Source organism: Drosophila guanche, unplaced genomic scaffold (assembly GCF_900245975.1).
Source record: "Drosophila guanche unplaced genomic scaffold, DGUA_6, whole genome shotgun sequence".
NCBI classification, from domain to species: Eukaryota; Metazoa; Arthropoda; class Insecta; order Diptera; family Drosophilidae; genus Drosophila; species Drosophila guanche.
Genome location: NW_022995746.1, coordinates 5,165,627 through 5,237,715, shown reverse-complemented (window position 1 = coordinate 5,237,715; position 72,089 = coordinate 5,165,627). Strand labels below are relative to the sequence as shown.

Sequence of the window (72,089 nt, the reverse complement as noted above, 5' to 3'; positions counted from 1 at the left end):
TCGTTTTAACGCATTTCATCAGGCCAAACAACAACGTCGCAAGGGGGCGTATGTGCCTTCATTTGTGTGGAAACTAGCCAAAGAGGCGCTGATATGTATGCTACATGCGACAGGTCTGCTGCAAGATCGGTTTACTCTAAGGAATACATTGGGTTACATAAAGTAAGCAGCATGAGTATTTTTACTAGTTTTAAGCGTCAGTAAATCGATGAATCATTTATGTAAGTCATTCAGAGGGAGCTGCCATCGAGCGCACAGCGAAAACTATTAGAAGACAGTAATGACAGGATGCGGAAATTGAATTTCATAAAGGATATTGCTATGTACATAAACAAATACTGAAATAAGGGATATGTGTGTATGCTCTTTGTGGCTGTGTGTTTGGACAATGGTCATTTGTCGACTCACTAGTGGAGCCAAACGCAAAAGGATACTCGTTCGGGTACGGGTTCTGCGCTCATATCTTAACGGCTTGGCATTTATACTCATATATGTACATAAATGTATGTACATACATAAACACACATACCCTTATATGGCCAAATGCCATCTATGTAAGAAGGCTGCTGGGGAGTTGGGTGGGGCCGCAGAGTACATATGATTTTTATTGTTATTGTTTTGTCCCTTTTATGATGTTGCACGTATCGCAGTAACTTTCCCGGCCAGCAGCGTCTTCGTGTATCCTGTGTCTTGGATGTAGCCAAGATAAATACAAACAAACACACGCACGCACACACACGACACACACACACACACACACGCCACACATGTATAAATGGTAGAAAAATCGAAAGCAAAAGCAAGAAAAAAATGAAACAATAACGAAACGAGAGACGCAGTTGAAGTTGTTCCTGAAATAAGCTCTCCAGCTACCCACCCACACCCACACCCACACACACACACACACACACACAGAGGTATGTATAACCTTGTGTATACGGTTATAATTGGGTGGCATTGAGGGTGCCGTCGCCGTGGGGTGGCAGTCGGGCATGACTCTGAATTTCACCCCCCAAAAAATTGCTTTCTTTCTTCGGTTATTTTTTCTTTGCTTCGCCTTCCCTTCCTTTTCGTTGCTTTTCTCTTTGTTGATTTAAGCGACTCCCCTGCTGTGTGTGTGTGTGTGTGTCTGTGTGTGTGTGTGGTTGTGCGTTTTTAAGGGCTGCTCTTGTTTGCTGACGACTCCCTTTCGCAGTGTGCCACTTCCCCACTGCCTGCTCCGTTTCCGTTGTGTTTGTGGTTGTAATTTGAAGCCAGCAAGCAACACGCGTGGGGGGAGAGAGTAATGCAAGGGTTCGTTTCCGTCTCGTGTGGTTTGGGTTGGGGCGTTATGGATTATGATGTATACAATACACATAACGTTATGCCATAAGCGCAGGTTCGCTCTGAGGCTGAGGCTGAGGCTGTTCGGTGGTTGGCTGCCTCTGGGTGGATCCATTTCCCGATTGGCTGAGCGCACTCCACTTCAAATTCATAATTTCTGTGGTTGCTTTCATAATTCCAAGCAGGCACAGTGCGAGTGCGCAAGAAGGGAGGTGATGCAAACTGCACGATGAAATCGTGATATTCGAATTCCCATCTCTCAGACCTTTATCTTAGTGTCGGCATTGCCCTACCCCCAAAAACCGAAGTCTCCCATTTCATTTTTATTGCTTTTCGCATTTTTGTTGCGTTGCCCCATCGGATTATCCCAGCTCTGTGCATTCCCGTTGCTCTGTTGTTATTGGTTTTTCTTTTTTTTTGTACTTTTTATTCCCTTTGAACTGGACACGGATTACACTTCGTCTTGGATCGGATCGGACTGTGTAGTGCTCAGGCTCACATGTGCATGACTCGGATATTTATTTTTTTATATTTTTCTCCCTTTTTTATTTGACGAAACTTCCGTTAGTTTTTCAGCAAAAAAAGTAGATTTATTATAAGCGCTCTGTCGCATGTTTAAGAGCGAGGGCAAGAGAGAGAGGGAGAGTGTCTTATGTGACTACGTGCAAGACACTCCCCACCCATGGACGGCTGACGAACGTGACTCCATACAGCACACACACACCTTCCCCTTCACTCTCTTAGACTTTAATTCACATGAGTCTACATGTGTGCGCGTGGGTGTTTATTTTCCAGTGTTGCAAAGAGCGTTGCATATCATCAGATCAGAGAGAGAGAGAGTGAATGGCTGGGATTGTGGTTTACCTGCAAGCAAATTGATGTAACTATTAGACATTTCCAAAAAACCAAACGATTTTTGTAGACATTTCATAAGTAAAATCGATCTTAAAGCCTTTCCAGTCCTCTTACTACTCCTTCGTTGCGTTTTTCCGCACATTTTTATGGAGAGGCAGCCGAAGGTGATGCAAAAATAAATTCGCCGCAAAACTAAATGTGTTTGCGGCATTTGATAGCGTCAGCGTCAGCACCCTCCGCTCTCACCCGCGACCCAGGTGAGAGAGACAGGAGCAGCTGAAGCGCGATTGAGGTAAGCGAAGAGAAGGAGGAGAAGCAGAAAACTGAAGCTGAGGCAACAGCGGAAGGAAGTAAATGGCAAAAGAAGGAGAAAGAAAAAAATTAATTTTATCCTTTCCATTTCCGTTGCTGCTTTGTTTCGCTGTGTGCGGTTTCTCTCTATTTTTCTTTCTCCCTTTCTTACAGCGTATTTTCATCATACTAGCATGTGGATATTTCCGCTTCCTTTTTTATTGATGCTCCTCGCACTGCCACTCCGTTCTCTCCACCTTTTGCATTATTTTAACGTGAGCTTTTTTCTCTCTCTCCTTCCACTGCCACCACTTAGATATGGTGAAGTAACAGGGTATAATGTGCGGGTGTTGGGTAGGTGCCTCAACCTATTTATAAAATTAAAATTTGTAAAAATATACGTAACTGTTTATTTTTTTCACAGTTCTCAATTTAAATAAAATCCTTATAAGTAGCAAAAAATCCCACTATAGGGTGTTTAAGCTGTCGACAAGCGCTTTCATATTCGGTTTTTTTTATTCTCCGCCTCTTTTGTTATAAATCTTGAGGTTGAGCACTCGACTGGGCGCCATTTTTTATTTTTCACCTTCGGCATCCTCCCACTACCACTGCCACCTCCCCTCCCCTCCCCAATCTCTGCCCAGCCCCCTGCCACTGGTCACGTGGACCCAGGCAGATGGTCGAGCGTCGCTTATTTTTCAATTCTGTCAGTTCCGATGGTCAGAAAATGTCGCTGGGGAGCGACACACAGCGCCGGCCTTTACTCAGATTGCAAAAAGGTGTAGGCGGGTGGGGGTGGTACTCACCCATAAGAGTATATGTTTTATCTACGAAATAATTTATAGAAGACTCAACCCAAATGGACGGACAGTGCCAAAGGGTTCCATTTCCTTATTCGATTTCTCTACTTCTTTTATTTTTTTTTTGGGTAGTAATGTGTTCAATACTTGGGGTTTTTTCCACATTTAAGATACTGAAATTTGAGCAGGAAGTTGCCATGCGATTGAACGGAGGTTGGGATTGGAGAACTCACACTGTTAGCAAAGCGATATATGAGATTTAATGCAATAAATAGGGATTTGCGACCAACTGATAATAATACTTACGACAATAATAATTACATTTACAATCATTTTATATGAAATAATACACTGCTAAAATCGAAATAGGAATAGTTTATATTTATCATAAGAACGAAACATCTGCATTGGTAAAACTTGCTCTCGATCTCATCTAAATCCGAACAAAGTCCACATTTATTATATGTTATTTGCACTGCCCACTGTATGTTAGCACATACCAGTATGCACATACATACATATGTAACTGTACATCGCACGTCAGCAACCGTTCTTTCGTCTATCTATCCCGCCTTCCTCGTTCCTGCACATTTGTCGCGCTCAAGCTCTAGGTACCTGCTGCAATGCTCTCTTTACATCGCTTTATCTCGCTCGGAAGTTCTTTCGCCTCTCTATCCCGCCTCCCCCGCTCCAACACTCATATCCAACGCTTTATCTGAGCATCGTGCTCAACTTAGCAGCAGCCGCTACCTGCTCCAACGCTCTCTTTCGATCGCTTCTTTCGTTTTCTCTTGCTTGCATTTGGGCACGAGCATTTCGGTGTGAGTTAGCTTCGTCTTAATGTGTTTCTGAACCGGCTAGCACCCACCTTCGCAATCATTCGCACCTTATCGTCATGCAAATCTACACATAACACAATTGTCAATAACTTATTCATACGAACATACAAAAACATCACATGTTAAAAAAGTGATTCTAGATTCGATACCTGAATATATTCCATATTATCATCACTTAAATAAACAAAACACATTCAAGATGTGTCCCCGAATTGTCTTCATCTACGCGTACTGATTGTGCGCTGTCCCTGGCGCTGTTTCGTCACGCATTTGGCTATGCCAATGTGGCAGGCAGGGATTCATCCTGCAGTGAGGATGAACCCTTTGCAGGCATACAATTATGTGCGCAATGCTAAAATTTTAATTCCAAATTTGATTAACAACTCCATCTCTCTCTTTTTGTTTTTCCACCGAAGAGCAGGGGCACAATTTTCTTAATTTTCCCTGGGATAACTTCGCCGGAGCGTGTCGCATTCGAAAACCGCTCCAGGAAAGGGTGGAGGCAGTGTCGCTGAGGCGCTATCGCGACAAAGACATCTCCGGAAAGGAAACATTTTTTGGCTTATGCCAAAATTACATCAAAAAGCGCTGCCGGAATGTAGGCAGCTCAGACGTGGGCTCCAGGCTAAGGCTCGAATGGGAAAAGTGGCAAAAGGATGGAGACGGAGATAGGGATGGAATGCCTGGGCGTTGTCGACTGCGATGCAGAAGGTTTGTGTGAGGAAATGTCAGGATTCTTGTACGAAAGTTCCAGGATCTAGATGGAAAAGGAAAGAACACCGGGAGCTGGTGATGGCCGGGGGTACAGGGAGTGATTGCTATCTTCATAATGACTTTGAAGTGTCAAACAATTTTCGAGAATTATCAACGCCGTTCGTTCATTTCGTTTCGTTTCGTTTCGTCTTTTGGCAAAAGGTGAAAATTAAAATGGGTAGGCACACAAAAGATATAATTATAATTTAATTGAAATGAAATTGTCGCTTAAGTCAAGTGGGGATGGTTCGTTTTGGGAGGATTGCCCTCTTGGATGGGCTGGGCAGGCAAAAGAAGATTAAATCGAAATCGAAATTGAATATGGAATTACAGAATAAGTTCCCATAATTTATTCCTAAGTAGATGTTAGTTTCTGTGTATTGCTTTGGAGTAGAATCCATAGACACAAATGAGAAAACTCAGCCACAGACTCGTGACTCAGCATCGTTCCAAGAATCCAAGGGTTCACGGAAACCCCAACCCAACTCCTTTAAAATGGGCCCGCAGGCCCAGCTCCAGGCCCCCAAACGTTAGAAAAGTTAGAATAAGTGAGTCAATAAAGGAGCAGGAGGCCAGCTTGTACCGAGAAGGACACAAACTATTTGCACACCAATTTAATATGCGGCACAGGCAGGTCGAGTGGGAGCAGGGGACAGTCAGTTGATGGAGCTCGGATGGTCAGCTGTCGAAGTGGACACCATGAAGTTGCACAAACGCACAGGGGCACTGTCCATGGGTTTGCCATAAACCCATGAAAGAAAAAAACCAAAAGGGCCGTGAGTAAGTCTTTCTATCGACTATTTGTTACTACCGTTAATCAGAAATTGAACACATTTCTGTAACATTATCATTGCAACAACGCATGAGTACCAGCAGAGAGACACGATCGACCCACTGACAGTGAGAGTCAAGAGAGCATTTGCTCATATTTGCGTTGGAGTCACTGAGTTGTCGTCGCCGCTGCTGTTGCTCTTTGCTGCCGGTTCTCACAATTATTATGAAGATGATTCTTCAGTGCAGCAAACCTAACATACCCATGATGCGTGCGATTAGAGGGTGGCAGAACGGTCAAGTTTTGGCCAGGTTCGAACAATGTCCAAGGAAAATCAATTTAATTTTTACTCATGTTCATGGCACGGGCCATGGCCATGGCCCTTCAAGGAGTTTGGGTCGAACGCCCGAGGTGGAAATTTCACTTAAGTCACTTTGAACTTTCGCAAGATGCCGTCAAAGTTAGCTCCAAAGTTACTGGTCAGTTGATTTTTCTGCCACCCCCCGAGGGAGTGACACCATTACACGACCCGATATTTACATTTTGCCCAAACCCAACACACACAGGGGAAACCTTTTTTCCTCGAACACGATCCGAAGAAACATTGATGACCAGATGGAAACTTTCAGTCAATTTATTTGGACATGACAATTTCGAGATGAAAATTAACAAATATTAGCAAGTGAACAACAGTATACCAAAATAAGTTCCATTCCAGGCACTTTTCTTTCCAGGGGTTTCATTTATGTAAAATATATTTTCCCAGTTTCCATATTCTCTTTTGACCATGCAAAATTCTGGAGTGGAGTCTCCCCACTGGGCCATGACAAAAAACAAAATGGATTGCCTGGAAAACGAAGATGAAATTGGAAAATCCAAACAAGAAGAACATCGACAAAATGAAGATGGGAACGGAGCCGGAGTTGGGATGGGGGATGGGGGGTTATGGGGTTGGGTGTAGCACTTACATGACATGACAATAACTTTGACTTGACCATTCGACCGTTTCTCATATCTGGCCATCCATCCCAGTGCCTCCCCCCCCCCCCCCCCCCCCCCCCCCCCCCCGCTTTCCTGTCTCCTCGTTTGTTTGTGCTGTAGCCTTGTCCGCAGACGCAGACGCAGGGTCAGATGGTCAGAGGACTGACAGACAGGTACACGTACACACATGCATATGCATACATATATGCCTGCACGAGTTGTAATGCTCTTTTTTGTTGGCTCTGATGCGATGCTTGAACAAAGAGAAATATTTATGCGTTGACCAACTTGACCAACTCTCCGACTCCACTCCACTGCCAGTTACTACAGACGGACCGACGACGGTACGTGAAAGCCAGAAATTCCCAATTCAAATCCAATTCGAAATCAAAGCTATGCCAAAGAAGTGGCCAGCAGGACAGGGACAGGGACAGGGACAGGGACAGGGACAGAGAGGGTTGGCCTGAGACTGAGTCTTGCTGCTGTGTGTTTATGATGAAAAATGTCCAAAATTACTTTTTGCCAGCTTCTGCTTCTGCTTTTTGGTCCAGAGTACAGACACATGAGGACCTTTTTGGGGTGTGGCATCGAAAGGGTCAGTCGGAGACAACTCGACTCGAGTTCCACATTAATATTTAAAAATGCGAATTGTTGATTGAAACATTTAGAATTTTCCATTACACCATCTACTTGCAGCAGCTCCCATTCGTCGTCGGCTGTGATTTTATTTGTTTTACGGAAATTAAATTGGAATAATTCAGTGAGGGGGATTTCGATGCTGCTCGAAGAGAATTCCTTCCATACACCTTTTTTGTTTAACTTAACTTTTGTATTCCACGAAGAAATATCAAAATTGATGGACGAACGAACACGAACGAAGCTTAAAGCGTGGGCAAATGGAAGTCCCGGTGTAACTTTTATTAAGGTGCCAGAGGTGGACGCAGACGCAGCAGAGCCAACAGCCAACAGCAAACAGCAGGAAGCCTTCCAATTGCAGGCACCCATCAGAAGGACATAACGATAATTAATAGAATTTGTTCAGGGAATACGTAATGAGGACTGGACGACTCCTGTCCCAGGCATCCATCCCCAGGATTTCCGCGTGGGTATGGATGGAATCAATGGAGAGCGAGGACAAGTTCTATTTTTATTATTTTTCGATTTGCAACGCATTCATTTGGGATTTTGTTGTTTTATTATTAACATTTTCATCCGCTCCTCACCATTTGGCATTTTCCCTCGTTTCCGTTTTCGTTTCCGTTTCGTTCTTTGCTTTGTCCTGCCCTCTGTTTTTTTTTCTACATTTATTTTTTGTATTTTCTCACAAACAAACTTGAATTTAAATGAGCAAAGTGGGGGAGGTGCAGCAAGTGTAATAAAAATTAACATTAATTCAGAAACAAGACAATGGAAGCAAAAATTCATATGACACGGGAAACAGAAGGAGAGAAGGGAGACAGAGAGCGCAGGAGGGTGTTGTCTTGTGGAATTTTAACAAGAAAAATATGTAAATTGTCTTGTAATAAAAATGTCCAGCCCTCCTACCAGACTGCAGACTTATTTGCAAATATAAATTTTATGAAACATTCCCCTAAAAGCAACACAACAAAAAAATCGCAGCAAAGGAATTAAAATGGGAAAAAATAGAATGAAAACGTAAAAAAACGTAAGCAAGTGAGAAAAGAAGAAACAGCAAAGACAACAAAGTTGTGCCCCAGGGTTGGGGTGGGGGGAGAACAAGTTATATCCCTGCAGGACATTATTTTAAATACTAATCCGCATCAGTTTTCATCTGAGTCCTCTGGCACCGCTCCGCAGAGATCCGTGCCCCCAGCACATGGCCCCCATTCTCGACTTGCTCCTGCCCCGTGCTGTCCGTTTGGGCTGCCATCTTGGTTTGGGCCCGGGCGTCGTTACATAAATTCAGATGTTATCCCCAATGCGCAGCATGCACGTTATTAAAATAACGTCAGGCAGCCCGCCAGGCGGCCCAGGCGACAGTTGGAGCCCAACAAAATGAAGAAAATGCCGCACGTTCCGGCTCCAACTCGGGCTCCTGCACGTATCGCCAATTAAGGCCGAGTTAAGAATCCCCGCCGTACATCTCTCCACTGAGACATACATTATCGATGACTATCAGACTATCTTTAGTCATTTCTGAACATAAGTCGGGGATGTGTAGAGAGTTTATCAAGACGGAAAACAAAAACTTACCCCAAGAAGTTTCTCTTAGCGCTGACCAAACTTATTTGTGTAAAAATGTATTCGAAAATGCAGGCCAAAGAAAGGAAATGTTTAACAAAGGCAGAATAAAATTATTAAATAAAGATACTAATAAAAATAAAGTACTTTTATTGAACAGCAATTGCGATTCCTAGACAAAACAACAACAGCAGAGCGCAAAGCAAGAACGACGAGAGCGAATTCACACGAGAGCGAATTCACCTGAGAGCGAAGAGCAGATCGGTGATGGAGACGCCGAGAGAGTTTCAGTACGGTAAAAGGTTATGTGAGAGGAGAGAACAGACGATTTAGCCATTTACTAAAACTTCCATATATGTATGTACACATGTATGTACATTAGGTGCTTGTTCTTATCTTAGCGATCAGTTACTGACGAGCTCCTCCTCTATAATTTCCATACCATACCTTTCCTTTTTGTTCTCAAGTACTGTAGCGCGGGACACATGCTTGTCGATGGTCATTTGTGGCAACGCATTTGCGTTCTATGTATTTGTTTACGTTGCCCGTTAGCAATCTTTTGGTTTTTGTTCCGCTGATAACACAAAGCCCCAGAAACACCAGGCCACAGCAACCCTGTCCACCCACACGAAGGGATGCACACTGCGGACGGGGGACCACCAATTTATTCCTTTGTTCCAACGTTGGTGGTTCCTAATCCTAATTGTTGGTCAGGCAGGGGGGGATCCACCTGAATTAGCAGCCGATAATTGCTCGGCCATATTTTGCACGGAACCATTGGAAACGATGCAGAATGCACTCTCAATGTATAGAGAATTTTGCCTTAAAATTTCTAACCGATGCTGCCAGCCAAAAAGAGAATAGACAACATTTTCTCTAGGGAACTAATGTAAGTTAATGATATGATATATTAAAATTCGCTGCCTGCTAAACAAGTATTATAAATACAATAATATACTTAATATTTTCTCTAATTGGTTGGTTGGTTCTTCAATTGAGTGAGTAGAGCTCCCCCACGAGGTGACTGCTGCCGGAGTCCAAAATGTTGCAAAGATCCATGCCGGGCAGCGATGTTGGGAAATGTTGCTGGAAAAAATGCCTGGTAAGTATGCACGATTTAAGGGCTTACTCTTTTAATTACTTTCGAATAACAGACAAATACCAGGCGATCTCATTGTGCAACCTTTTTTGTTTGTTTTTTCGGGTATGGCTCTCCTTTGAGGAAGGAAACAAAGACCTAAAATTGAGCTCGAGCCCAAGGAAGGCACAAAAAAAAGTAAATGAAAATGCAATTTTATTTATTGTTATGTACACATTTTTCTTTCTCTTTTACTGTTATTTTTTTTTTGGTTTTGTTTTCTCAGTTCGCGTCGAGCTTATGTAAATTTATTTATTTTGCGTAATTTTTCTTGTTTTTACAGAAGAATAAATTTGCCTTGTTGGGCCGCCGACCCCACTCCTGTTGGAGGAAAAAAATTTAATTAGAATAAAAAGAGCGAGGCAGCAGAACCAAAGGCAAAGCGAGAGACGGATCGAGAAAGAGCGAGAGAGAGGGAGAGAGAGAGGTGGGCACAAAATTAAAATGAAATGAGGAAAAGGACGAGGAAAAAATAACACAAAAAATTGGATGGAGAAAAGTCGAATGCCAAGTACACGGCCAAAGGAGGAGAAAGAATTTTCCCTTTTTCCCTGGCCACACTTCGCTGTACATTTCGCTCCGTAATAAGGCAAAAGTTGTGCAATTTCCATGTGTAACTGACAGCCGACGGCAACATTTTGTAATGAGCCCTCGGCCAGGGAAGGGTCAAAGTGGAGCCCGTCGGTTGGTGGACAAAGGTTGGCACTTGGCCGCCATGTCGCGTTCGCGTTGTCCAACGCTCAGACTTTGACTTGAGGGAATTTTGCCCGCAGCTCCTTGCCCGCACTCACTCGTAAATTATAAGCCATAAAATGGTGTTCGGGGAAACAAACCGGCTAGAGTATGCCCTCTATGGTCACATCTGCATGTCTCTGTATCAAATTATAAACGAAATTTCTTGCAGTCTTTGAGCGATGATCTGACTCTTCCAAGCCCTAAAATGTAATACCTCCACATGAGTATATGAGCATTGGGCATACTAAAGGGAATTTCTACCAAAAAAAACAGGGCACTAGCAGTGGTTTGGGCCCTGTCAGCAGTCCGAACTTAATTGCTCACTTTGTTTATGACTTCATATGCCATATGAGAGGCTGCAGATCCCATTCAGGACCTGTACTCTGTCTGTCGCTCATCTGATGTCGCTCAATTATGGCGAGCTTTACGTCCTCTTAGTTTGAGTTAAAATTTAATTACATTGTATTATGGAATTTATATGACAAGAGCCCCAAACACAGCACTCAGCACACAGCCATACAGCCAGCCAGTCGGTTTGTCAGTTTGAGGGGTTGACAGAGATGGAATGGGATTAATTATGATGTGTCCTAAGTTGTTCGCTCGGTTTAAATGAAATGTAATAATTTTCGTTGAAGGATTTTAATTTGGAATTTGTACATTGTACACATAATAAATTGAATCGCCTCCTGGGGCTGCTCCCACATTCCCGCATTCATAGGGAATGTGCGCAGCTACGCATGTCTAACCAGAACATCATAAATATGGGTTGCCAAGGTTCAGGCTTCATAAGGATCTGAAGTGGTTTTGGGCAGGTGTTGCGAGGGTTGGCAGCTATCAGAACTTGCAGGTGGCGCAGGTTTCGGCTTGCCAAGATGCCAAGAGAATGTTTGAAAATGTTGGAAAATATGCACACATGTTCTGCTATCCAATTTCAAAATAATATGTTGTTCTTATGTTTGAAATTTCTCCAAATGAAAGCGTAACCAAGCTGCAGGTGTTCCGTTCTCTCTCTCTCTCTCTCTCTCATCGATCTGCTCTTCGCTCTCGTCTCAATTCGCTGCTGCTTGAATTCGCTCCACGTCGTTCTTGCTTTGCGCTCTGCTGTCGTGCTTGGACTTCGCTCTCCTCCGTTCTTGCTTTGCGTTCTGCCGTTAGTCAAGTTTGTTGTTTTGTCTAGGGATCGCAGTTGGCAAAGCCCAGCGCACATACATATGTACATATGTACATGCATGTATAAATAGTAGCTCCATCGAACGGTTCTAATGTTTTTTTCTGCTGTGGTTCGTCCACACCCCCCCTTCTGTGCGCACACTGACAGTGGACATGGGCCAGAAATAAAAACGGAGGCACATTTCTAGTGAATACAGCAATAAATGGCATAATGAAGGAATTAATGAATGGACAAGGGCCGAGTACGAGTCCGAGCCCCAGAACAGAGCGCGGAGAATGTACCGTCGAGAGTGAGGGACAAACTTATGCAAATGCAAATGAAAATTAATTTAATCCGCAGTACGAGTAAATTTTCCATTTTAATTTAATTACATGGACGCTGCCTACGTGAGCGACAGCTAACCGAACGCAAAAAAGAAATCAAATAAAAAACGAAGCGGACACTTTCGAGCAACCATTTTTTGCCTTCCAGCAGCGTTGGCTCCTTTTTTGCTGCTGTTGTTGTTGCTGTTGGGGGTGTGGGTGGGTTGGGGGTTGGGGGTTGGGTCCTAACTATGAGATGCTCCTGTGTCCACTTAAAGCCAACTGGGCAATTATTTTAAGCCGCATCGGTCATTTAGCTGCGAGTGAAATTATGAAGGTTTGCTCTGGCTTTGAGCTTTGGGTCGGGGCTGGTAATTAATTGGGATTGCCCGTACCCTGCCTCGGCTACTCCTCGGGCGTTTGCTTATGAAATTAAAATGCAATTTGCATTAAAGCGTGGCCCAGAGCTTTATTTAATTATCCCACTGTGCTGTGCCTACGACTGCCCCACGCTAATAGCGAAATAAGCCGAACAAAAGGGAAAGAAGAACAGCCAATGGGGCGAGGCGGCAAATTAATTAGCAAAAAAGCAATTATTCCCAGCTCTGTCATTCGAAACACTTTGCATTGGAACCAATTGAGTGAGTGCCGCTTAAGATCTGTCTCAATCATATTTCAAGACTGACTGAAAGTCGAGAGAGTCAAATAATAATGTAATATGTAATATGTATGTAATTGTATGCCTGCATGTACATAAATACATTCCTCTCCTCGACCAGTGGCTACTCCTGTTAGCCATTTCCATTTGGGGGTTGGCCCGAGGCAATTGCAAAAAGTGGAAGCGACATTATGTAAGAAAAATGCTAAATAAGCGCTTAATGCATAATCTGCACCGAGGCACACACACACACACACACACACATGAAAACCTTTTGGGGTTACGTACCCGGAGTGGAACCCCATTCTGACCATCCACTGATCCACTGACAACGGTTGGTCTGCCTGGGGCAGATATGGCCATAATGTATGACTGCCATTTTATATGCGCCTTTGAAAAATGTGCTGACACTTGGAGCTGGAGCTGGAGCTGGACAGCAGAATGATGGCGCTGGTGCGAAAGGGTTGACCCCAAACGCAATTGACCACGTGGGCGGGCGGGCATTAGGGGGTGGCAAAATCCTTTTATCATTTAAATGGCATATGGCAAAAGGCAGTTTGTATTTTTATAATCCCCACCAGCCAGTGGAGTCCATGCGGAAGGAGTGTAAAATCCTTTCGGACCTGGCGTCAAGACATCACGAAAGTGAGCGAACAAATCGCCTGAAATTTGTTCATGTCCATTGTCAAGCGGTTTTCTGCCGTCTCACCTCTGCAGCCCACTTGGGGTAGTGGTTGAGTCCTTCCTGATCCTGTTCAGTCCATTTATTAATTTACCTCCACCCCAATGGGGGGGGGGGGGGGGGGGCGTACGTAATCCCTTGTATGCCCCCCCTGGCTCTGGGCACAGCGATTTTGCGTTTTTCAATAAAGCAAAATGAACAATTTGCGGCACAGCAGGTGGAAATCGTCCACAGGAAGGAGTCTGGAGAATACGCCCCCTGCCAAAAGGATGGCGGAAGGACCCCCCGCGGCGTGGATTCTGTGTCACTTCTAGACCCAACTCTGATTTCGCTCGTGTATCGCCAGTCATGTGATTGATGGTCCGAACGTGATCTCGAGGCAAATGTTTAACTAAAGTTTTATGAATTTTAATGAAAAGTTACGGCGTGTTTAGTGGCCAAGGGGTTGCTTTTGGACACTAAGGGAAGTGCACAAGTGTAAAAACTTCAACAAAATATCTAAACAAAATTGTATAAACTTGGGCACAATATTTTTGCATAAACTTGAATTTTAGGGAATGTTTGCATAAGCTGAAATTATAGCGGATGTTCAGATAGCTGTTTATTAAACTGGAAATTGGCCTGTAGAGCCACTACATGAACTGTGCATGTAAAATTCGTGTATAATCTACATTGTAGATCGATCGTTCATGTAGCAAGATCATCATTTGAGTGCCTACTTTCAGGCAGGGCGTGGAAATGTCTCATGTGTGTTGAGTTCAGGCTAAAATTGGGGAGCAAATAATAGTCAAAAGTTAATTTGTTTTATTTGGATTATCAAAAACAATCCTAAGCCTACAATTTCAAACAAAAAATGTCCAACCAATCTCTCAGTTGACTTGCCATAATGCCAGCCATTACACTTGGCAATCATAAATCAAAATCTACGGAGTTGCGGAGTTGTCTGTGTGTATGATGTAACCCTTTCGGCGGGCATCCTTCGAGAGCACACCCCGCGCCCAGCTAAATATCAAAACAGATGCGAGGACAGCGGACCAAAGACAGAGCCAGTCCTGCACCTTGCCCTGGAATTGCCTTGACTAATGATGTGCCAACAAATTGAACGCAACCGGTTACCCGGTCATACTCTGACTCGAGTTGACTCTATAAAAAAAGATGACAAAGCGCCTAATTCACTTAGCAGCAGCAACAAATTTGACAATGAAAATCATATGTCATCATTATTAACAGGGAGATGGTTCCGGCATTTTGCGGCACAATGGCCGCACATATGGCCCGCTTCCACACCGTGAAGCTAAGCGGATAATTTCCAAATAATATCATAATCATAAGCACAGCATAGGGGTTGACTTTGCAACCCTCTCTCTTGGCAGGATTCCACCCGTGGGATGAGGGGTGCGTGAAGTCAACCTGCTGGCTGCGTTTGAAATTGCGCACTTCTGCCCTCACCTTGCGGGCAGGGAAGGGGCTCTAAAATCTCCGCAAACGAAAAGGCAAATTATGGTAAGTGAGGAAATGAAAATGAAAATATGTCAAAGTGTCTGTTAACCCTCGGGGCTACAAGCAAGGCGAGAGATTCCGTCCCCCTTTTTGCATATTAAATTAAAATAATGAAATTTTGAAACGCTTTTGAGATCTGTTATGGCTCCGGTCGTTGTTTACATTGTGCGGCAATAAAGGAGCGAACACTCCGGATGAGCGGACAGGCGGACAGGCGGACAGGCGGACAGACGGACAGCCACCCCATAAGTCGCAAATAAAACAAAGCAATTGGAAAATTATGCACTTGTCCACATCCTCATCCTTCGCCGAGTCCTTCTGTGCTCAGAAGTATGCTTTTAATAATCAGGCAAAGTGTTGAGCATTTCTGAGGGTTGGCTTCCTTCCTGCCTGCTGCCGAGGGCGTGGTCGCTCTTGGAAGGGTTTCTGCCACTGCCATTTGTGCTCGTAGATTTACATAAAATGGGAAAATATGCGAACCGGAATTAGACTGTAAAAAAGTGAGCAAAAGTTGTGGATTACGTGGCCTGATGGGTGGGTGGGCACACGATTTTGGAGATCATTTTGGGCTACGATGAGATTCGGGTTTTTGTGGCTGCGTGGAGAACTTTGTTGGGTCTCTGGACATACACTTGAAACTTGACCGATTATTATAGGGGATTTGTGGGGAGTCTCTCGAAGGAGTCCATTGGCTTTGCAATTCCCTCAACGCCTGCCACGTATAGTCGAATCTCCGCCTGGTTAATTGCGTTTCCATCATTGAACCTAATTGAATAATCATCATCAGACCCGCTACGGCCATCTGCGATAACGGGCGCATATCAGATCGAATTCTCATTCGATTAACGTGATGACAAAAATTATTCCATTAGGGCAAGGGCAAGGGCAAGGGCAAGGGCAAGGGCGCCGCCAAGGCCTGAGGCCAAAACATTAAGGGCAAAGCCGCCCCCGAAGGACTTCCTCTGGCTGGCTGGCTCAAATCTACACTTGTCCAAATTCCCAAATGTCTACTTTTCAATGCGCTTAGCATTTTTTAAGCCGCTTTTAATAAATTCGACACAAAATTGAATTTTCATAACGGTTCTAGCACTTGTCCTTTTCACACCACCAAAGGCAGAGGGCGGTGGAGGGCGAACTGGGAACGGGCAACGTGTGCGACAGTCACTTAAAAAGTGATTCATGGACACACACAGTCACCCCGGTAAGTGAGTGCACGGCCAAGGGGCTTCTGCTTTCATCTCTCTCTTTGTTTGCTTTTTGTGCACATTTTTTTTTTGTAACTTTTGGATGTAGAAACTTGCTAAAGGAAAAAATATGCCTAAAATTTAGCTGAGAGCATTTTGAATGTGAGCTGGAACTTTGTTACAAAATTGTACATATAAAATTATGGCTAAAGATTATTGTAAAGGTTTACAATTAATAAATTCAGAATTACATTCATCAAATTTATTTTCTTAGCTAAAATTCTGTTAACTGGCGCCTGGGAGTGTCCATTAAAATCCTGAAATGCCTTCAACTGTTGCGAAATCTACTGCCAAATATTCATTTCATCTTTCTGGATCTCAGACTTTAACCTTTCTCGCGCTTAATTTTACCACCCGAAGGCATCAGGCCACAGCCTGCGATCAACCCTTGTGGCATTTTGTGGGGTTAAATAATTATTGTTGCCTGGCCAGAGTTACAGTCTGCGGATTTTGGCAGTCAATAGAAAGGGGAGAAAATGCTAGACAAGAACTCTTGGACACTTTATGCATTCACCTCCAAGATTTATGATTTCTGCGCTCATTCAGTTTTTGCTTTCCCACCAAAATCAAGCCTTGGATTTTCCAATTTCAAAAGCCACTCATTTGCCTATCTGCTCGGGCCAATCCCACAGCCAAATGGCAACTAATTCTTGCATAAATTTAACAATCACACAATGTGGAGCATAAAGTGAACATGGATTATGATATGCTCGAATTATTCATGTGCATATTTGCACCACAAATACGAAAAGCCTTTGGCCAGGTTTCACCTTGCGCGCGGACTCTTATCGCGGTTCAAGTGCTTTTGGGTTGTTGGGTTGAATTTTTTTCCAAGGGGAGTGGGCAAATGTATTCATTCCAGTCAGGGAATGGGCAGAGGGCAAAGGTTTTATGGTTATTTCTCATAATCAAGTGGCGCAGAAACGTGCGCGACATTTACACAAGAAAAGCGATAAAATTATGAAAATTTTTATGTTCCACCTCTGTGGAGGCACCAAGTGGGTCTGGCCTCGCACATACGCGTATATGGAGCGGACTCAATGAACATGTCATAAGTGGAAACGAACACGTCCAGCGACAGTTGGAGTTGTTGTTCCAGGAATCACAGCGCAGCACGCGCGTGCCACCAGCTCTGGCTGAGAGTTGGAGACTGGAAGGGAAGGGAATATGACGGCGGGTATCGCGACCCGTTAATCACACGTAGGTGAACGGGGGAGGGAGCAGCATTAAAATGTCGTTGACGTACCAAAAAAACACACAAAAAATTAAATTGAAATAACATAAACCAAGAAAAGAAGCACAAAATGCTGCTTGGAATGCCTAAACTTCGCCAGCTGGTCTGGGGGTTTCCTCTGACACCTCTCCGAGATTCCTTAATCGAATTTGCATTAAGCGATGAGCAGCTAATAATCTGTAAACCGAATTAAAAACCGCTCCACGGGCGCGTCCAAGAGGAAACAGCAAAGCAGAAACGCCGACCCCAAGGGTCGTGAGGCAGCAGCCCACAAAAAAAATGCCAAGAGATTAGCTCACAGAGAGAGAGAGAGAGAGAGAGAGAAAATGCTGAAAAATATTTCCAGCAAATTAAAGCTAATGAAAGTGCCTCCGCTGCCAGCTCCGACATCTTTCCAGGACTTGGCTGCCACCTTAAGAAAAACTGACAGCCATAATTCATGAGCGTCTGCGATACGCCTCCTCTGGTGGCCCCGGTCTCCGCCCACGGAGCAGCGAGTACGCTGGAAAATGTCTGGGCCCCCCAATGCCGGGGCTAATGATAATGATAACAAACATGCCTCAAGTCCTCAAGTCACAAACTTTTTGACATGCCGCGCTTCGTTTCCGTCTCCCCAGTCCTTCGCGGGGGATGTTGCATACTTTATCGGCTATAATTCATTCCCTTTTGCCGGGGCTGGGCCGTGGCCGTGGCCGTGGCCGTGGTCGTGGCGGGGTCCATCCATCCATTTTGAAAATGTGAATTCTTGCGCATCATCATTGTTTGATTGCTCGTGCTTTATATGTTCGGCGAAACTTTATTTTTCATTCTGTTTTGCATGTCGACTTTTCACTCTCGTCCGCTGGTGGGGAAATCGCTTGATAAATTGGGGTCGAAATCATTATAAGCTCCAACGCAGGGCCATTAATTTTTTCCCGTGCCTCCCTCGCAAGCTTTCAGGGTACAGCCAAAGGTACGGGAGTTCGAGTACAATGCAATAATATCAGAGTGTTTGTACAACTCAAGTTTCGACTTAATAAATCTAACCAATTGAAAGATGAAGCGAAATTGATGCTGCCCAACCCAAAGTGGGAAGAGTTTTATTTTAGCGGAAATAAGTTTTGGGTGTGCTCAATGGATCTCAATATTTAATTCTTCTGTGATAAAGCAAGTTGGGTCAGAGATGATGGAACCAACAAGGAATAACCGTAAATGTCTGCACACATGTGGGCTGCAAGGGCGAATTCGCGTACAAGAATGAGCAAGGGCGAATTCGCTGCAACGCAGCAGAGCGCATGAAGCAACTATAAAGGTGCGCCCTTCGGCTTTTTAGAGGGAAACGTAACAATGCTGTCAATAAGTGCGAGTGAAAGGGCGTGTAGAGAGAGAGAGAGAGAGAGAGAGCAGCTTTACAATAATAAGGAGTACAAGCTGCTCATACTTACTTGCGTCCCAATACGGTAGGGGGGAAATGACCCAAGGAACGCTGCCGACAACGGGCTCTCCTTTATAGTTGCTTCATGGCAGAGCGCAAAGCAAGAACGACGGAGAGCGAATTCAGATGAGAGCGAAGAGCAGATCGGCGAAAGCGGAGCGGTGAGAGTAAAAGCTCTCCATTAAATTAAACACATTAAATACGACTTTGTAGCTATGCAAACTTGTATAAATAAAACAGGAAATACATTTATTTAACGCCACTATTTAAAGTCTCATTCGGTTACAGTTGAATCAACGTTTGGAAACGTTTTCCCAATCCCCATTGGGAATTACATAAATCGAGTAAGTCGACGGGCAATCAAGCCAAAAATGAATTATTAATTAATAAGTGAGCGTACAGCAGCAGCTCCGTTGCGGCAAAGTCCAAACGACTTTTGTGGTGCAGTGGCAGGCAGCATCGAATATGGACTGCAAAAAAAAGCCTAATTAAAAATTAGTGCAGTTTTTAATTAAGAGAAATACGAAAATGAGACTTCATAACCAGTTGCCAAATGCGGCGCAATAAAACAAAAACAGAGATTAAATAAATAAGCAGCAAGCAAACGCACAAAAAAGCAACAACTGAGCAAAACAAAAACAAATCTGAACTGAATACCGAGGCGACACATAAAGGCAACAGCGACATGAGCAACATCCGAAGCAAAAAGCTTACAAAAATCAATTGAAAGGCGAATATATGAGTGGGGGAATATCCTGTAAAGAAATGTTCAAACAGAGAGGAGAGTTGAAGGAACTGCAAAGACTTTGCCCAGCAGCACTTTGGTCTCCGCCCCACGAATGTTCACCTCCGAAATGACTCCTCTTTCACAGCTCATCCTACCTTCTTGCTGTACCTTCTACAGGGTATTAAGCAACCACAAGAAAGAACATAACGCGTTGACAAAACGCTGTCCGCTGCCATTTATGAAACTCATGTTGACATGCGCCGGGCACAGGCTGCCGCTGCCGCTGCTGCCTGCTGCCTGCAACTTCCCCTGCAACTGCAACTGCAACGGGGCAACAATGATTGCAATATTTTCTGCCTCGGTCGCTGCCAGCAGTCGCAGCTGCCGTTTTGGACAGCAGCGACATTCTTGCCACAGGCCGCTTGCCACTTTATGGTCATGCGCTGCGCCAACCCGCTCCAAATTCTTGCCACAGGCGGTGGGCAGCGGCAGCGGCAGCAGCGGAGCGTGCCATAAATTGTCCAAATCAAATGCCAGCTCAGACTCGGACGGATTGCCGCTCGGTGGTGTGTGATTTGGGTATCGCAACCGAGTGCCCGAGTGGCCCCCTCCCCCCAATCTCCATCCCTGGGGAGGGCAAATGATTATTACAAAAGGCAATGCTCGAGAGTCCGCAGGTCCCCTCCAGCCAGAGTGCGGAGTACGAGCATGAATACCCATATGGCGACTGTCACTTTTACAGCCAGTTGAGTGTCCGAGGCTGCTGTGTGGTCGGCAACATCAAATCGCGATGCAATCGACTGATTGGGGCGCCCCCACCAAACCCCTACAAGCGAGAAGTGCACTTAAAGAAAAGTCTGGAATGAATGCGAAGATCTCCTTCAGGTATTTTTGCGAATTTCTGTCTCTTTTTCTGTAGTGTAACGAGAGACCTTTGCATCATCAGTTGATGGGAAATGCACACACTGGCCAGTGCTGTCTGTTGCTCTCTTGCCAACACAACCACAAAATAAACCCAACGGAAATGCACCTAAGCCTCACTGACAGAGGCCTCTGGCAATTTACTTTGTACTCCGAGCTGGCACAGTTGCGAGGGAGAAAGGATTTGCTGGCAGCCCCTTGGGGCTTTGATTTGTACAACAACTTGGGCCTAGAGCGGAGCTAAAGAAAGTAGATTGAAGGGATAGCAAAAAGAGATACAAAGGTGTTCTTAATCCTTCAGAAAGTCTTCAGACTTTACTTCCATTAAAATGCCATAAAATTATGACACGTTTTTGGCAGATTTCTCTACGCCAAACCTCAGAGATTTTGCTCAACATCTTGTCTGAGATTTTCTTTACCCAACGATGTGTATGGCTAAATGCTTGCTTGTAGCGAGATGATCGACAGACAAATGTTTAAGCAATGTGTAGCTCAGAACAAACATTACAAATTAAGCAAAATTACTGGCAACAAATTTGGAAATGAGCCGTCATTTGTTTAATGACAGGTCACAACGTTGCATTGTGGCAGAGCCAACAAATTGATTGACGGCTGTCGGTCGCAAATGGAAATGCCACGGCAACTGCAAGCTCTAGACTCTAGACTCTAGACTCTAGACTCTAGACTCTAGACTCGGGTGCGGATGGCGTGACAATATTGACATAGTTGCGATCACAGTGGCATCTTGTGATATGTCCGCTGGGATACGAGCGCTGAGCTGGACAGGGGGGGGGGCAACTGATGCAAAGTTTTGCCGCACTGATTTGACTTTATTGAATTGGGCAACGAACGAACGGAGCGGAGTATTGGCAATAAATCAAAAACAAGTTCAAAATTTGTGTCACCTGAGCGTCCAAAACGGTCGCCCCAATTGGTGGCGACAACGACAACGACAACGACAACAGCAACAGCAACAGCATCGATCGCCTCGTACGTGATCATTTTATTGAGCACATTTGACTATTATTAGGGAAATTTGACACACATGACGGCACTAAATACAGATTTTGCGGAGACATGGACATGTGTTCCATGCACTCGAAGTGGCTCTGCGTATTTATGGCAACATGATTTTTGTATCGCGCGAAAGCCAAAAGCAGCCGCTCGTTGCGCATACGCAGCGTTTGCCGCAATGCGACAAATTTGGTTAAATCACGCGCTTGTCCCCCACACACCCACCGGAGCAGCGAAACAATGAGCAGAGTCGTGATCGAGGAGGCTGCAGCTGTTCCGGAAAGTAATTCCTAGAACCCAAGCTACAATCCTCCACTCATATCTGTGGCCCTGCAACTCTGTGACTCTTCGACACCCACAACTGTCGTGAGGTGAAACGGCGGCCAACGGAAGTTGATTTCTTTATGGCTTAATGCTCGTTTAGACAACATTTTGGCAGCGACTAATCGAGCAAATAAAACAAGCCATATCTCTCTCCGTTTGCATAATATTAACACCAGACAGGTCTGACGCTGCAAACGAGAGAGCAACTCGGAGACAGAGTCACAGTCTGAGCCAGCGACAGCCTCAAGTTTCGTTGATTTGATTTGAGTTACGCCGATGACAATTTGGGTGTTTGTTTTGTCATTCAAATCGCCTTCTATGGGGCCATTTGCATTCGTTTGTTTTTGTTTTTCTCTGTCTTGTTTCGATTTTATGAGCGTTATAAAAATTTGCGTGATGGATACACAAAAGCGATTAGGTTTTATTTTTAATGTTTCAATTTTTGGCTTTCGTCTTTGCCTTTTGGAATTTATTTGATTACTCCCGCTCGCATCTGATGTATGCCATTTCGGGTCACAATATTTCTCCTATTTCTTTTTTGAATACAAAACAAATCACAAAACAATTCCAATATCCATCAAGACATTAAAAAGCGGTTAAGTTGGAGCTGAGGAGTGATCCGCCTTCGGTATGCAAAGTTTTGAATTGTTGTTGGAAATTGTTGATGGATTTTATGGCACTACTCTCGTTATGGCACATGGCACATGGCAGACAAAGAGTTGCAAGATTTATTAAGTGGAAATTGAGGAGCGGAAGTGTTATTGGAAAGGATTCATTGCAATGAATAAATTAGTGTGGAACTTAAGCCACTTTTCAGCTGCGACAAATTTAAAGAAAAAATACCCAAAGGCGATCGCTGGAGCGTGTCCACCCACCTGAACATCAAGATAAATCAGTCAAGCGGGAAACAATGTTTCGTCCCTGAGTAAAACTCTGCAGCGCCTCCTGTTCTGGCGCTCGCTCGGTCTATGGCCAGACAATGCCGTCTGCGAGTGAAATTAATTTTAATTGCCGGAGGTGCGTGCTTGGCAGAGAGGCCAAGCAGTCCTGTCGCAGGACAGCAGCGGACAAAGAAAGATGACACTTGAGACGGTGCAAACGGACAAAGAATGGCCAATGGACGGGACATAATTCACAAGTGCAAAGAGGCTAAGGAGAGGCGGCAAAAACTTGCTAAATAATTTAAAAACTTTTCTGCACTCGCTGCATAATTGAATTAGATTAGTGGCAAAGGGAGAGAGGAGTCAAAACAAGTGTCAAAGCGGAAACGGAAGCGGTGTCGAGAGAGAGAGAGAGAGAGGAAAAGAGTGAGCGAGAAACTGCTGATGGGTGAAAAGATTTCTATAAGAATTTGATTTAGCAAAGACCCCCAGCCGCAGCAGCAGCCCTAAAGGAGCGCGTTGTGGTGGCAGCAGCAGCAGCAGCTCCGCCTTTGGTGCTGGGGCACGCCACAAGGTTTTTCAAACTTTACTCATTTTCAAAATTACAATGTTGCCACAAGCGTGGCGCTTACCGCAGCAGCAGCAGCAGCAGCAGCAGCAGCAGCAGCAGCAGCTAGAAAAATCTAAACGTAAGCAAAGTCAATGGGAAAACTTGGCTGAAACGAAGCCTGAGCTTGGGTTGGGGGCAGCAGCCTCTTTGATGATGACAAAGAGGCAGGAGATAACAGGCAGGAATGGCAAAAGGATGCCGCACACCACACCCTTACCCCCATCCCCCCTGCAGCGTCTTGGCAGACATTTTTCTGCTGGCAAAAGTTTTGTTGGCTCAACCACTTGACGCTCGGTTACCTCAGCATCCTCTAGCCTCGCCACAGCCTTTGAATGGGAAAAATATTGCACGCATTTTCCAATGGAAAAGGGAACAGTGGCAGGCTGCCTTCCTTCTTGGATGCTGCGGATGCTGCGGTAAATCAATTTCTGCAAATGAGATTTTTCAATTATAAATCAATTTTCGATTAAAATTACTTTTACGCAGCTTCCTTTTAAGTTTGCAGCTCCCTTTTCTTCGCTTTCCTCAACCTCAGCCTTGGCTTTGTGCTCGTGTTTTTGTGTGGTGAAAACTTCCAGGGGGATCATCATCAGCCAGCGAATGGGATACATATGGGAATAATAGCGCAGAAGAGGAGCAGCTTTTCATCAATTAAAAGTCTCTGAAATGGAACCTGAATTCAGCCAAACACAATCTCAAACATTACCTAATGTTAGACCTTAAATTACTTCAAATAAATCTAGAACTCTGCGATTTGTTTTTGGGTTTCATAATTGATTTCCCGGACATGTTTTACATCGCAATCGCAGGGCCTTTGAAGCCATTTACACCTCTTGCCAAGACACTCAAGCGGCCAGTAGATTTACCAAGAGCCAGATCCAGACTATGGGCTGTTCAACTTAACAAAAATAAAGGCAAAGAAAAAACCTGCAGCACAAAAACTGAAACTAAAACTGAAAACTGAGAGGGACATTTGATCCGGGTGGAGCGATAAACCGAGCCCAAAGAATGCAGTTTGCTTTATTTTGCGGCTCTTAATTAAATTGTGAATTATGGCCATCGATTTGCCAAACGCCATAAAGGCCACAAAAATATGAGTCGCAGTCGCAGTCCAAGTCCAAGTCGTTGACGATGAGGAAAAGCCAGCAAAACTTTTGCTGCACCATAAACGTGGCAATGAGGCTGGCATCAAATTTAACGATGGCCAGCAGCAAAGGCAAAAGGCAAAAAGCAAAAAGCAAAGGCAAAAGCATCCATCAGTGGCGAGACATGGAGACCGCTGAGTGTATGAGTCGACATCGATCGATATTAAATTATAAATGAATGAATGAAGTTTTATTTTTATGACAACGCACACAGTTGGAGCCCAGCTTGGACATGGACCTGGGACTGGTACTTGGACTTGGACTTGTCGCCAAGGCTGCCAGGTAGAGACACCATTTGATGGATCTCTCTGGGATGTGATCTCTGTGTAGCTTCCGCCTGAGTTATGAGCATTGCACGAAAGATAATGATGCCCGGTTCGATTTTCATTTTCATTTTCGTTTTCATTTTGATTGCAGCAGCAATCTGCTGCAGCAGAGACACAGCCATAAATCGCAGCATGTGGCACAGGTCTAACTTCGTTTGGGCCAACATTCGTCATAAAGTTGCACAGCATTCGTGCCTCTATTTATGATCCTTTGCAATTAATAAATTTGCAACTCCAGCCGCTTGTTTATTGGCGTGATAAAAACTTGGAGCTTGGAACTTGGAACTTGGAAAAAACTTCACTTATGACTGGACCAATAATGATGGATTTGGGCCCATAAAGAAAGGGTTTGGCAGTGGCAGCACATGCCACAAAGGGTTATTCATGGCACACGTGTCAAAGGTCAGCGCTAATGGCAGTTTCCACTTCCCACATTTCCAGCTCAATCTTCATCCTTGGGGAGGCTAAACACTTGCCCGCCGATCAATCACAATTCCTGTCTTCAATCTCCCCGCTCCCTTTTTGGTTTCTGTTTCTGTTTTTTTTTTTTGTAAGTTTCCCTTTTTTGTTGGTTTCTTTTTTGGTTTTGTTTGATAAATGTCACACGCCGCGTGTCAAATGCGTTTCTCAGCATCTGCCCCAGCCCTCTCCGGGCATGGGGAAAACTGTTGTAGCATTTTCTTGGAAATTCTGTGGCGCTGCAACATTCTCCCAAGGATATGCCGTTACGGCAGCGAGTGTCCTGGCAGCCGCTTTTGGGGCCTGTCATTGTCCCAGAGCGATTTTTTGTTGCCTTCCGCCTTTTGTGTCGCCCCAGCACGTGATGCGGCGATTGAGGCTTGGCGATTGGGGAGGGGAATCAGCCGAGTCGGTGCAGATTTTATTTGACTTTTTTCTCTTTCTGTTGTTGTCTCGCCAAGCCTTTAATTTATGCAGCCCTGGGGAGGTTTTGATTTTCATGCGATTCGTGGAAGGGCACGGGAAGGGAGCTCGACAATTGCCTCTAATTGTGGTGCGGGCGTGGGGCTAGGTCTGGGCTCCCCATTCTGTAATTGAGATCAGTGAGAAAGAGAGAGTAGACTATAATCAGAAGCGCTTAAAAGATGTAAAATGGAGTCCAAAAACACAGCTAAAAACTGTATAAGCATCCCAAACGTAATGCCCAGCAAGAGCAAGTTGGTTTGACTTTTTAATGGGAAGTTTCCCCATTGAAAAACAGTCCCCAGGCAGCACACACAGGGAGGAGCCGTCTGTCACATTAGCACATCATTCATAAGGACATGTGCCAATGGTTTGCAAATATGTTTTCCAGTGCCAGTGCAAAAAACAGCCACAATGATGACGAGGCTGACGTCGAGCGCTGGCAGGGGAATATTGGCAGCGAGATTCGCTCACGGATTTGCGTTTTTCGTTTGCCAAAATGTCAATAAACACCCAACGAAGGACGAGGGACAGACTTACACAGATATTGACATTTATTTTTATATATTTTATTTGTCGCTCCCCTCAATCCCTCAATCCCTCAGTGTCGCTCTCTGCTGATGGCTCGGGTAAAACTTTTCTTATTTGGTTTCATTTCACATGTCACTGACACAATTTTATTCTCATGTTCCGACCCACACTTTTCGCTGAATTCATTGCCAACACTGACATCAATGTATAACTATTCATCCTCCCTCCTCTCCCCCCCACTAACCCCCCCCCCCCCCCCCCCTAGCAGCGGCAGTTCCCATTTTGAATCCCATTCCCATTCCATGCTGCGAGTGATTTCCATTTGACATTGATGATGTTTATTTATTTCGAATATATACAGCCAGCACATACATACATCAACTTATGGATGGATGGATGTGCGCTTGTAAGTGTGTTTTTGGTACTTGTCAGTGCCAGGTATCTGGTGGGGGATAAATGGGTATATTGGTGCCATGAAAATGAGGAGTTTCATCATCGTTTCTAGCTGTAGAAATTATATATAATAATTTAATATAAATTAATCATTATTAATGCAGCAATTGGGCATCTACGTTTAGGGCCACTATTTGATGGTTTTCTATATATATCACATATATCTTTCCCCTTTAAAGGGTATTCCATAGTCCATAGCCCACTTGCATAATTTGAGTTTTTCGCTTGCTCGATTTTTGCCCATTGTTGTTGTTGCTCTTCTTGATTATGTTTCTACTTCTTCTTTCTTCTTTCTTTTCTCTGCAATTTTTGTTGTTGCTATTTTGTTGCTGTTTGTCGAGCGTCTGTTTTGAAGTCGGTCGACATTGATGGCTCCCCCTTCCCCGTTCCCCGTTCACCATTCCCCTTCCTCTGGTTTTGGATTTCATTTTTTGCGCTTTTGGGCGCACGACAAGTTTGACTTTTATATGAAAAACGAGATTGATTACCCAAATAGAACTTGGCCAAAAATCGTACCGAATTGTGAGTGGTTTTGCATGTTTTTGTTGGAGCGAAACGAGTCCCCCCTCCTAGTCCTAGTCCTCCTGCTGCTTTGTGGTGCTCTTGTGAAAATATTTAAATACGAAATTGCAACCAATCAAACAATTTTCCAATCAAAAAGCTTCGTTCGATGTTGGCCAATTTTGAGACGGACTTGTGCCAAATTTTAAGTTGCATAATTCAACAAAGGGCGGCAGTTGCCCCCCACTCCGCCACTCGCCCACTCCCCTCTGGCAGCCTGACAACCGGACTCCAGCCTCGCTTTTACCTGTGCAGATAGGCATCGCTGGGGAGATGGAGCACCCAGGACCTTCATCGAGGAGCCCGGCTACGCAATTACCATGAACAACAACGAGGATGGTGTGGAGGGGGGAGTGGGCAGGGGGTATGCACAGGGTCTACGGCCCAGCAAAGTCGTAAATATTCCAAATGTCATTTTGAAATCCTAATTTACGCTTCGTCGATCTAAAATGCACATTTGCACCCAGGCTCGGGCTCTGGCTCGGGCTCGGACTCTGGCAAAGTCCAACGCACAAAAACGAACGCACTGCAATTTGGTAGCCCCCAACTACCCCTTTGCCCACCCCCTACCCACTAACCACTGTGCAATCCTTACGGGAGAGCAGCGTCGGTGCTCATCCTCGTCAGGCATTGGCATGCCTCATCATCAGTGCGGAGTTTCGTTTTTGCAGCGCCATTTTGTATCGAAACATGCAATCAAAATTTTCAAATTTTCTCTCTCTCTCTCTTACACAGAGCAGCTGCATGTGTGCACTGCCCAAACACACACACACACACACACACAGAGCAGCACACACACACAGATACACACATGGAATGAATTACAATCAGCACACAATTCAACGAAAAATGCCGTCCAATTTCTAAAATGTGCGCCAGCCGCCAGCCGCCAGCCACCCACAGACAGCCCTCGCCCACGCCCTATTGCAGTGCCTGCACCTCACTCTTTCCCCTGCAACAGTTTGGTGCATACCCCATGGGGCGCGTTAGACAAAATTAGTGCATTTTCGGGGGGGAGGAGAGCAAGCAATCCTTTGGTTCGGGGGCTCGGATCGGATCGTATCGGACGGCACAGGACGAACCAAAAACAATATGTTTTCCAAACGGCATTTCCATTTATGTTGCATGTTGTGCACACATTTCCGCAAGTGCATTGCACCCCCACCACCACCACCACCCCACCCCACCCCCCTTACCATTTCAGCCACATATTTGCGCTCCTTTTTGGGACTGCAACAGAGTTTGGGGTTTCTGTTGGGGGTTTTTGTTGCGTACCAACAGCGGGGGCTGAGTGCATTGTCTATTCCCTTTTTGTGTGTGTGGCGCCCAGATTGGAACGTTTGCCGTTGTAGCCTGTAACCAGAGATAGAGCCGGTGCCGGAGCCCGTGCTATCGGGCTGCTCCAATTGATGCGAACAATCGAATGGTTAATCGGAAGTTTTTACAAGCCAAAGTAAGTCCGATCTGGGACTTGGACTGGGACTCAAATGTACACGAATACACTGCAGATTGAGCAGCGCAAATGTTTGGCTTTAACAACAAAATGTGGCACAAAATGATGAGCGATATTTCCACGAACAGACTGAGGAAGGGCTCTCCGGTTGGTGTGTGTAGAACCTTCAGTTTTGGAGCTGTCTCTGCTGGGGGGTCGTTGAACTGCTTCGAAAGTTCTTCGCAGTTCATAAAATGGGAAAAACTTACGAGGTGTTTGGCCATGTGTCATATTCCAATGGTGCCCCAAACACCCGATCCGAGAGTATCTCTTTGCCACTTGGAATTGTTGCATTTTAATGGGCGCCGAGACAATAAAGTTCGAATTCCTTTTCATCAGTTGGCTTCAGTAATAATCAACAGCAGTTAAATCAAAAATACATTTAACAAATATTGAATTTCAATGTAAATAAATTAAATGTTAAACAACAAAAAAACACTCTCGAAATTAGGGTTTCAAACTAAAGGAAAAACAACACAAATTTCGCCCGAAATCATAAAAAGCCAAACACAAATTTTGATGGCTGAGAAGATTGACTGATTGACTGACTGACTGACTGACTGACTGACTGACTGACTGATTGCCTGACTGTTCTGACCAGTCCAAGTTCCACTGATGAATTAATTGAGTATAAAATGTTTCTGTTTTGGTTGGGGCAATATCATAAAAATTATACACCAAATGCGCTCCCAACGCTGAGCTTCAGTATTCAAAGCATCCAAGTATTTTGGGAGAAATGTTGTTTTGGTTTCCTGGAATGGCCATAAGAAGTTTTTTATGCTAATGAAGCCGCGGGGTCGCCGCACTAAATCATGCTAATGGTAAAGGGAGAAGGAGGAGGAGTCTCTTGTCTGCTGCTTAAATTGATTAATTTAATGCAGTAGCTGACAAACAAAAAACTCACTCATTGGATGAACATATTTTCGCTTAATTTGATTTCCGCTTTTGCCGGTCCATAACATAACCCCACGGTCCGGCACTTGTTCGTTCCGCTTTTGCCCCTCGAGTGGCGCAATTTTGTACAGCCAGAAAGGGTTGCAAAAAGTACCCCTGCCCTTACCCTTTTCCCTCTTTATATTTTTTGCGAATGTCACCAAAAATTTTGCTGCCGGGGGTTGGCTCGACAGTTAGCAGGCCGCCGCCAGTTATTGATCTGAATGAGGCATTGTCAATCTTGTCTGACGTGCCACAGGGGCCACACAAGATTAATATTACTCCATATTCGTCTCGCGAAAGGGTTTCGCTTCTGCTCTCATCCCGAGTGGCCTCTAAAAAGCGAATTTCCGTGTCATCTGTCAGTGGATTTGATGCGCCTTCTCAGCGCTACAGGAGAGGCGCTCTCTCTCGCGATTCGTGTCGCCTGTCGCCTGTCGCCTGTCGCCTGAGGACTGCCACTTGTATTTTTTAAGGCACTTTTGGCACACTTTGGTTCTGCTTTTAACTCATATTTGGCAGCTGTTTGTTAAGAAAGATACTCCAAAAATTGCCATTTCATGGGCGAGAAATGCAAGCGGAAATAGCTGTAGGAAATGCAAGAGAAAAATCAAAAATGAAATCAGAATATAATTTGCAATTTGTACTTCAAAGGGCTGTACTGAAATGACTTCTCTTTAAGTAAATATCCATGACATTTTGTGACAGGAAAACCCAAATATGTTTCATGTTCAATATTACTTTTGTTATTCCTGCCACAGCGACTGGTACTAGTATTTATTTGTGTACTCAAGTAATTCAGTTTTGCCGTTCAATTGACTGCCTTTCGGGGGTGCTGTTGTGCGTTCCCTCGTCTTTCAGGCAAGATGCATAAATTGTTGGGCCCCCACTTGAGGAGGACTCTGCGCTGTCTCTCATTAGTCTCCAGTTGTTTGGACTCAGCACATTTGTAACAATATTTGGGAACTAATTTTAGATGCAGCGCGACGCAGGCGAATTGACAGCACGCATATTTCAGGGCAGATTTTTGACGTGCGCCCGTGATTTGTCATTGACATCATTATGGACCGCGGGCGCGCATCTCCCTCGCAGACAAACGGGCTGCAACACTTCAGAGGAGGCGTCGCAACGGATCGGATCGGATCGGAGTCTGGTACTTCATCTGTGCCGCTTGGGTACACAAAAAGATGGAACTACATTTGGTATAGAGGGGTGGAACAGCCCGGAGAGAATACTCCGATCGGTCGGTGGCTGTGGCAGTTGGTTCGTCATGCGCCATGCGTCGCCACATTTTCTAATTGATTTTCAAATGTTTCAGTTTGTATAAATAATTGCGTTTTTGACATTCCCTCCAGCCATTCCATATTTCGGGGGATCAGACTGGGGAGCTGGGGCTGGGGCTGGGCCCCGCCGAGACTTAACTTAATTGCGCATCGGCTGCAGTCCCCGATGCATCGAGAAGCTTATCCATAGAACTCGATATTACAATAATTTAATTTATGTTTGCTATTTATTATTTTCTAAATTGTTTTGGAACGTGCCGCCGCCACGGGGCTCCATCTGTGCTCTGCCTCGCGGGCTCCAATAAATTTCGTCAGCTAATGATGGATCCTATTTTGGGAGCGTAGAAGCTTCCGACATTGCCACAGCCACGGCCGCAGTGTGTGATCCACGTTAATGTTCCGCCCCCACCCCCGAAAATATTACCCGACTAATCCTTTCTCTCCCCAGGAGCCAATGTTGCGTGGCAGCAGCCAAGGCACTGCCTGGGTTAATTTCGGCCATTCTTAATTGCCTTATGATGGGTTATAAACGCTCGAGGATATGTGGAAATAAATAATTAGTGCGGGAACCAGGGATTACCTTTAATAGAAAGTATTTATTTGCAGTTATTTATAGCCTGTTGCGTGACCCTGGGCGCAGGCGGATGGAATCTATACGTTAAATATTAGTCAGACGACTTGTTTAAATTAAGAAAAACAATTGTAAAATATATTGCAATATTGCTAAAGATGATACCCAAGACAGAGAGGTAAGTTCATTTTTAAGTCAATTTTCAAAGCCAAATTCTTTCTATTTTAGTTTTCAATGCTTGAATGTTTTTCCCGTATATTTAAGGAAACAAATTAGCAGCCATTCGCTTAGGGATTGATACATTTCCAGTCACATCCAGTTCGAGAAATTATTGTTATTAAAATTCCCGCCTCAACTTAACCTACCCTTAGCTTTGATCTAGCTGCAGAGCAACACCTTTGTTAAGGTGTCGAAGGTATACATATTGGGTAGGTAAATCCCTGGCAAACAGCCATATCCACCAACCTGATGCTCATATTTAAACATTTGCTCACCTTCAGCGAGAACGTGATAAACCTCAGAGAGGGGGAGAGGAGTATCCCATTGCAACGCATCGATTTCATTCCGGGGATGATTTCCATCCCAAAAGTAGAAGATGGCGCATTACGGTGAGAGGAGCCAGCCTGGAGTCGCACAGTTTGTTGACCCAGACAGTAGTCGATGGGTGTGGGGGGAGAAGGTTCAATTGCCACCAGCGACACTTTACACCACGCTTCCTTGTTTACATGCCGCCTCGATTCGTTGCAGGCTGCACAGTGTGAGAGAGAGAGACACAGCCATAGAAGGAGAAAGAGAAAGTGAAATCACTTGAAATGGATTCGAAATGGGAATGAAGAGCCAACAGATGCGCTGGGAAGATGCATTCCGGAGGGTGGGAATGAAAATGGGAAGATGTTTTCATAAATGCATTCAAGTAGAAGTCATTTTTTTGCAGTTACTTTGATTTGTGGCCAACGTCTGGCAATGGAAAAGAGAGGTGGTGAGAGAAGTAAACGGAAGAGTGACTTATAAGAATTTACTTGAGATGGAAAGGTAGAAAAAAGTCTCTGCCGCTGCGCAGTCGCTCGTTTTGCGCGCTGTCTTCGCACACAAATGCAAAAATGCCTCCCTCCAAGTCCCTCCCTGCAACAAATTAAACGCACAGAAAACCATAATTTTAGTTTCTAAAAATAGCTACTAAGCATATGTAGGCAGTTATACATGCGTTCCCACATCTCCCATATTGTCTAGTGGTTAGGATACCCGGCTCTCACCCGGGAGGCCCGGGTTCAATTCCCGGTATGGGAAACTTGTTAAAAGTTTTTTTTTTATTTTTTTTGCCACTGTTTTAATTTTAGCACCAGTTTTAATTTTGGCACATACAAAAACATATATTTATAAATAAAACACTCAGAAATACACCCAGCTCTGTCGCAAATTCCTATGCGCATTCATTTGTTATTAAATGTTTATCTAATAATATCTAATGGGGTAGAAAGCGTCTACTCTTGACTGCCGTTTTCCTCTTTTTGCACACAATATTGCTCGATTTCTTATTACTTCCGTCTGGAACCTCATCTCCCCTTCATAATTGCACATTAATGTGCAAATCTGCGTGAGCAAATCCTACGCCAGCGGCGCCAGAGCCAATATTTACATTGGGCCAAAATCATTTCATAACATCTATGAAAGCGGTTGGCCGGGTGAGGGGGCAATGTAAACATAACGCCTTCCTGCCACGTGCCGCGGGCTCTTACAGTGGCAACATATTAATAATGGAATCGCTCATAAAATTATAGCCACACCGAGCAACCCGAGCAACCCCCTTCTGTTCACACATTGTCGTCAGGCCCTGCAGGGGTGTCGTTGTCGTTGTCGTTGAGCAGCAGCAACCCCACGAATTATGAAATTATTTTCTTTAATGAGCGTTTCACCCTCCTCGACCTTGTCTTTCCTAGCGTGGCGTGCTGCGTGTTCGACAAGAAGTCAGCGTTTTGTTAGATCTCGATCCAATCATATTCATACTCGCAGGCCGGAAAATGTTGGCCGCGTGCCGCTATTTAGCGTCGATTATCCTGCTCCTGCCAGCATATGCCCCATGTCCCGTTGTCCGTGTCTGCTGTCTGGTGTCTGTCTGCGCCTTTTTTTGTATCCTGTTCTACCCTGTCATCGCCGCGTGCCCTGTGCCCCACGAAGATGATTTCTCGCTTCCGGAATGAGCCAAAAAACTTTCTGATAAGCGGAAAACATTTCGATCCTAACACACAGATTGAGTGGAAGTTTGCTTCCGGAAACGTTGTGCATATTTACGGGTAACTAGAGGCTTTCCTTTCCAATTGGTTGCGTATTAGATCACCCATTGACGTGCTGGATATGCAGGACTACCAGCCTACATACAATTAGTTGCATAAATATGGTGAATAAATACAGATGGGGGATAACCATTTGAATCTATTTATATTATTTATGAATGTATTTATGTATTAATTATTTTGCCAATCGATTTCCAACGATTTATTATGTCTGGTATTCCTCCTAAAATACCAAACAAATGCAATCATCGATACCCCCACCAACAAATCGTACGATACTCTCATTCCTAAGCGCCAACCCATCGCCATTGTTCCAGCTTCCGCTCTGCGAACTCAGTGAAAAAGCAAAAACCAGCAAGGTAAGTGCAAAGTGCATAATTATTAAATATTAAGAAATCTCAACACGAAATCTTGGCCTGTGGGTGGGATGTGCGAAAGCGAAAGCGAAAGCGAAAACAGAAGCGCAAATTGCTGCAAGTTTTTGCTCGTTTTTACTGTTCATATGCCACACACACACACACACACACGTGTGCACATGTACATATGTGCATGCTGCTTCTCGTTTCGCGACTGGCTGTACAACTCGGACTGCTCAAATCTGGAATGCAACAACAACAGCTACTGCCAATAAGCACTGCTAATTAATTCAATTAAAATGCATATTTTTTCATAATCCAATTTAACCTCACATTTCGGCCGCTCTTCCTCGCTGTACGTGTGAGTGAGACGGCTAGCGCTCGTCCGCATGTGACGCGCGCAAAAAAAAGAACAGGAGCGGAGTTGCACCAGGCGCGGTTAGGTGCGCACCGAAACTTTGTACTCGAAATACTCCAATATATTTATTTCCGCTGCCTGTCTGCTTTATCTTTTCTTCAGTTAAGTCATTTCCACGATGGAATTTGTTAAGGTGCATTGTGCTGATGGAGGAATTTGCATCGTCCTGTGGGCAGCCATCCGTCGCTGCGCACTGCTTATGGACGTAATAGAAGCTTCTGCATTGGACGAAAGAGTGCACCCCGGAATCAGGTTGCCACTCATTAGAACGAGTGAAATGGCAAAAATCTTGCAATGGGCCTACCAAGACGACTCAGATCCGCATGAGGATACTGATGAGATCCAAACCTGGCAAGCCAATTTCCTAAACATGTCGCACAGATCTCTGCTAAAGCTATGGCAGGGCGCCACCTACGTGAAAGCTCAGCGCCTCGTCCGACTCATCGGCAATTTCATACGCTGCATTATTCTGGGGAAACCACTCGGCACTTTGAAACCTCTCAAAATACGGGTAAACCTGACAGCCGCTCAGCGCAAGCAGCTGATCGATGACGGAGTCACCCTGGAAAATATTAATAAGCTCTGCGCAGATAAGCATAGCAGCGCAAACAAAGACAACAAATCAACCGAATAAATATGTAGATTGAATCTTCAAAATATAATCTCCAAAATATATGTGCCTGCCACATGTTGTCATCATTTGTTACGCTTCTTTGCAGTCGACTTCGGCAACGCCCCCGTAAACAGCTTCCCTGAAACAGACCCATGACCTCGAAAGGAATGGCCATTGTCCAGTCAGCCTTGGGCTACTCCTCCGTATCCGAAGGATGCAAGATTTCACGCTCAAATATTGAAAAATGATGGGTGTCAATATTTGCATATCATTCCCAGCCCAGAGACAGTCCCAGTTCCAGTCCCCGACCTGACGTGATATGCGATCGATGCGTGACGGCTATGGGTTTCCGGGAAGTGAGGCCCCGGCAACGCCCTCCCGGCACATCCTTTGGCAACAAAAGGGTAATGGCTGCAAATCCGTCGCGCCATATGCAAATCGGAGCCCTGGACTTGGGCCCGTGCTTAATTAGTACGCAAAATATTTGCCTTAATTGTCGCAAAGACAAGAGGCGGACAATGGGCGGCCTGAAGCCTGCCTGCCCTGAATTATAATCCCTTCGATCGGATTTTCCGGCCAGCCTGGCACTACCTGGCGCGTTTGTGCCGAACTTTGCACTAATTTTCGCGCATGATCCTGCGGATCAGAGAGACAGAGAAAGATTCCGGTGATTGATCCTGTTTGCTGCTGCGGTGACCCGACTCAAAGCAAAGATCCTCACGGGCCCATTGTGCGACCTCCTTTCATGCCGGCCGAAGTCCAGCTGGGCAGAAGTAGGATTAGAAGGAGTAGAAGGGACAATTGTCTGGGCGTTGCTATTGAGACAGTTTACAGGACACTTAGCTCGGCTTAGCCGCTGCCCGCTGCCCGCTCTCTCTCTCTCTCTCGCTGCGTGACACGATGAAAATACGAAATTGATTTGTCAGCAAAACCACACGAAATGCCAAAGTATTTCATTGACCACCTACCTACCTACCCAGGAGCAGGACTCTGAACAGAACAGCAAAGAACTGAACTGCATACCGAAGACAGGGAGGGGCCAAGAACCACCGCAGAGCCGGCAACTCCTTGACAACTTCCAGCAACATATAAATCAATCAATTAAACTTTTATGCTGCTCTGCATGGAAAATATTTTTGCGACGAGCAACAAAAACTTGAAGCTGAAGTTTGAGTGGCGTCAGCGAGGCCAGTACCAGTCCCAGTCCCAGTTGGTAATTAAAATTTCAGCTAATATATCGAGGAGGCCTCAGTCTGTTCGCGACAAGCATATGACAGTTTGACAAACGGCAGACAGCCGCTGACGAGTCAACCTCCCTCCAGTCCAGCTCTGACTGCGGCAGGCCCTTCTTCATTCCAGCCTCGCAAACATTAAAAGATGCTTTCTGGAATGCCGAGTATGTCGTCCATTGGATGGGGACAAAAATCATATTAGGACGGGCACATTATAAAACAGCATCGAGGAGCTGCTTTTGCCTCGCATAACTTATTAAAAAAGCAGCAGCAAACCACAAATTACTCACCAGAAATGCCCGAAAAATTGTCTGTCTAAGCGCCACTTGGACAACGGGTTTCGACGGGGGAGCCACGGAGGGAGCAGAGTGGTGCCGGTGGTGGGCGCCATTCATCGACTGGAAGAGAGTTCCGCGAATTGTTTGTCATTGAACTTTCGTGCAAATTCTTCATTAAGTAGATCAAATTCGTTACAGGGAGGCAGTTATGACAGGACCACGAACCAGGCAAACGGAATTCAAGGCGTTTCCTGCCCGAGATAATATTCCAAGTGAATGATACCTTTTGATGGCACAAAATAGCAATTTGACCAAGTTAAATGCTGTTGAAATTCTAATTTAAATGCCATCAAAGTTTATTCCAATGAAAATTCCTTGCATGGCCGTCTCCTGGCGTTCCCTTTTCAAGCCCATGTCCACGTTAATCTTGCATCTGAATTCCCGCTAACTCAATTAATAAAATTTTCACAAGTCTGAACATAGTTTTTCCCCATAAACCATGCCGCTGTGGGATATCGATTCCCAGTTTTCCCAGCGTCGTGATTGGCGTCGTAAAAGTGCCCCCGTCCCAGGTCTTGCCATAAATCGAACAGACGGCGATGATGCTGATCCACAGCCTGGGCTGTGGAGTCTGTGGTGGCGCATGATGACAGGCACACGTTCTGTGGTGCCCAACAAAACTGCTGCCAAGTCGCGCGAGTAATAAAAGTGTTCAAAAATATCATAATTTTTGATTTCCAGCGAAGAAGAACTGAAGCTGATGCCATTAAAGGGTTAAAATGAAACCGTAAAATGCAACAATAAATTATGGAAAAACTAACATCAATTAAAAGTCGTAAACCCCAGAAGCGGGCAGCTGAGAGAGAGGAGGAGGAGGAGGAGGTGATGCAGTAGCTTTTGGGAGCTGCTGGGGATAATGAACCGCAATCGGGTGATAGATAATAAAAAGGGAGCGAATGGGAAATGAGAATGTGATGAGAGCTGGAAATAGACTAAACAGATCGAAGACCCCGCCGGATCAACAATCGTTAATATCGGGACACACACAGAGAGAAAGGCAGAGAGAGAGGGCAGAGAGTGGTGGAGGCACCGCCACCTTTGGCATTGTTTCAATAGAAAACCCATAAAACTTTGGGAAAAATGGAAACAATTTGTACAGCAGAAAGAGCAACAAATGCAACTGCCATAAAAGCATGAATCCATTTATGGATGCACTCGTGAACCCTGACCCCTGGACCCGTCATAGGGTTGTGCATTTTTATGGCTTTTCAAATGTTTCCGCTCATCCTTGGCCTTGGATTAGGCATTGGGCGTTGGGCTGTTGTGCCCGTGTTTACCTATAATAAAATATAAATTGTCTGGTCTGTATGTAGAGCAGACATCACAATGCGCGATCAGCGATCCACGCGGTCGTAAACCCAGAAACATTGTTAAATATGTGGATGGATGAGGTTTACGAGCACGATCCTTTATCCTTTCGTCGAATATGGCATTGCATGGATGGATTCGGGTTGGACTGGGTCTACCTGTAGCTTCAACCACTCCCAGTCCCGTAACCATTCCGCCCTCCGCCTCTGACACGCGCTCGTAAAACTCTCTTTCTCGGCTCGATCGATCTGATATCAATTTGTTTATGTCCCGAAGACTGTTGCAATTAAAAGCAATTATGGCCCCGATAGCTAATTTTCTAGATCTAATTTGGATTCCATTTTTATAGCTCCTGCTGGAGAGCTACTGTGGGAGAGAAAGGTTTGCTGGTTTCTGCCTGGAACAGTGTCCGACATCATCTGTCTCTCGTTTTTTACAGCAGAGAGTCCCGCACTGCAGCGGCATCCTTTCTGTCAGTGTTTGGCACCAGCGATCCCTAAGCACTTTGCAATTGTGTTCAAATCTCATTACCTTTCGCTCAATTAGAGACTTTTAGTCTTGTGCTTATCTGGGGTAAAGATTCTTAAGTGAAATTTTCTTGTGTACATTTATCTGATTTGTCAGTCGAATACCCGTGCGGGCACTGCTTTGTGTTCCAGAATTGGTTCTGTAATAAATATTACAAAATTCATGACACTCTTCTGCAGAGCATGCAGCATAGAGCCCTCCCCAGCAGCTCCTGCTGTGAGAATTTAATAATTTTCAATTACCCATTTCGCGTTTTTTCCTCTCTTGTGCAAACCCTAATGAAAAGCTCTTAACTTTGCAGACAAGTTAATTGACAGCATAATTCATTTCTCGTTTTTTTTTCTGCTATATTTTTAGAGTGCGAAAAGTTGCACAAAAGATTGTCCCTGCCCTGCTCGACAATTTTCTGAAGTGATTTGTGCGGCTGGCCACAAGCAGCAATCGCAATCAAAACGAACGACACTCGAGCGGCTGGAATGGTCGGGGGGCTCGACAAATATAATTTTCGCAGCATTCAGCAAATAAATAAATACGAGGCAAGGGCAAGGGGAAGGGGAAGCTGAAATCGCGCTAAGTGAGTGCAATTGACAAAGGAAGCGAGCAATGAGGATGAGGATGAGGATGAGCTGAAGAGGCTCTCCAGAAATTATGCGTGCGTGAGGAGCGCTGAAAGATGCACTGAGAGAAAACATAGGAAACTTTAGACAGCACTGCGAATATCACTGAGGAGCTTGGCACTCAATTTTCCATCAGTGTGGACATCCTTCGAGATGCTCTTGTCGCCACTTGAATTCCCACCCATCTGCGGTTGCTCCCAGCTCCAATCGAATTATGTCAAATATTTGATTTGATTTTGTTAGAGGACACCTGCATCATGGTTCGACTGGACAGGACATCCGCAAAGGGCACGGCGCCAGGTCGCAGCACCCTTGGCTCCTTATCGCCAATGAGAGTTATGAGTGGAACAAAACCAGACCCAGGGCCAGGGCCAGGACGGGCGGCGCCTCACGATCGAGGCCTCGACCCTGTACCTGTTGTTTGAGTTCATAATTTTCGGTTTTTGTCAAGTTTTGTCGCCAATTGTCTGCATTTCATTGACCAAAAACCGACAATCGACAAGCGACAATCGACAATCGACAGGTAAAAAAAGGTTTTTCCTTCGGTTTTTGGTTTTTGGTTTTCTGTTTTCGATTCCTTTTTAATTATTATTGCCCGACGTTTATTTCGTTTTTGTTTTGCCCCTAAGACAAAGGGAAATCCTTTTTTAATATTCCCTAAAGAGAGTGCGAGCGAGGGGCCAGAGTTGGGTACGAGATTGAAGCCAGAATTTATGGCCAAGCCTCAGAGCTGTTGACATTTTCGTTATCTACTTTTGTCCGTATGGTTTTTCGTTATTTTCCTTTCGGGTTTCCTCGCCTCTATCAATGAAACACTGATCGACTCTCAGGCTCTGTCTGTGGGTCTATGAAGATATCATTATGCATGGACCTGTCCCTCTCTCTCCCATTGATTTATATGCAATTATACCTGAGCGCCGGCCCAATGTGCCGGGCATATTTAAATGTCGCTCTATAAAAATCTTTATCGACTCCCCAGAGCTGTAAAACTGACGATGATCTCTCCTCGAGTTGTTAGCTCTTTTTGAAGTTTATTAAAGGACTCCATAAATGCTGCTTCGTTTATCTTTTCTGTACTTTTATTGGTCACTCCTCCCTGCCCGGATTCGGGAGATTTATGATCAGTGGAGGAGTTGGATCTCCGCGACTGCTTTTGTCCCCAAATCATCATCAGCATTCCGACTACCGACGAGCCCTGGCAGTGAAGTCAGGTGATTGACATGCGACTTGGCTAATAAATAAATACTCAATTTATGAACTTCTCTGGGAGTTAATTTTATGTACAGAAAAGGGTTCGTTAGGGCGGACATCCTTTGGGGCTAATATTGAAACAAAAATCACAAAATAAATGTCTTCAAGTCTCGCAGTCTCTTCTTTTCCGTATGCCCAACCCCCATGGCTGAAAACTAATCTCACACTTCAATCTGTAGAACTTTATAATTCCTTTTACGAGTATCCCCGTATCCATAGCCCAAAGCCAGAAGCAAAATGAGCATAAACCAAACATCAAACGCTTTCGAAGCGATTTAAATGAGTTCGCATTTTGATAGAAAATTTCTCAGCACCACGAGTCTAGAATTCATAATTAACCCAAAGTGAAGGGGGGTCGTCAGAGGGAGCCACAAAGGCGGCAAAAATGTTCAGCATTAAAATCAAATAAAATTTTGTTCAAATTTGTTAAAATTCCAAAAACGGTAGCTCCAGCTCCGAGACTCGTAAAACGAACTCCCCTGGATTTTGGGTCACGTAATCGCCTCAAACACCTCCAACCGCTCCTTGGCCCTTGGAGTCACGCCTGCGCGGAGTGGCAGCTGAAAGTTTGATTAGAAGAGGCTCACAGGGAACCAATTTTGATTATGTCTCTGTGTTGAGACTTTTAGTAAATTGTAAACCCCTTTAAGAGGATTCCTCAGTGGCTCCTCACTCAGTTTGGCTGAGTCCTCACGTTGACCGATCGCAAGTCCAGCCCAAGGCTCAGGCTCTTCGCATATCCATATAAATATATTTGCTGTTCAAACATAAATGTAAATATTCCATGGAACATTCCTTGCCGCTCAGTACGGGCCGCAGACTGTAACAATTTTTATGACAAGTGTGAAAAGCGCAAGCGGCCAGAACAAACGAGCGAACGCTGAATCCTTTGGCAGGACACGAACGCAGACGGGTGGCTGGGGTGCACGGAACGTGTCTGCAGCTCGAAATACATTTGCTTGTGACTCCAATAATTGCGGCAAGCGATCGCTGGGCACTTGGAATGCGTCAGGCATTCGGTTTTCCAATGCATTTTCCTGCTTTCTCTCCCTCTATCAAGGGGTACTTTGAGGCAACCGCCTGTGGCAGGACCGTCTTGGGTCTGAGTGCGTTCGCTCATAAATCTGCCGACCGACCCACAGGCGAACGGAAGTAATTCCGTTTTTTATTTTATTTCAGTTGCATTTCATTTCGTTTTTACTTTCGTACAATTCGAATTTGTGTGTTGTTTTCGCTTCGGATTTTAAATTAGGGCAACAAAGGGACCGACCGCAGAACGATATTGAAATTCGGTGCTCAGATTATGCCCCTCCGATAAGGCAGAAAGGGTATCAGAACTGGGCTGACACAAACCGAGCTGGCCGATTGCATTTTTGATTACTTGCCACTCGGAATCGACCGATCGCAATGAATAATTGAAAGGGTGCCGGAACGGGAAGCAAAGCATTGAGGCACTCTGAATAGGAGTTTAACAGGGGATTTATACAATAAAATTGTACAATTTTATGATCATTTGATGAGAACTGAAGGAAATAAAGCCCTAATGCAATCTGAAACGTATTTGATTTATTTTTATTTCAGATCAAATCATTCAGTTATTCAATTTTCTTATATTATTTCCAGTGCCAGCTTTGAGCGGACTTCTCCTATGACTAATTTCAATCAATAATCGAATCCCTCGAAATATATTGAATAATCGCGCGTTAATTAAGCCATTTGCCAATGGCCTTATTGAGTTTTGGCGAATCAAATATAAAAAGATATTCACTCTATTGTTTTATGGTTATGATGCTAATGGCTATTGAGATTGCATGGACCACATATCGCGACCATCTTGGGCGTTTAATGATGCTTTGGCCAGCCATAAAGCGGCTAACAGAGGTTCAAGAGTAACCCATAACATTGCTGTACGAATGGTTGCCCCTCTTTTTACATAAGCGACGACTGTTGTGGTTATGTTAAAGGCGTATAAGACTGTTTGCCTGCGAGCAGCAGTTAACAGACAAAGAGACAGGCGGGGAGAGCGTGACAGAAATAGCTGACATTTCGTAAATGAGCGCAGAGAGAGGCACACACATCTGCGACAAGGGTTAACACAGAGTGCGAGAGTGAGAGAGAGCGACTAAGCAGACAACCTGTAAGAATCCGAAGAGCGAGAGCGTCGCTGCCGCTGCCGCTGTGTGCGTTTCTGATGGCAGCGCAACATGAGCGAATATGAGCGTTATGAATTATGTATTTGGCTTGTACATAAACAAACCCCATCTCACACATACACACACACACGCACACATGCTGGAAATGGAGGCGGGTGCTCCCGCTCCCATCGTGTACCGCTGCCGCTCTGCCACTGACTCTGGCTGTTGGCTCTTCTTTCTTACTGGTGCGCAAGGTGGCACGGAGATTGGCTTTCGACATTTCTTTTTTTTTTTGTTGTTCTGACTGCTGCTCACAATTTTTTCATTGTTTCCTTGGCTTTACTGCTACTTTTCTGCGCTCCTTTCCTCTCCCTCCTTCTGTCTATCCTTCGGTTGCTGCTGGCAAGTGCTTCGTTCCGCTGCTCCTACACTTTCTGCAAAGCTCTCTTCCCATCGCCGCTACAATTTATGACAGCGACGTCAGCTTCGAGAGCTTTATTAATGCTTACTTTTATTTCCACTTTTTCTACTCGCATTCACTGGCGTTTTTTTCCTATTGGCTGGAGAATTCTTTCCCGCTCTGACAATCTTACCATTATAAACCCAATCATGAACTAAGAATTTCTAGGAAAAGTTGGGTATATGGAAATATTTTTGAATTATGTTTCTTAGTATAGGAACTTCCTAGCTGAAGGCAACTTCTAGAGTCTGCAAAGCTTTCTTTAGCTATAAATGACAGCCATATGCTACCCGAATCAGTTGTCATTTCCCTTCTAATTAGTTGTCGGAATAATAAGTTGTTAACTCAAGATAAAAACTGGAAGAACTGTTGCTAAATTATGATATTTTGCCATTCCAACTTCCAACTTCCAGCAGAAACATTTATTTTATAACCCAAGTCACGGCACACATTAGATGGAAAATTATAAATCTTTGCCCTTTGCTGGAAATGTGTTTTATTCTCTGCTAAACACACATTCCTTTCCAATTAGCACTCCAAAAACCATAATCCATTGACTAACAGCTGTTTTTTGTACATCAGAATTGCTCAATTTGTTTTGTAACTTTTTGGAATTGTTCAATTTATTTAACATTGAAAGTTAACCAAAGGCAGAAACAAAGCATTCCAAAAGTCAATTCATGGCCCTACCGACGATTAATCATAACTCATTTGTCACATGTTTTCAACAATTTTTTTGAAACAATTTGAGTAACATTTTTAATCGCCAGGTGTTTTTGGTGCCAACTAAAGCCCAGCTCCCACAGGTATTTTCGTGGAAAGAGTGGGGCACATGGCAGAGAGAGATAGAGCCAGCCGCCTCGGAAAGAGCGTAGCAAAAGCAATAACAAAATAATTAAAGAAGTGGGAGTTGCCCAAAAAGTTCGAGTCAAAAAAAAAGAGAAACAGAAACAGAAACAAAAAAGCGAATTTGATGAATGGCTCATAATATTCAACGAATACTCATACGAAACACACACACACACACACACTGAGACGTGTGCATGTCATGCACGACTGACGAATAAGCGAAGTCAACGAAGTGTTGGAGCGGGGAAGGGCTGGGGGCGATACGAACAATAGCAAAGAACTGAAGAAAATCTTATAAAACCGAAATTAAAAAAGCAACAAAAACAGGAGGGCGCTCATAACTGCGCCAAAGCGCAAGAGGGAGCCAGAGAGAGAGAGAGAGATAGCCAGAGCGAGAGCGAGCAAAGCCAGAGGAAGAGAGAGCGAGCGAGCGAGCGCAACAAATGGCAGGCGCGCAGGCCTGAGTGCGAGCAGGCCAGCAAATGCTGTCAGGGAACGTGTGTGTGTGTGTGTGTTGTAGCAGGGGGGCCGGGGCTGTGTATGAATTATGATAAATTATTAATCAAAGTGCGAGCGAGACAGCGGCAGAGCAAGAGAGAGAACCCGAAAAAGTTGAGCGACTCTCTCCAGCCGGAAGCGCTCCTGCTGCTGCTGCTGCTGCCTGTGTGTATTTCTCCTTCTCTTTTTTCTACTTTGCTTTCCTTGTGTGTGTGTGTGGCTCATAATTTTTCGAACAAGTTTCATAAATGCTGCCACCGTGCCACAGGTAAGAGTGAGAGAGGCTGGCTGCTGGTTGCGCGCCGACAGGCCAGAGGTCGATGGCAACAGTAACAGTAACAGTTAGCCGCATGCCCGCGACAGCGGGAGCGAGCGAGACAGCGCAATTTAATAAAAATTATGATGAGAGGGAAAACGCGCGAGAGAGAGCATCTGTGTGTGTGCGAGAGCGAGCGCATATGAAAAATGATATGAAATGTGAGAGCGAGAGCGTAATATTCAATGAAATGCGCGCGAGAGAGAGAGAGAGTGAGTGAGAGGGTGCCGCAGCGAGAGTGTGTGTGTGTGCGGTGGTTGGTTGAATGATTGTCCCTCTGTGTGTGTGTGTGTGTGTGTGTGTGTCTGCCTCTGCTGTAATAACAACACACACAGAGAGAGAGAGAGAGAGAGAGAGCGGCTGGGTCGCGCGCGCATGTATTAATATTGTTGGTGGGACACGAAACCGGCCGTCTGGTCGTGTGGCCGTTATTGTTTGTGTCAGTTCGACGCGCCACATCGAACGAGCAACAACGCTCAGATACAAAGATACGTTCGTTCGTTCGCTCGCGACCAGCGACAGATTCCGAGAGCAACGTTGCGTATGCGTGACGCGTGAATCGCGTAGAGTTTATTCCCTCACTTCCCCCACAATAAACGCGTAGCAGTGCAGTGCCAGACCCAGACATCCATCCATCTATCCAGCGATGACAGTGCCCGTGCAGCTTTGAGATCAGCGATCGAGAGCGGGGCAAGGCGGATCCGCCGACGGCAAAACGATAAAGTGAACGCGGCTAAGCTGGCAGTAACGGTGCAGCCACAACAATAACAGTAACAATAACAATAACGATCGCAACGGTAACGGTCAACGGTGAACATGGAGCGAGTCCTGCGCGCATGACAAGCAAACAGTCGCCGAGATCCCTCCCGCCCGGTCCTGGGACAGAGGCCTGTCAAAATATTAGAGTACTCCCCGACCCCCCACACACACACACAACCCCCTCCCCCCATACATAAAACAGTGCAATGATCAAAAGTTAACAAACAAATAAACAAAACGAAAAGGATACAAAGCAAAAAGAGAGAGAGAGAGCAAAGAGAGTGAGGAGCGGCAGCGAAAGTGCTTAACGGTCACAAAAGTTCTCTTGATGAAAAATCACCTGTCCAACGTGCTGTGTGCAATGCGTAGTGACTTCAAGGATAATCACCAGGAGACCATCAATAAAATGATACAATTTGGCACAGTGAAATATGGCATTGTCAAACAGCTGAAGGATCGCGCTCGAAGCGCCGACAAAGGTGAGTTCAATTTTGCTTTAAAATTTAAAGGAAAAGAAAAGCGCAGGAAAATCTATTATTTAGGCACTCCTGCGACTCCAAATTTGGTGCACAGCCGCAGGGGGTTTTTCCTCAAGTTGTAAATAATATTTATGGCTGCCATTCATTTGTTGCTCTGGGTACCAACACGTTGTAGTTTTTTCTTTTATGTGTGCCTTAGAGAGCTTGTTTGCCAAGACTGCTATGATTTTTGCCATATTTATTGACGAACGGGTAAATATTGTAGAAATATTTGCCGGTTTATTACAGGTTTATGCCAGGCCGACTGCCAGCGGAAGCGCGATCTCACTCATAATTGTATGGGCTTCGGTTTCGTCAAATCGAACAATACAACAACACCTCAAACAAATATAATGAAGCGCAGATGTATGCAAATGGAAGCTTTCAAAACCCATTAATGAAACACGCCTGCCCCAAAGGCCTCCAAATATCGGCGCATTTTTGTGCCTTTCCCAAAACGTTATTTCTATGTAAAGTGGAGCCGAAGCCATATTTAAATCATATCATAAAACGCTCCATTAAAACGAAATCGATTTTTGATTTATCATAAAAAAACGATATCGTGAAACGCGTGGCAAGGGGCAGTGGCATGGAGGGACCAATAGCAGCTGATATCGAAAAATGAAACAAATCGAAAAACTGGAAATGCAAAACAAGGGGAAATATAATTTATATTTACTCTGCAGACAGTGCGCAACAAAATTATAGGACCAAATAGATTTTATAATCAAATTTAAACAAATATTTCCCACAATCGCTTGCTGTGGCCCACTCTCAAAATTATTAATGTTGGCTTCCACTTCGGTCTCTTATCAGCCAAATGGAAAAACAGTTAGAGCCACAACGTTGTGGGTCGAAGCATTTAACATGAAAACCATAGAGGGAAAAACGAGAGAGAAAAAACAAACAGAAAACAGAAAACAGAAAAATAATTTAAACACAACAAAAATGACAAATTTGTTAATTAACTTTAAATGGGGAAAATGCTGTAAAAAAAAAACAACTTTCTAATTGTTGCCTGGCTGTGAAATGATTAATTATATTTTTTATATTTATTTAAAATAATAACAAAAGTCTCTTAACTGCTTGAATATCTAAAAAAGATCCTAACTTATTTGTTTCCTCATTCAAAATGTGTCTCTTGACTATTTTAAACGAATAATTTGCACATAAAGTTGAAATTTACGAATGCCACAAAATGGGCAAAAAGAGCAAAAACTAAGTGCTGAAAAGTTGTACATAAAAAGGGGAATATACATATGTACATATGTGTACATAATCCTGAGTGTATGCCTACATCCTTTACTACAAATGAGTTGCCATTAAATATTTGAAAAAGGCGATGAACATTTTTTGTTCGCTTTATCAGTTTGTTTGGCGCGGCTTTTATTTATACACCGCATATGACTGTGTGCACATACATTTGCATATACTGTATACAGTGATGCATATAGAGCTGGGCATTAATAAATGTTAACGCATTAGTGCGGCAAATAAATTATATTAATATCGCAAACAAAAAAAAAGGGGAAAATCGCAGGAGTGTTGGGAGCACATAAGCAGATGCCTTTATGTACTCACTTCATATGCATATGGAAAGGCTCATCAATTTATTTATTTGGCTTTATTTTGTTCGCTGCCTGCTGCCTGCTGCCTGCTGCTTTTGCTCTGATTTTGTAATCGAATCGAAGTCGCGCTCGCTCGCATAACTTAATGACATTAATTATTTAATTATTTTTATTTATGCGTTTTTGCTGTCGATTTTTTCTACTTTGTATTCCCCATTGGCCCGGCTCCAAAGTTCCGCTGCGCAGCGAAAAATGAAATATTTATGCCTAAAACTTCGACATGAAATTCAATTGGCGGCGGCCGCGGCTTCCTCCTCCTGACTGACCCCTGGATCGGTCTGGATCGGTCTCTGTTGTTTTTCCACACGTACTTTTTGCATACATTTTTATGGTGGCTCCTCTGTTTTGTTTTTTTCATTTTGCATTTTGCATTTTCCAATTGGCTGCACATTTGTTTCGCCTCAGGCCAGCGCTCACGGTTGGCATTTCGAGGCGATTTGCATATGGAATATGACAATGGAATAATTGAAAAATCAGCCCAGCACAAAAGTCGAAGTCAGTGGCTGGGTGGTGGGGGTTCCAGGGTAATAAAAAACCAAAGAGAAATCCGATTTTAGTTAGCTGCAAAGTGGATTGAAAATATGAGTTTTCCCGAGATAAAAAATTGATTTGCTGAAAGCTGCAAAAAAACCAAAAATAAAATTGATGGGCCAAAAAAAAAGCAAAGACAAATTTTCTGTATTTTCTGTTGCAAATATTTAGACACAAAGTTGACACTGGCTAATGGACAGGCAGGACAGGGTGGGGGGTTTCGAGCAATTATGAATATTTGTGGCCTGGGTGGGGGTTTGGTTTGGTTTGGTTTGGTTCCTGGGATTTATTCGCTTCACATGCGCAGAGCCGTAATTCATTCGCATTTAGCCAAGGCACAATTTATGGCTTGACTTAATCCACCTTTAAACTGGCACGATTTCATTTGTATATACAAAAAAAAAGAGTGTACACAATGGGAAGTAGAATTTCCTGCAAAATGCAGAGAGCCACAGTTGTCAGTGGAGCAAAATACAAGAAGAAAATAAATCTTTAGGCACACAGCAAGCCCAATCGACACACACACACACACACATATAGTTTTTTGGATATTTATATTTTGTTTTTGGACGCCCACGCGTCAGAGCGGGTCGAAGACTGAAACTGAAACTGAAACTAAAAAAAAAACAAATCGGACGAAGCTAAGGCAATGGCCTTTAACGAGGCAGCAACCGCCCCCCCCNACCCCCCCCCCCCCCCCCCCCCGTCTGTTATTGTAAATTTTTAACAATTTTATTGCCAATTGCCAAATGACTTAGCCATGTTCGAGGCAAGTTTATGTTCGTCATAATTTAATTTCTGGCCAAAACAGAGTCTGTCTCGGCACGAATGAGAGGCCGCCGCCTGAGAGGTTTATGGCGAACATTATAATTAATTTCAATTAATTAAAATACACTTCAGTTATCAGGCATCATAATCATAACTCTGCGGTTTCGTTTTTGAGCTGCAAAAAGTACGAACATAATTGTCGGAACTCTCGCTTCGAAATACTCATTCAACTTTGTGGCTGTTCCATAATAATAATGCAAATAACATTAATGCGATCGATATGCAAATGGCGCTGATAGGCACCGCTCCATCTGCATCTGTATCTGCATCTGTATCTGTATCTGTATCTGAGCGAAACCCGCTCAACTCGTTTGATTTGTGTGCAGAAAATATGTTTTATTGTATGGCGGAGCGGAGACTGGTTATATTTTATGTTCGTTTCTGTTGTTGGCTTCAATCTGCGAGTGGCTAACTAATTAGAAATCTGTTTCTTTGCTGACTCATTTCACACATTGAGACAATCGATTTGGAGGCAGGAACTCTGGACTGTCTGTGGCCATAACTGCAGGCGGAACTTCTTTTTCCATGGCCAAAAGACCAAACTTGACGCTTGCATTTTTGCTTCTGCTTCTTTTCAGATACTGGCAGCGATCAGGAGGAGAATGGTGCCTGCTCGCCACTGACCACGGCCACGACGACAGCCAGTCCCGAGCCCGAGGAGGAACAGGAGCAGCAGCAGCAGCAGCAGCAGGAAGAAGCTGGGCAGACAGCAGCAGAGGAGATCGATGAGGAGCAGGAGCAACCCATTGAGGATAACAACAACAAAGTGGTCATGACCAAGCCTAGCTCAGAGCTGGCTCAGTCCGAGTCCCAGTCCCAGTCCCACTCCGAGTCCAGGCCACAGTCTCCCTCAGTGAACACAGAGGAGGCAGCGACGGCGGCCAGTCCGGCGGCAGTGGCGCCCGAGAAGGACATCGAAGTGGATGTGGAAATGCCAGAGACGAGAAGTTCGGCAGCGGCAGGTGCGGGCGCCACGCCCGTGACCCTGGAGGCCATTCAGAACATGCAGATGGCCATTGCCCAGTTTGCGGCCAAGACCATTGCCAATGGCTCGACGGGAGCGGACAATGAGGCGGCCATGAAGCAGCTGGCCTTCCTGCAGCAAACGCTCTTCAATCTGCAGCAGCAGCAGCTCTTCCAGATTCAGTTGATCCAGCAGCTGCAGTCGCAGTTGGCCCTCAACCAGGCCAAGCAGACGGAGGAGGACGCAGACGCAGACGCAGACGAGGAGGAGGAAGGGGAAGCGGAAGCGGAGGATGTGGAGCCGGAGGAGGAGACGGACACGTACGAGGAGGAGGAGCGCATCGCGGACATGGAACTCAGACAGAAGGCGGAGGCACGCATGGCCGAGGCCAAGGCCCGACAGCATCTGATCAATGCAGGAGTTCCCCTTCGCGAGTCCTCTGGCTCCCCCGCAGAGTCCTTGAAGCGTCGCAGAGAGCAGGAGGAGGCGGAGGAGGAGCAAGCTGCCATGCGGCGTCCCCTCAGCAGTCGTCGCCTCAGCGCGGAGCCGCTCCACAAGGAGAACGCCCAGGAGGCGCTGGCCAAGCTCAAGGACATGGAGAACATGCCACTGCCCTTCGGCTCCGACCTGGCCTCCAGCATCATCACGAATCACGACGATCTGCCGGAGCCCAACTCCCTCGATCTGCTGCAGAAACGCGCCCAGGAGGTGCTCGACTCGGCCTCGCAGGGCATCCTGGCCAACAACATGGCCGATGACTTCGCCTTCGACAAGTCCGGCGAGGGCAAGAGCCGCAATGAGCCGTTCTTCAAGCATCGCTGCCGGTACTGCGGCAAGGTCTTCGGCTCCGACTCCGCCCTGCAGATCCACATTCGATCCCACACGGGGGAGCGGCCCTTCAAGTGCAACGTCTGCGGCAGTCGCTTCACCACGAAGGGCAACCTCAAGGTGCACTTCCAGCGGCACGCCCAGAAGTTCCCCCACGTGCCCATGAATGCCACGCCCATACCGGAGCACATGGACAAGTTCCATCCGCCGCTGCTCGATCAAATGTCACCCACCGACAGCTCGCCCACCCACTCCCCAGCGCCGCCTCAAGCTCCCGCTGCTGTGCCGCCCACTGCCATGCCCGCGTTCCCCGGACTGCAGGGCCTGTACCGCCCGCCCATGGAGATTCTGAAGTCTTTAGGCGCCGCTGCTGGAGGCCCTCATCCGTTCTTCCCGCAAATGCCAGGCCTGGGCGCTGCCCTGAAGCATTCCTCCTCCTCCAGCGACATGCCCACGGACCTGCGCAAGTCCTCGGGTCCGAGTTCGCCGCTCCAGGAGCAGGAGGATGAGGAGATGTCTGGTCGCATGCCCGTCAAGACAGAGCTCATGGAGGAGGACAAGGAGGAGGCGGAGGCGGAGGCGGACACCTCCGCCAATGAACCCGAACCCGAACCGGAGCCACTGCCGCTGGAGGTGCGCATCAAGGAGGAGCGCCTCGAGGAGGAGCAGCAGCAATCCCACCAGCAGCAGCAGCAGCAGGAGGAGGAAGCGGAACAGCAGCTGGAGGTGCGTCGCACGCCATCCCCACGCGTGCGATCCCCGCCAGTGAATCATCATCGCAGCCATCACCACCATGGACACCATGGCCATCTCGGTTATCCGCCGGTGGTGCAGCCCATCCAGCCACCCGCGCTGATGCACCCACAGCAGCCATCGCCCGGCTCCCAGTCGCACCTGGACCATCTGCCCACGCCGGGCCAGCTGCCACCCAGCATGCCACATCGCGAGGACTTCTTTGCGGAGCGCTTCCCCCTGAACTTTACGACCGGCAAGACGCTCTCGCCGGAGCACAACTCGCCCATCCGGTCCCCCGCCCATGCCCACGGACATCCGCACCACGCCCACATGGCCCGTTCGCCCTTCTTCAATCCGATCAAGCACGAGATGGCAGCACTGCTGCCGCGGCCCCACAGCAACGACAACTCGTGGGAGAACTTCATCGAAGTGTCCAACACCTCGGAGACCATGAAGCTCAAGGAGCTGATGAAGAACAAGAAGATCAGCGACCCCAACCAGTGCGTCGTCTGCGACCGCGTCCTCTCCTGCAAGAGCGCCCTGCAGATGCACTACCGAACGCACACGGGCGAGCGGCCCTTCAAGTGCCGCATCTGCGGCCGCGCCTTCACCACGAAGGGCAACCTCAAGACGCACATGGCCGTGCACAAGATCCGGCCGCCCATGCGCAACTTCCACCAGTGTCCGGTGTGCCACAAGAAGTACTCGAATGCCCTCGTCCTGCAGCAGCACATCCGCCTGCACACGGGCGAGCCCACGGACCTCACCCCGGAGCAGATCCAGGCAGCGGAGATACGCGATCCGCCGCCCTCCATGATGCCGGGACACTTCATGAATCCCTTTGCCGCGGCTGCCTTCCACTTTGGCGCACTGCCAGGGGGACCCGGAGGCCCAGCAGGAGGAGGAGGACCCGGAGCCATGCATGGAGCGCACAATGGAGCCCTCGGCTCGGAGTCGTCGCAGGGCGATCTGGAGGACAACATGGACTGTGGGGATGACTACGACGATGATGTGTCCTCGGAGCATCTGTCCAACAGCCACCTGGAGCAGGAGAGCGCCGGATCGGAGCGTCCCCGCTCCGGGGATGACTTCAAGTCGCTGCTGTTCGAGCAGAAGCTGCGCATCGATGCCACGGGCGTGGTGAACACTCATCCCCATCCCCATGCCCATGCCCATCCCCATCCCCATCCGCCCGCGCGGCCACGCTCCTCCGCCTCCAGCAATGCCAACTCCGTGGGCTCCGCCTCAGCGCCCACCAGCCCCACCTCCCACCAGTCGCATCTGGCCAGCAAGCCCAGCGCCTCGTCCACGCGCGCCAGCAGTCCCGCTCGATCGGAGGCGTCGCAGGGCGCCCTGGATCTGACGCCACGGGCGGCGCCACAGCCACCGCCGCCGGCGGCAGCTTCGGCCTCCTCCTCCAGCTCCCGCTCCCGCTCGCCGCTGCTGCCCAAGGAGAAGCCCATCAGTCCGCCGCAGTCGGCACGGAGTCCGCCCAACGGCCCACCGCAGCCGCCTCCTCCCCCATCGATGCTCTCCTGCTCGCCGCTGCCCCCTTCGGTGGCGATTGACTGCCTGCCCCCGGGACTGCAGCACCATCTGCAGCAGCAGCATCAGCATCTCATGCAGCAGCAAGCGGCAGTGGCAGCAGCAGCCGCCGCACAGCATCACCACCATCAGATGCAGCAGCACGCGGCAGCTCTGCACCAGCACCAGGAGCAGCTGCGACGCGAGGCGCAGGAGGCGCAGCAGAAGGCAGCGGCAGCAGCAGCAGCGGCAGCCCAGCGCCAGACCTCACCACAGCCCCCGTCCCGCTCCAGCGAGGTGCCCGCGGGTCCGCCCAATCCGCTGATGGGTGCCCGTCCGCCCTTCGGCATGTTCCCCAACCTGCCGCTCTTCCCGCCCTCCACGACGCAGAATATGTGCAACGCGATGAATCAGATAGCCCAGTCCGTGATGCCGGCGGCGCCCTTCAATCCGCTGGCGCTGAGCGGCGTGCGGGGCAGCACCACGTGCGGCATCTGCTACAAGACATTCCCCTGCCACTCGGCGCTGGAGATCCACTACCGAAGCCACACCAAGGAGCGGCCCTTCAAGTGCAACATCTGCGATCGCGGCTTCACCACAAAGGTAAGTGGCAGATCATCGATCGAAGTGGACGTCCATTTGGGGGTGCTACTGATGGGGCGGACTGTTAAGTTAGTTTCCATCCGACTGTGAGCCAACTGATCTAATGGCAGCTTTCCTTTTCTTTCTTCTTGTTCCTCTTCCAGGGCAATCTGAAGCAGCACATGCTGACCCACAAGATCCGGGACATGGAGCAGGAGACCTTCAGAAATCGTGCAGTAAAGTATGTAAGTTTTCTATTAATACCAAATCCTCACCCGAAACACCTTCAAGATCGCTACTTTCGATGATCAATCATTGATCACTATTCAAATGCATTTACCCTCCATTTTGAGTCATTCCAAGTCAAGGATCTTCAACCCTGATCTACTTTCTGTCTACCAAAATACCTCTGGCAATAAGTTTAGTCTGCCATTCGATCAATGATCACTTAAGCTCCATTTTGTGTACCTTTTGCTCCTTTCCATTGATCATTCCATAGCGATCACTTTCCAGTCCTCACCCCAACCCAAACCAACACAAACCCTCCACAATTTCACTTTTACTCATGCATCTTTTTTTTTTGCTCTCTTTCTATCTTTACAGATGAGTGAATGGAGCTCTGATCGCGAATAAATAGACACTCAATCAGCCATCAAGCACGATCAGCATGAATGAGCGATCTCCCTGTCGGTATCTGGATCACTTTCCTCCCAGAAGGCTGGACTGGCTGTCTCAGTCAAGATGCAATCGATTCTCGCAACCAAAATGATCTCAAGGTTTACAGAAGGAGCGAGTGAGAGAGAGAGAGAGAGAGAGAGAGAGCGCGAGGGGCACGCTGGTCGGTGGTCAGAGAAGGAAAAATCTTTTATATTTATAAATTGTTGGCCACAAAAATATTATTTGATTGCTGGTTCCCCCCAAAGAGAAAAGCGAAAAGCGAAAAGCGAATGCGAAATTTCATAAACAATTTTTTATGAGCTGCCTAGAGGGAGCGCAGACAAAAATACACCTAAAATAACCATACTAAAAAGGCGATCATGAAACGTATCCAAAGATGCATCAAAAGCAATTTGTGTTCCAGCCAACAGAAAAGAAAGACCTGGGACATGGGACCCAACAAAACTGCTTGCTAGAGAAGAGACTGATAGCGTTTCATGTTCCAACAAGAAAATAAACTAATAGATGGACACTCCGGCTGGGTATCTGTATCTGAAGATACAGACGAAGAATTGAAGGCGTAGTAAAATCAAAATTCGAATTTAAAGAGCATCAACTCAATGCTAAAATATAAATATAAATCTAATGGGGTACCTAAGCGATTCAAGCAGTGTGTACAGAAGAGACAGAACAGGCAGAGACATATATGATATATTGTAGTAATGATAACCGAATTCCCCCTCACGAAAACACAAACAAACATCACCTAGACATACGTTTGTATGTGTGTTAAAAATCTATTTGGAATGTGCAATAATATGACACGCTATAAATTGTAGACGCTTTGGTTTCCTACTACTCGTAAATTAGTTTTTATTTCTTTCCACCTCGTGTACATAGCCACCATAAATAAATATGCTATAAATATTATATGATAATCATATTTGGAAATGCAAAATGCTTACAACAAAATGGGAAAATCTAAAAAAAAGAACACAAAACAAAAGCTAAGATTTATATATGAGAAATTGTGATATTAAGTGTAACAAAAAAAATGTGTAAAAAATATTATTGATTGCTTTCCATATCACAGATGAAAAGAGAACCCACAAAAGATATATCTAATAACATTCATAGTTAATTTAGTCGTTAGACGAGACACAAAACAAAAAACCCAAACTCTAATTTCACTTCACAGGAAGGCAGGAAGCTGCTCCCCCTCCTAGTTATAAGTATGTTCATGTGGATGACACCTAGCTTATAGTCTCTATAAGCATAGTCTCAAAAAACACAACACAAAAACCCCAAAAAACACTACAAATCTATTGAGAGAAAAGAATAAACGTGAACGAATAAATATATTATATATGTATTTAAGTTATGAAACATTAATAATATTTCGTGTTTTCTTTCCTACATTTCATACCATCCACTCCGAGTCTTATCTCGATCTCGATCTCGATCAAGGTTCTGGGAAACAAAAAACACACACAAAAGAGACGACAACGGATAGCTGTTGGACGCGGACTCTCTTTCGTTGCCCAATTTTCGTGGTAAACAGATGGCGCTGCTTGTAATAAAAATGATTAGTCAAGTTTATTATCGGTCATAATCTTTTAATTCGAAATCGAAACGGAATATCGACAGAGACCCGAAGCCTGATCTATAATGGAGCGAGCGCGATCAGCAATGAAATATTTTTATTGCCTTTTAAATTGATATTTTACCTTCAACACAACCAATTTTTGCTGCCTGGTTTCGTGTGTTTCGTGTGTTTATTTTGTTGTTTTTATATCGTTAGCTTTTTGCTTTTTGGTTTTTGTCTTTTGATTTCTGCTTAACTTTTTTCCACGATCTTCAGTTCTCAAAAACCCCGAACTCGATGCGGATCGGTGCTTGGCTCTCTGGCATTTTAGTCGTTAATCAAAACATTTCTTGTTGACATCGCTTTGTCATCTTTTTAATGACGGACACCCGCTGAGTTCCCTCTGCGCCTCTGAGTGTCTGCTCTTCGGTTATTGTTCGTCTGTCATTCGCTTTCTGTTCGCCTTTTGTGCGTGTGATGGATGTTTGAACTGGTTTCGATTTGAAAATGTCATTTACATGTTTACAGCGACCAATAAAACAATGGAATGGATCTGGGATTTGATTAGCCTTTCTTCTTGAGACTTTTTAGCGGTGTGAAGATGGGAAAGTGCGTAGAAAAGTGCCGAAAAAAAGGGGAATTTCAGGGAGTTATCTTTACGAGTTTTGTCTGTTCCAAACTCCAAAATGTACCCCAACTATGTAAATATTTAATAATTAAATAGCCGCTCTGGCAGCAGGATTCCTCTCCCCTTGGCAACATCTGCCAGGCAGCTATGCGTTCAGTGAGTAATTAACACGGTTAATATGCCAACTCGATGACTGGCCAACGATTGTCAACTGACAAACTGTCATCAGGCACACACACACACACACACACACCAAAACATATGTATGAATAAATTCCTCTTACTGAATTTCATTTGATCCCTGAGACACATTCATATCACTCCGTCAGCGATGGCTGGGTAGTCTGTCCCCTAGTCTGTCAGCACCTTCGAGACGGGATTATGAAGGGACTCACAACCCTTGCAGCCGAGGGTGCAAGTAGCGCAGAGTTGAGTTGACTTATTGCTGGGTGTCTGCCGATCCATGTTGATGTTAATTTGGGGCGTGTAATTGCCCGTTCGCATTCCTGCAGTTCATTTACAGGTTTTGTTTATCTTTTTTCAGCAGTTTTGTCACACATGGCCCAAGCGGCTTCCGCTTCGTCCCTTTCGTTCTTTGCACATTCCCATTTTTAGTTGTGTTTAGTTTAATTTGAGGCAATTTAATGGATTTACGGCACGAGAGGGCAAACGTCTCCATTGCTGCCGCTGCCCGTTAAATGGCATCAAATTTAACTGGCAAATAAAGTTGCTGCTCCACGCACTAACTGTATAGGAACAATCGTCGGATAACTATTAAGATAACTACTGCAGCCATATTCGGGCTTCGGATTGGGTTTGGGTTTCGACTGGGGCAAATCCTTGAAAACGCTGGCAATAAATGCAAAAATCCTTACAAATAATATGAGAATGGTTATGGGCACACTGTTTGGGCTTATCGCAAGCATAAAAACCCAACCCAACCCAATCCAATCCAAACCAGCAAACAAACACCAAAAACAATCTAAACAAGAAAAATTGCACAAATTGCCGGGGCTTCGGTTTCATCGTCTCAGCCTCTCTCTTCCTCCCTCTCTCTCTCTCTTTCACTCTGTGACCCAAACGTCATCATCCTCATCAGCACAGTGGGCGCCATACTATTCCAACTGGTAACAATTGAAATGTCATCACTGAACAGGATTTATATACACCTCGCACTGGCGCTAATTGATTGACGCTTCCTGCTGTGTTTTTTGTCCATATTTGATGTATATTTTATTTCCGCTTCAAGTTCGTTGGTTTCGCTGATCGATATCGCTGAGATATTGATTGCAATTTATATTGCACTGAAAGCGCGACATTAAAAAACATTCAGCAAATATAATAAATTGTGCTTAAAGGATGCCGCTTTTGAGTTGTTATAAAAGATAAAAAGAAGCACTTTATATTAATTAGAATATTATGGAAATTAAAATTACATTTATGGTTGAATAAAAGTATTTAAATGAAAATAAAAATAATGCCATTTATATGTACGACCTCATCTAAGTTATACGGTTAAAATGACTTTGAAAATATGCCCATTGATAGACCTACTTTGCCCCATTGTGCATCTAAGCAACATGCCCAGCGACACTCTCAACACCAGCAACAAAGGCAATAACAGCAGCAGCAGCACAAACACTAATGCAAATACCCAACACACACACACTGAAGGAGTGGGGGGGTGTTGCGGGGGTAAAACCACTTCTATAGGAAAATCTAACGATTTGTTTGCATTTTTATTATTTCCTGCTGCCGCTGCTGAAATTGTCACACAAAATAAAATAAAACTAACAACAATCATTCCAACAAATATCAACAGGAATATGTGGTGGCGGCCTAAGCCTGAAGCCCGAAGCCCGAAGCCCAAGCACCCAAACCCGTGCCGCTCGTACTCCTGGTTCGTGCAACAAAAACAACAGCAAGAACACCCGCCTTAATGGTGTTTGAGTGGCCGTATCTGTGTATCGGCAAGTGTCACTTTGGCACATCATTTGGATCCCCGGACACACAATAGCGGCCTCCGCCGTTTGAGCTACCGCCAGCGTCGGATCCGAGCACAGGCCAGGTTGGAGCATTTTGACGTCGGCAGATTCGGAGAGGTCTGCTCTGTCTCTGCCACACATCGACGGGTCCACTCGGAGAGTGAAGCTGGGGACAGCGATTGAAGCTCAGTGAAGACTGAGGCTGAAGCTGGGCCCTGCAGCTGCAGTCGGCCTAGACCTGGCGACGACTCTTTGGGGCAAGGCGCTGCCTGAGCCCGCCGAGTCGTCTTGGCATTTGACATGCGCTCGCATTTAGGCAACATTATGCACAGGATTAGTTGACAGCCAGCAGTGCCACCGCTTCCCAATCCCAGACTCACTCTCCACTGGTCACGTGCGTGCCGCGGCTTTGCTTGTGTCAGTGTCTCGTTGCATATGGCTCGTGCCTGTCTTTGGGCAATCGACACCATCATAATATTGTGCTGCCAGATTAATTGGCTGCCCCTCACTCGTATGATATATTATTGTAGTGCTCTTTGTTTATGGACGTTACTTGTCGATATATTTGCGGCTTATTTGATTTACTTTTGCGGTTACAAGAAGTACACCCACGGCACACTTGTGTAAGCCAGGGATAAGCTAAAGAGCGGAGCTGCGAGTGCCACAGAAGATAGATAAAAGAAGTTGGGAGCAAGTTTTGACAGCAACAGTAGCGAAATAAATTGTGTTCATACTTTGATGTGGGATTATTACCTACTTTTATGAATCAAATAGGAATTCTAGTTTCATGTTTCGGCGATGAAAGTTACTCTAGAGATTTCCCAGTGTTTCCCAGCCCGACATTTATTCGTAAAGTGCATAAATTGCAGCCAACGCATCACTAGTGTTCGCTATTTTGCACTACTCACTGTACGCAAAACATAGTTGTCGCTTTCGGTTACGGGGGAAAGCGGCAGTTCTCTCGTCTCTCTATCACGCCTCCTTCGCTGCTGCACCTTTCTCACGCGCTAGCTAAGCTTCTGCTACCTGCTCCAACGCTCTCTTTCGATCACATCTCGCTCTCTGCTGCGGAATTCTGCAAAGGGCACGGGCCAGTTACTGTTGCATTGAACCCCCTCGACATCAAGTCAAAAGCTTAAAAGCTCACTTTAAACTTTAGCACTACACAGAAATGTGCACCCAAAATATCTATCTGTAAATGCTCTTGCATTTGCTGCAGTAAAATATGATCAGCATGGAATCCAATTGAATCCTAGTGGGCAGTCCTTGCAGCTATTTCGGCAAATGAGACTCGGGACGGGACATCCATCCGTTGGACAATCGAGTTCGAGGCAATTGCCATTTGGCTTGAGTTGACGGCCCGGGCAACGCCTTGTCGGATAATTTTCTTTTGCCGATTGACGCTGCAAATGATGAAGCATTAATCGGAGCAGAGCGGCACTGCCCCTATGGGCGTGGACACAAACGCAAAACGGAACGGGACAAAGACACAGAGAACGTCGAATAATCTGCGAGAGACACAAACCGAGTTGGGAATTCTAAGCGGGCCTCCTGTGGACGCTGGACTCTCCAGCAGTTTGCAGCAGTCAGCGCGATTTACTGCTTGGTTGCTTACCCCCCCATCAGCAGGGAGGGGGCCGGAGTTGTTGGTGGTGCAACGTGGTGTGAGGAATGGCCATGTGATTACATGAAAAACACTGAAAACCGAGTCAACTTTCCAACCAATTTTTGCCAGGCAATGGCAGCATAGCGCACAGCGCAGCGCAGAGCAGAGACCAAAGTAGAAAATTACAACAGTTTATACAGAGACAGAGATAGAGCAAAAGATATAGAGAGATAGAGAGAGAGAGAGAGAGAGACAGTGAGAGATAGAGTGGAGACCATACAAGCAACAATCCCGCAATCCCAGCAGCAATTTTCAAAATTTCAATCCCACTGCTCCGTGGATGGTGCTTGCTGTACCCTGTCGGAAGGGTATGCTAATTTCGGGCAGAGCTTAAGATTTGAGTATGATATGGAATAATTTTCAAAATATATTGCAAGCTGCTGAAGTTTAAGTAACGAACCAATTAAAAGGCCGCAGACCTCAGACTCAGATAAAAACCAAAATTATGGATAAAAGTTATTTCTGTTTAAATTCCTGCAGATCTATAGCACCTTCCTCCACCCATAAAGGGTATCCAAAGCTTGCGCCAAATACAAACCCTATTCTCTATGCTTTTTTCCCCCTCCCGTGATTTGTTTGTCGATGTTGGTAATGCTGTACGGTCTGGGCTTGGGGGCCGCCAACGTGGCTGATGATGAGTGTGCAGCCGCCTCGATCTAATTTCTCATGCTGGAATCATCAATTCATCGTTTTGTGTTGGCCTGTAAATCAACGGGACAAAGCAGCCCCGACCCGACCCGAACCGACTCAACCCGATCCGGATATCAGTTGGAACTGCCAACCACTGTTGACGCCACCACCGCCACCCGTTCCACAGGCCAGACGGACTCCAATCAATCCGAGCCAAAGCAATCCAGTGCCCAGTGCACTCCACTCCACTCCACTTCAGTTCTCTCCAGCCGCCCACTGTCCAAATCTAAGCGCTTCAAATATATTTCCAGCAACCCCCCCCCACCGATTTGGGAGCAGAAACGCGGCATAATTGCCGTTTTGTTCGGTTGAGGGAGAGAGAGATACAAATGCAGAGAGCGAGTGGGAGAGCGAGGGAGGCTACAAATACAAATTGCACGTTTCAACCCATACATGTTCGAGCTGCTGCATGTGTGTTGTGTGTGTGGTGAGTGTTTGGGTCAAATCAAAAAATCACAACAAAATTACTTGCCTGTCATGAAATTTGCCTCGATTTTGTTTTGGGGGTTTTATTTTTGTTTCTTTTTTTTGTCCAGTCTTCTTTTGCGGATGCAAAACGTTTTGCTATTTTATTTTGTCTTCCTCGCTCTGGAATCCTCCTCCCTCCATCCACCCACCCGCCGCTGAGCGAGCAGCAGAAGAGTGTAAAGTGTTCATGTGCTTTGGAGGTTGTTTTTTGTGTAACTTGTTCTCTGTTTCTCTTTTTTTTTGGTTTTCTTTATTGTGCTGTTTTTTTGTTGTTTTGCTATATGTATAATTTGAATTTACAGTCAGTGGGCCGCCTTCCGCTACGTCACATCATTGCAGGACTGTGGGACCAGGACGTGACGTAAAGGAAAAGAGTTTAAACAAAAGAATTAATATATAAATATTTTCCTGACATCCAAATTGATTTTTAGTATAAATATGTAAATAGTTGTTAAGTGCAATAAAAACTAATAAAACAACTATTTTTTATGTGTGCAAAAATAAATTATAGAAATTGTAACTTTTCAGATATTAGAAACACCCAGCAGATTTCTAATATCTGAGAGTTTCCTATAATGCTTATTTGAATATTGTCTTCATGTATCTTAAAATAAGTTAATTAGCTTTAAAAAACAGAAAAGTAACAGAAAACCCTTTGATATTGTTCCACGAATTTAATGGAATTTATCTCTCTTTTATATCTCTTCCAATTTCCTGTCATTTTTGGAGTAGCATGCCAAAAGTTCTCATGTCTGAGGTGTATGAGTTTAAATTAACAAAACAATCCATTAATATTAAGAATTGTTTTAATTTAAATTTTATTTGCAATACTCACAGCTCGCTCCACTGTGCAGTGATTTCCAATCAACATGACGTATGAGTGTTTGGGTTGTTTGTCAGCTCGGAGTTTGCTGTGTACTGGGATTGGGTCTGAGCTGGCGAGAGACCGACGCTGGAACTGTAACTGGGGGTCTCTGATTGTGAGTTCGAGTCTCGAGGGCTGGGGATGGGGCTGGTACTGCTCGTTGGGTCTGCTGGTTGATCGGTTGGCTGGCTGGCTGGTTGGTTGGTGGGTTTGCTGGTCGTTCGCCCGTCCTGGGTGGAATATGCAATTATGTATTTTTAAGTTCATGTTTTTGCATTTGCCTTTGCTCCGTCTCGCTTGCTCTCTGCCCAATTGCTGTAAATATAAAATTGCAGCAATTTTCTATGACTCGCCTCGATTGGAGTCGACGACGCGAGCGAGCAGGAGGGGGGGCAGGGCTTGGCTCTGATTGCCGCTGCCCCTGCCTCAGCTCCTTTGCTGTGGTGGGGTCTAACAACCGCCCTGTGGGTGGTAGCGGGCCCCAGTTATTATGAATGGCTGCAGCAAATTGCCGGCAACCCGAGAGGCAACGAGCAAAATGGTGACGGCTCTCGGGGAGTGGGGGTGCCGATTATCGGCAATCGTGCGGCATTATGGAAGATGTCTGTCTATGTGGCTACGTGCATGTGGCAGTGCTAGTGTGTGTGGCATGGGGCAGGCACTGCCAGTGCCGGCAACTTAATTTAGTCGGCCCGAGCACACCTCTTAATTGATCCAAGCCGAAGCATGGAAATAACCGCAACATCAACAAACAGTTAGCCGAAAAATGCAATGCCCGAACCCACTGCAGCACTGCACCACCGAACCGCCAAACGAAAGGCACCACAACACTACGAACCCGCCAGCCAGCCAGCCAGCAGGTGTGAGTGGGTCTCTCTTTTGGCCGCTAGAGCTAACGGTGCTGTGGGCTGGGCAGTGGGGCAGCCACTTTCGGGTGTCAACTACAAAATAACAACAAAATGTTTCGCGCTCTTATGAGTGGTGTTTCAGTGTTTTTCGCTGTTTCGCTTTGAGAAACGTGATTGGACCTGTTTGTTTCCGCCATTGTCATGGAGTGCGGTTGGACATGTGTTTGAGCTTAGATATCCACAGATAAGGTGCAAATTTTGCTTGAAATGTTGTAGAAAATGCAATGCAGATTCCAGCAAAGGTTTATTTCGTTCCAAAGATATTTAATTGTTTTAATCTACTTTTACTAGCGGCTGCTCTCAAAATGTTGAACTTGCCAAATGAGATGCACATTGGGCACCCAAAAAAAAACAAGAAAAACGCTCTCAATCGATGCTCGGAAAATGGCATTGCATTTGCATTAGAAGCCGTCAAGTGTCTGGGGCTCTCAGACCCTCATGCAAATGGGCGGAGCAAGCCTGAAAAAAATGCAGAATTAAATTCGGAAATTTTCCACTTGGCGCTTTTTCATTCACAAATTGCAAAATCCTCAGGTGTGCCAGCTTCTAGATGGATTTTTCCTTCCAGATAATTCCAATGTTCATCCAACTATTGGCACTTGCCTGCCACTTTGTTCTAGAAGTTCATTTTAATCGATTTCGAATCACATGAAACCATCCAATATACAATTTAAATTACACTTTGTCGTCCGCAGAATGTCCACAGATCCATGTGTATCTGTAGATACATCGATCTGTGCACTGATTTTGATTGCTGCCCTGCGCGAAATTTGTTGTTTGTTTTCATTATCGCCGCTGCAGTGGCGATCGCTTTTCATCGAATTCGCTGCATTCGGGAATGGATACAATTTGTTTGCAATTACCATTAACCGATTCTGTAAATATTGTGGGTAAAAACATGCTCTGGAATTTGTGGGATAATGCTCCTAGGCCCTTCGGCAGAATTTTGTCTGTCAGGTTGCAAATTGTATCTAAAACTGCTGTTCCAATGGATTTCCTTGTGCTGTAAACTTGTCTGCAGATTGGAGAATATTTTGCTGGATACTTGAATCAGAATTTGGGACATTTAAAATGATTAAAACACATTTGATCCAGCTAGATCTCCTCAGCAGTACTCGCACCTCCCACCCACTTCTTAAGCCTGCACATTTGTGCCTCAGTTTATCTAACAAGTCGAATCGAAATCGTTTGAATATGGAAATCAGTGGATATCGATGGCACACACCAACTCCGACTCCGACTCCGAGTCCGAGTTGTTTTTGTTATGCGAAGTCCCGAAGACCCGATGCCCAATGTCCGCCAAGCTGTCGATGCCAAAATGTTTTCTCTCTCTCGCTGTTTTCTTTTTGTGTGTGTTTTGGGCCTTTGTGAACTTTTGTGTGTTTGTATTTGGGCAAATGAATTGCACTTTGTCCACCTCCAGCTACACGGTGGGTCCCTGAATCGAGCCTGTTTTGGGGGGAGGGGTTCATTTGAACTCCTCACTCCCCAGTGGCCTATCCTCCATTCAGTTCGTTTTGCTGCTGCAGCCTCGGCTGACGCCAGGGCCGATAACAAATCGCAGATACATAATTAAATTACAGCGTTTTAATTTCTGTAATTAGTCACGACTTTGCCGCCAAAAACAGGGCTCCAAGGCGGCGCCAAAGAGGCCACCAGGAAGAGCTCTCCCAACGGGAGAGCTGGCCCCAAATCAAACCTCAATTGCTGGCTCTGGCTCTGGTTGATCCTCAGTTAGATCATCAAAGTGATCTACTTTACAGCGTGAAGCGTGGGCCATAAATCGCGCCAGTCCAAAGCGGGCACAAAAAAAATATGCAAAATATTTGGACATTGCGTGTTGTGGCAAGTAGGAGTCATAGAAGGGGGGGGGAAGTGTATCTGCGGCAGCTGCCGACTGCGCGTGCGCATTCACATATAAATTAAACAAACGTCGCGCATTTCACAGACGCTACTAGCAGGCTAGCAGGGGGCACTTGGACTGCGACTGGCAACTTGATTCATGAAATATGCGCGCAGCAGCAAGGAGCAGCAACAAGTCACAGACCCGGCAGAAATACCATAAATAAATAAATGAGAAAACAGCTAAGAAATTGGCTCAAACGGGAGAGGGAGAGGGAGAGCAGCCATGGCCACGTCGTGTAGACTCATTTAGACTCATTTGAATACCAAAATGCGGACACGAAGCGCCGGCCCAAGTCGAGTCCGAGTCCAAGTTGCAACAACGACGACGACATTTTCTAGGCTTATTTATTTACGACTTTATGCCAGCTCCGCTTGAAGTGCATCCATCCCGGAGCCTTCTCTTTTTTTCTGTATGATCTCTGCAGCTGCCAGGCTGACCACCAGGCAGCTCCATCTCCAACTCCTTCTGCAGGTGGTCACCGTCATTTGCATGGCTCTTCAATGTGAACTCCATTTTGCTGGCTGTGTTCTTCAATTAGGAAGCTGTGTTGGCTCATGGATCATCCTCATCAAATGGGGACCTGAGCTGGTGCATTGCTACCCGTGCGGAATGGAGTTGTAAGAGAGCAATTACTTATTTATATTCCATTAAAATATGTTCTATTAGCTTACTTTGAACACCTCCCAACATAAGTCTGAGGCGGTTTCCTTGCCGGCAATGCCATTAAATAATTTAAAGCTCGCAGTTCCGGTTTCATTTCTGTCCATTTCATTTTGGGGTCTGGGCAAAGAGCACTGATAAATGGAGGAACAGAAGTAAAAAGAACATAATAGTCACACTTACACACACACACACACATGTGTGTGATTTTGTGTATGAGTTGCAAAAGTTTTTAAAATAACGAAATGCGAACTCGGCGCAAACTAGCATCAGGCATCAGGATATGAAGAAAGTGCAGTTTATACACAGTATTTCCCTTACATGTGTCTGTGAGTGTGTGTGTGTGTGTGTGTGTGTGTGTGTGTGTACACGTAGGGTGTATGCTCATGGCGAAGTACAGTGCGTTTCAGTGTTGCAAGTCCACAAGAACTTCGACTGGTGAAAGCTGAAGAAACCCCAGTTGGTAAATTCTTTAAAATTCTTTACACAAAATATAAAAATATATAAAAATGCAATTCCTGCTGAATAATTGCTGAAATATTTTTGATTTTTTTTAAAATACAAAATACATAAATGTAATCCCAATAAATGCCAAGTAAAGTGGGAATTACACCACCGCAACCCACTGTATGTACAAGACATCTTTACACCCAAAAAAAGTACATTTTATGTATGTGAGCTGTGTGTGTGTGTGTGTGTGTGTGTGTGTGTGTGTGTGTGTGTCTGTGTGTGCTGCACAAGGGGGGGAGGGTGGTAGAATCTACTCGTAAAGGTCAAAAGTTGTTCGTTTGCAGTGGAAACTTTTTATGCAGCTCTTTCCTTATCAAGCGTGTTACAGCACACACACAGACACACAGACACACAGACACAACAGTACCCGAAACTTAACACACAGACACAACTGTACTCAGATATCGGTGCTTGGCTCCAGGGTCCTTGCTGCTTAAGTGCGCCATATCCTTCGGCCACGTCCGCCTCCCACTTCGGAAAAGGTAGTTTTCATATTTTTCGACCGATAAGCCGCCAGCTCCGACTGTGTGTGTGTGTGGTGTGTGTGTGTGTGCACTTAACGGAAGGGCCAGGGACACCGCCCACAAAATTCACCTAGGACTGAGCCACCTGGCCCAGGATCCAAGTCCCAGCCATTAGCCAGTGGCCTAAACAAAGGAGTTGCAGAAAAAAGAGTGGAGAGAACTTCTCCACAGCAAATGGCAAAGCATAAATTTATGTAAAAAGATCTGTGATTTATGGCCCCAGCAAAACTTTTATTCCCCACCCCAGACACACGGGGAGAGGCGCCTCAACCAATCCCCTGTGGCTCCCTTTACCCACCCACTTGCCAGAAGCCAGGTTTAATTTATGGAATTTTAGTTTTAACGCCGACGAGCCACAACTTTGGCTCCCACTTCGACCCTGGCCATTGTTCGTGGCCCGTTGGCCGTGCGTGTTCCTGGCACAGCCCCCACGTGAGTGGCCAGAAACTCAGCCCCGAAACGAAGCAAAGTTGAAAGTTTGCAACGCACATAAATCAGATGCACTTTCGGCATTTCCGTGCACGGGCCACAAAAAAAGAGAGCAAAAGCATAAGAGAAAAAGGACGTCCAAGGACTGCGCGCGGGCGCACGGAAATTAGCTGAGCTCCAGCCAGACCCCTCCATCGCTTGCAGTTATTGCAGTCATTTGTGGATCTATCTGTCTGCCTTCTGACAAATTCGAGTCATTTGCGTTAAGTATCCTTTTTTACACGAGCGTGGCCATGGACGTGCGGCTCTAATGACGTACGGGCCAACGTCAAAATTCAATTAGTTGAGCGGGGAAGCTGAAACTCTGGCGGGAGGGAGTCTCCCTGCTCCATCATAAAGAGAGGCGGGCAGGGGCATGAAATATAAAGCAATCTCCCTAATTGCCATTAGCCATTATTATTCCTGTTGCCCCAAAAATGCCCAAGCTTCGAGCTAATTGCCACATTGAAGGGGAAAATGGCAATGGAAACGCCAAAAATAGAAGAGGCTGCGTGCACCTTTAGTTACCTCAAGTTAAAGCCCGCAGCCGGCAGGCCAAGTTCCCCTTGCAACATAAATTATCGACATAAGCCAGCTCTCTACCGTAGCTCATAGATACTTTCGCTCATATTTCCTGCAGCCTAAGCCAGGGATAGCCCAGAAGCAATTTCCAAGAGTTCCATCGAACTCTCACAGAAATCCGCTTTGATCCCCCTCATATATGGATGTCATAAAAAATTAAGTGAATCCCGGCACACAGAGTCCTGGCAGTCCTGGCCGCATCTGGTCAAATATTTGCACACACAAAGGACACAAAAGGGACGCACACTTGTCCCTGTGCGCTTCAACAGTTTTTGCCACAATTCCAATTCCTATCTGTAGTACCTCCTCCTCCCAGCTCTGATAAGTGTGCATTTAATTTTGTTTAAGTATATTTAAAAAATATATTCACACACACAAAAAAAGGAATGTACTCGAGAGCACTTGCTGACAGCTCTTTGTTTGCCCCAAATGTCGACACGCGACAAGTTTTCAGCTCTTTGCCACCCTCCCGAGAGCTGCCTCAGAGGGTGGTGGCAGCGTGGCAGCGTGGCAGGCTTATGTTGCTGCAAATCAGAGTGACAAGATAATAAATAAATATCAAAATATGTCATAAGGAGACTTTCAACAGCCATCAATGGAGTTGTCTGCGTGCACAGTGTGGGTTTTATTTTTTTTTGGTTGTTTTTGGGTGGGCGACGACTGACTGAGAGTCTCTATGGACTGGTGTCTGGCTGGTGCGACATTCAGTTGAGTTGGAGTGGTGGTGGTGGTGGTTCTGCACTTGAGCAGAAGGTGTGGTTGCCAAAACGGTTAACCGGTTAACCGGTTATTGAAGTGCCTCAGGAGCGAGCGAGCTATGGAAAAAAGTCTTCAAAGTGCGAATCAGAAACTTGGCAGAGAATATTTTAATTTTATTCAACTATTTCTTGGATAAAGTAAACTTTATTTTAAGTAAATTCTATTCCTTGAATATTTATGCTAAATACTGAGTTGAGGAGTACATTGAAAGGTGCACAGTTTTATGCACATTTTACCATTAGAATCCTCTAGAAGATCCAGCACAGACAGCACTTGCAGCGGTTGTTAGCCTTCGAGATTTTCGCAACCGAAATTCCGGCTCAGTGCCACCTGTTATGGGTTTTGGTTGCAGGCGGCACAAAAGAAATCCCTGCGTCGTCGGGAAAGCTGTGAAATGTCAGCGAGCGGAGTGCCTGTTCTCAAAAGGGGTTAAATGGAAGGCGGAAGCAACCCCCAGGACTCTGACTGCAGCCTCAAATTGGAAATGCTTGTCATATCCTTCATTTATCTGCCTTGATACATGGATTTTTCATTTTTCTGCCACACACTCTGATCCACCCACATGGACATGGACAGCCATGTGAGGGGGGAATTTCATAAATTATTTGTCACAATTAATTGAATTGTGTCTGCGGGTGTGCGGCTGGGTCAGTGGCCCTGCACCGCACCCTTCGGGAAAGTTTTGTTCCTTCGGAAGGTTTTCTGTGAAAACTTTTCTCACCACTAAATGAGCGACGGGCGGTACAGCATGGCGGACACAAAAACAGACAAAAGGATGCGCGCCGCGCGGTGTCCTGGCAAGTCATTTGATGAGACACGACATATGTGCAAACAACTTTTGTGCGGTGCTTCATATAATTGAAAATCATACACGGAGCAGCCAACAGCGCAGTTCTGTCCTTCCTTCCATTCCCCATTCCCCATTCGAACCTCGGAGCGTTATGTTTTGCGGGGCAATTTAGAGGCCAATATCCTGCTGTGAAATATGCGGTGATTTTTTGCTACTTCTCCCTGCCTGGGATGCAGCATTAGGCGTTGGATTTAGCGCTCAGAAATGATTTATGATTATGACAAATTGCTGGCCAGCAAGTGAAATATTCGACGTTGGGGTGGCAAGAAGCTTAGCAGAGATTTGAGCCAGCAAAGTGGCATTTTATCAAGTATTTGTGAGCAGAGAAAATAATGCCAGGAACACCCACATCCGAGGACTCCAAGTTAATCAAGAGAGCCTCCCAGTCACCCATAAAAAAAAAACTATTCCATGTTCATCATGGTGGAGGGCTCTTTTTACGAGTCTTGGCCCCAATTTCCACGGAAAAGCAATATATCAAAGGGGCCAGGGAAATCAATGCAACCATCTAGTCAGGCATTTAAATATATATATTTGAGATGCAAAGGTAAATGCGGTGTTCAAATGGAATGGAAATAAATCAGAATGGAAACCGAAATTCGAAACTAAAACTCAATGGCGGTGCGCGAGCTGCGTGCAATTAATGTTGATACTAATCAAATAATTAACTTTCTTAATTGAAAACAATGAAAAGAGTTTTATGCCCCGAAATGTATTTTTCGGGCCAACATTTAACACCAGCGGCCGGGGCTGCCATTAGGGGCAGGCCCGAGTACGGCAAGGGAGTATCTTGCACCTCCATCTGTCTGCCCAGGTATGACTCGGACTGAGTTGGAGTCTATTAAATTTGAGGTTCTTTAAGAATGCATTAAAGCAATGACTTAAACAATGGCTGGCCGAGGGCACAAGTAATAATAAAAAATGGTAAAATATTTAGTTCTATCCGGGGAAAAATAATAAAAATCGATGCCATACGGCCACAGCCATAAAATGTGACAAGACATAAAGCAAATGTCTAAACACACAGAGAGTGAGAGAGAGAGAGAGAGGGAGAGGGAGGGCCGTGCACTTGCTATGTGTAATCGAAGGTTGGATGGAGGAAGGGAGCGGGGGCATAGCCAGAGGATAGAAGACACGAAGGATGGGCCATAAGGAAGCAGCAGCAAGAGCAAGAGCAAGAGCAACAAATACAATAAATTACTTGACGGAAGATATTGATAAGGTGACACACAGAGAACCCAAACCCATAGAGAGAGGGATGGGGAGAAGAGAGATGACACCCAGTTGATCCCATATCCATCCGTGTCTCAGTCCCGTGGCCTTGTCGCTTTTTATAGCCCATCGTCGTCGTCGTCGTCGTCGTCGTCGTCGTCGTCGTCGTCGTCGTCTTCGTCTTCGTCTCGACATTGTCGCCAAAGATGACGCATGTCCCACTCGCACAGCGCAGCGCAGCGCACACATAGGATGACCAACTGGCAGAGCCGAAGACGCGGACGAAGCGCAGATGAAGACGGAGACGGCGACGTACACGAAGACGCTGGCGAAGACGCTGGCGAAAGCGGAGACGCAAGCGAAGACGGTAACGGAGACCCAAATGAAATGAGTTAAACGAGGCAGGTAGGCCGAACTACGCAGGTTGATAAGCATTGCGATAGACGTTGACCGTTCCTCCCATATGGAGTAGAACATATTGAAATTTGTCAAAGGCGGAGGCCGTGGCCAGGGCATGGCAACAAAGTGCGAGTATAGTTACAGTCAATTAATTTTCAACAGGATTCAGATAAGCTAAAAAGTAATCTTGAATTATATTCAACCCACAAAGTATATTCTGTGTAAATTGAGTTGCAGTTTATGAATGTTAGTTTTTAATAATTTGTATAAATAATGTAGATAAATCAAGTGGGAACCACTTGTCGCAGAGAACCAGTTGAATGGCTTTACAAGTGAGCTTAGGGTTAAGTGCAAGTCGTTCTAGGAACACAACAATGGAAATGATCAGAGAACACCCTGCACCCTGCACACACTTCACAGAGCATTTGGCATTCGTTCTGGCAAACATATTTTGCTCATATTCAAATGAGTCAGCGGGAGATATGCATCGGCAGTCATGTCACTGCGGCATGGTGGCAAAGTAAATCGCGGCGAGACTTGTTTTCATATTTGTTGAATATGGAGAGGTTCCTGGCATTATGAATAGATAATTTTTACTAGCCTAAAACCCGTTCCGATTGGCGATCCCCGCAGATAAGATTTGCTGGGAATAGAACCACGAAGGGCTTTCGGAATGGCAGCGATTCCTCGCTGGTTGAAGGGCATAAAAATTCATGTCGCTGCCAGAGATTCGTGGATGATAAAACAAATTAGCACCTCAATCGGTTCGGCCTGGGAACGACAGGCGAGGCTTGTCGTTTGAACGAGTTGTAATAAACTAATAATTTATAAATTCCGTTTGATATTCAGCAGGCATCGAGCTGCAGAAATAATTCCCATGACCGTGCGGGGCACAAATCAACTGCCGGGAATCCGAAACAGCCAGAGAGCTGGAGCTCCGGTCCGGATTTGTGTCGAATCGAACATGCAAATACGGCGACAATTTCCCAGCACGTTCGCGCAGACTCAAGCCCATTAATTAAGTGCCGTAGTTGGGGGCCAATCCATACACAAATTTTGCTTTATGGGGCTAC

At 45.6% G+C, this 72,089-nt stretch overlaps 1 protein-coding gene and 1 non-coding gene across 5 annotated transcripts; both read left to right on the top strand.

Annotated features, from left to right (window-relative positions):
- The first annotated feature begins 32,802 nt into the window (after positions 1–32,802).
- On the top strand, positions 32,803–32,874 carry Trnae-cuc. Its single transcript has one exon. It is a non-coding gene; the product is annotated as a tRNA-Glu (tRNA).
- A 1,524-nt stretch (positions 32,875–34,398) lies between these two features.
- LOC117581987 (homeotic protein spalt-major) lies at positions 34,399–54,608 on the top strand. Of its 4 annotated transcripts, XM_034269481.1 has the most exons (5): positions 45,243–46,035; positions 49,640–52,735; positions 52,772–53,715; positions 53,859–53,939; positions 54,298–54,608. In XM_034269481.1, the coding sequence occupies exons 1-5, from the start codon at positions 45,885–45,887 to the stop codon at positions 54,325–54,327; spliced, it is 4,302 nt and encodes a 1,433-aa protein (XP_034125372.1). In that variant the 5' UTR covers positions 45,243–45,884; the 3' UTR covers positions 54,328–54,608. The 4 variants fall into 4 exon arrangements, with proteins under 4 accessions (XP_034125373.1, XP_034125372.1, XP_034125371.1 ...); XM_034269482.1 differs by lacking the exon at positions 45,243–46,035 and adding an exon at positions 34,399–34,405 and having other exon boundaries at positions 49,916–53,715; XM_034269480.1 differs by having other exon boundaries at positions 49,640–53,715; positions 53,859–53,935.
- The last annotated feature ends 17,481 nt before the right edge of the window (positions 54,609–72,089 follow it).

Excerpts from the sequence above, each read along its gene's own strand:
- LOC117581987 (XM_034269479.1), top strand. The coding sequence starts at position 45,885 with ATGAAAAATCACCTGTCCAACGTGCTGTGTGCAATGCGTAGTGACTTC. Across the intron at positions 53,716-53,858 it reads ATCGCGGCTTCACCACAAAG|GGCAATCTGAAGCAGCACAT; the intron begins GTAAGTGGCAGA and ends TTCCTCTTCCAG. Across the intron at positions 53,940-54,297 it reads GAAATCGTGCAGTAAAGTAT|ATGAGTGAATGGAGCTCTGA; the intron begins GTAAGTTTTCTA and ends CTATCTTTACAG.